This window comes from Pezoporus flaviventris, unplaced genomic scaffold (genome assembly GCF_033815535.1).
Source record: "Pezoporus flaviventris isolate CSIRO_AGI_PZ_B2104156 unplaced genomic scaffold, CSIRO_AGI_Pfla_v1 ptg000013l, whole genome shotgun sequence".
Lineage (NCBI taxonomy): Eukaryota > Metazoa > Chordata > Aves > Psittaciformes > Psittacidae > Pezoporus > Pezoporus flaviventris.
The window spans coordinates 37,976,951-38,049,039 of record NW_026892561.1 but is presented as its reverse complement, the minus strand read 5'-3'; the positions used below and the strand labels follow the sequence as shown (position 1 = coordinate 38,049,039).

General features: G+C 38.9%; 2 protein-coding genes and 1 long non-coding RNA gene across 4 annotated transcripts; 1 reads left to right on the top strand and 2 right to left on the bottom strand.

The window, feature by feature from the left end:
• Nucleotides 1–1,104: 1,104 nt before the first annotated feature.
• On the bottom strand, nucleotides 1,105–14,868 carry LOC133268973 (phospholipid scramblase 1-like). 2 transcript variants are annotated; one of them, XM_061452884.1, is made up of 9 exons: nucleotides 14,723–14,868; nucleotides 10,283–10,314; nucleotides 9,347–9,448; nucleotides 7,308–7,477; nucleotides 6,156–6,198; nucleotides 4,878–5,098; nucleotides 3,966–4,127; nucleotides 2,758–2,919; nucleotides 1,105–1,520 (listed from the first exon to the last, which is right to left on the bottom strand). In XM_061452884.1, exons 2-9 carry the CDS (start codon nucleotides 10,293–10,295, stop codon nucleotides 1,461–1,463), a joined length of 933 nt encoding a protein of 310 aa, XP_061308868.1. In that variant the 5' UTR covers nucleotides 10,296–10,314; nucleotides 14,723–14,868; the 3' UTR covers nucleotides 1,105–1,460. The 2 variants fall into 2 exon arrangements, with proteins under 2 accessions (XP_061308868.1, XP_061308869.1); XM_061452885.1 differs by lacking the exons at nucleotides 6,156–6,198; nucleotides 9,347–9,448; nucleotides 10,283–10,314; nucleotides 14,723–14,868 and having other exon boundaries at nucleotides 7,308–7,441.
• A 19,224-nt stretch (nucleotides 14,869–34,092) lies between these two features.
• LOC133268222 (phospholipid scramblase family member 5-like) lies at nucleotides 34,093–45,274 on the bottom strand. Its single transcript, XM_061451075.1, has 8 exons — nucleotides 45,196–45,274; nucleotides 44,393–44,618; nucleotides 41,663–41,814; nucleotides 38,027–38,069; nucleotides 37,308–37,528; nucleotides 36,204–36,365; nucleotides 34,996–35,157; nucleotides 34,093–34,268 (listed from the first exon to the last, which is right to left on the bottom strand). Exons 2-8 carry the CDS (start codon nucleotides 44,403–44,405, stop codon nucleotides 34,230–34,232), a joined length of 792 nt encoding a protein of 263 aa, XP_061307059.1. The 5' UTR covers nucleotides 44,406–44,618; nucleotides 45,196–45,274; the 3' UTR covers nucleotides 34,093–34,229.
• A 13,616-nt stretch (nucleotides 45,275–58,890) lies between these two features.
• Nucleotides 58,891–67,339, top strand: LOC133268221 (uncharacterized). The gene is made up of 2 exons (XR_009743009.1): nucleotides 58,891–59,007; nucleotides 66,965–67,339. It is a non-coding gene; the product is annotated as an uncharacterized LOC133268221 (long non-coding RNA).
• Nucleotides 67,340–72,089: the final 4,750 nt, after the last annotated feature.

Below are 72,089 nucleotides of genomic sequence, written 5' to 3'. Positions count from 1 at the left end.
TGATGGGCTTAAGCACACAGATCCCTACAGGACAGGTTTGGACCTGGATGTGTCACTTTGGTTTCTATACATGCAGCTTCTCTTCCTAACTGAAGGAATCAGAAATTTTTAGCATGTATCAGCAGGACTGAATTTCCAGTATCTCATTAATAGCTGGTCAATTAAATATTTTCAAATTAATAATCATTTAATTCCCTAAGAAAAGTGCTGATGAATCAAAAATGCACCTCCAGCAATCCCTATTATTAAAGACACTATATTTAAGGAACTTCGTCTTTAGCAGCAGAAGCTAAATTTAACAAGGCATAATATATAATTTTGAAGACTTTCTGAACAGTCTAGATTGTCGTCATGAGTTTGTAGAATTCTTATAACATCAAAGAGAATCCAGGTACATAGCAGCCATGGCACTCCTCTTTTCCTCTGCTTTTTGACTGACCAGGAGCAATCAATAAATTGAAAATACTGAACAAAAGGAATCTTTACCACAACTAAATACAAATGAAAATATTGGCAATGACCTCTCCCCGTTGCTGGATGAAAAGAACCACTATATGCACATGCTTCTGTGAAACTGTGGTGAGAAACTGCAAGTTTACTCATAGCTTGCACATTTAAATAAAGCTATAAATGCTAAAAAAACAGACCTGCCATTTCATGTATCTGCTTTTGAAGCAGAATTGTTCTGTTTATTATTCCTGCACTTTCATGCCTACAGACAGACTTACAATCTGTGAAATACATGGACTAAATAAGCAGGAAAGAGAATTCCTCTTTCTTTTATATTTCCTGTCTCCTCTAAACTTCTATTAATGAAAATCAAAGCCTTAAGTCTCAAAACAACCTGAATTATGAAACTAACATACACTGCAAAAGTCATTTGACAGCAGATTTATCACCATCACTCTACAATTTTATAGTGATTTTTAATAGTTTTCTTCACTTAGATCACAGAATCAGAAAATCAGAGAATATCAGGTTGGAAGGGACCTCAAGAATCATCTGGTTCAAACTTACTTTGGTTTGAATGTGTATGTTTGGTAAGAAGTTGGAAACAACAGAATGTGAACACCAAGGCAAAAGTACCAAAGAAGGATACACAGAAAAAGATCAGGACCTCTTTAGTAGGCTCATTGCTTATATTAATAATGAATATAGAAGTCCTCTTTTTTTATGAATTAAAGTAAGTAGTTATTTTACAATTCCAAATTTCTTGTAAAGGTTGCTATATATTTCTGTAAGTTTCTGGTTTGATCTCTACGAAGTGTTCTTATATGAATACTACAAATTATTTACTACTATTTACTACAAAGAAAAACCCACAATAAAATGTAAAGCTTTCCGTTTATAGAAATATAAACTTGCAGTAGCACAAGATACACATTTCTCACATTCTTACTGGAGCTCTGAAATCCACTGGAAAGTTGGGAGATTTATGTTCTTCTTCTATATAAAAGTCTTCATTGCCAAACTCCTGCTCGCTGTTGGTTATCACCAGCATGCTCAAAAAACATGAAGTCCTAAGAAGGCAACAAAAAGCAAATGAAACACTTCTTAAATGTTATTCTTAGTTCAGAGATCTCCTGGTTGCTTTGCAAGGTATTCAAAGTCCCTTCCTCTCAGAAGCCTCAAAAATAAGATGATGGGGCCACCTCCCTCCATCCCACATTACCTGGGTCTCTCAGAATAGGACACCCACAGAGAGAGAAAGAGGTGGTGAAAGACCTACTTGGAAACTTTAAATTATCGCTAGCCGAGGCTATGCTTCGTTTAAGCAGGATTCCTGCCTTGGCTTTGTTAGACTTCACTCAGCCCCTTCAATTTTACCTTAAAGTGGAGTCCATCATAATGATGACTATCTTTAGTTTACATCTGGGGGCCCAGGTTTCTGTGTCTGGAGTACTGGGTTGCTCGCACTCACTAACACTACTTCATGCACATGGTAGCACATGAATGAACACAGCTAAGAAAACCTGTTTCATGCATAGCTGTTAGAGGCTGGTGAGAATGCTCCAAACTCAAGGTACTTCACATGCCCCTTTCCTCTCCCTCTGCAGCTCTGCCAGCACAGAAGCAGAGCAGTTTTTGAAATGGTACCTGATGCTGAATTGCACTGGTAAGTGGAAACATGAGTGTATCGCATACACTCATACACATGCACATACAAAGAGCTGCAATGCAATATTTGACATGGCAGAGTCAGAGTGCAGCTGAGAAGTGCTGTATCAAGGTAGATGTGCTTTGCCTCCACAGAAGTCCTTTGCATTGGAAATGACCCCTCTGAGAGCATTTAATCCTGTTCAGCTCAGTTGTGCACACACTTCCAAGAAGGAGAGTCAGGAGGAAATAGCTGCCATATTCAGCTGTCCAGTTCGCCAGCTCAGCAGGCTGCTCTGGTTTGGTCTCTTTGCAATTGCTGATGTGCACTTTCATGGTTTCACCATCCACATAAACAAGCTTTCCTCTATTAATGTAATGTTAAAGACTCTGTAAGGAGTCTTCCCTTTACAGGGTTTCTCAGTCCCATCAGATATGTAGCTCTTCTTAAATGCAATTAGCACTTCATGTAGTCTAGAACAAGCTTATTATCTGAAATAATTCCTTGTTGTCTTCTGCGTTTAGTTCTACACATAGCAATTTCACAACAAGTTATGGCCCATTTCAAGGAGCTCAGAATCAAATTCTTTAACAGTACATTTTGAACATAAAAATGAAAAGGCCAGTCCATACTCAAGTATCAGTGAATGACAGACTTACAATAAGGAAGCAAGCACCAATCATGACAGCTTTCATTTTTACGTCAAGGTCCATTGGGAATGTGATTCCAAAGTTATCTGCATCTGTAAAGGCTTCTTTCAAAAATCCAGTCCACTGCTTAGAAATCCTTCCAACAGTAGCAGTCTCATCCACAGATTTCACCTAGTTACATACAAAATTAAAAAAAATATAATCTGTCATTCATAATATCCCCAAATCCCATTCATCACAGATCCATGTGAAAGCTACAGATTGTGTTATTTGAATTAATGCAGTCATTGAATGTAACTGTACCAAAAAACCAACCCTGACTATCAGAACATCAGTCTTAAGTAGCACAGACATGAACTTAATTCTAAATCTAACTACAGAATTCAGTGCTTTAATGGTGTTGGAAGACACCTACTGCACACATATACACACACTGCTGCAAGTGTTGTCTTTTAAGCAAGAGAGCAAATCACTTTCTCCTGCCATGTATCAGGTGCTGCTGGAGTGAAAATTAAACAAACTACACTGTTCTATTACAAAACAGAAATTAGCCCTTTGGTATTTCCTAAAGTTAGATGCAGTTGTCAGAGTTGCAAAATCTATTTGCAAAATAAAATTATACTAAATTTGCTTTAGCAACTCTTTGCAACATCATTTTAAATATTAAATGATAAACTAGTGTATCTACTAATTAATGTGTATGAAAATAATGATGCATTAGTCACTATTATTTTTAAGTGAAAGTTGTAAGTCTTCAGTCATTCAAATCTGTATTTTAGGTCTAAATCATATTGATTTACTTGGTCATTGCATGATTATTAAATTACTAAATGAGTGGTTGTAGGAAGTGATTTTAATAAATACATGACACAGCTGAGAATAACATCTTTTTTAGGGACAAACACAATAGAGTCAAAAAGATTTCACTGCTAAATATTTAAATTAACAGATCTGTATGCAACCTCAGGGAATCAGTTTCACTGATTACTGATGAGTGGCTTTAAGACATCAATTCTGGAAGTTTTTCTGGTTAATCTAGAGTAATCTACATATCTAGAGAAGTGAATTGATTATACTAGCATGAAAGTATTCTGTACTAATTACTTAATATATATTACAGTTCAGTTGACAAGTTCAAGCAACAATTCAAGCAATAAATTACTATCAAACTACTACCTGAAAGGAGATACATACAAACAACTTTTAGCCTTGCATACCTCAAAATTAACATCATCACAACAGCTGCAGGCAACACATGGGCCAGAAATTTTCAAAATATCCATTCTTTTCTCATCTTGAATGGTAAACTTTGGCAGGCAGGCATGCCAGTTCTGGACAACATAACCAACTGGTGTTCCTGGCGGTGCCTGAACTTCCATCTTCACAGGAAAAAGAAAATCTCCAAGTGAGCAGTCATGCTTTGTTAAGCTTGTTCGACAAACCCCACCATAACATACAAACCAAGCACAACTTATTTTTCCACAACAATCTGGCTTCCCAATGGATGAAGCTGCGTGGGGTTTTCTGTGAATGTTTTCAAAAAATTGCACACAAATTTCAGACCTCATATACATCTCCAGTATAAAGATCAAAGTCAAAGAAAGGCTTTGAGCATCCCAAAAGCATTCACTGAACACATTACAGGATGCAGCTACTACATATCTCTCAGTAAGAACCTCAGATCTGAGATTTCAGAAGTTGCATCATCCCATAATTAAATTAATATTTAAAAAGCTCATCATCTCACGTTGAATTTCACTACAGGTTTCACAGCAGCAGTAAATTGAAAACTCTAGCTGTTACTTTATGAAAGCCGCTGACTAACTCTTACACTGCAAGTTCATCTCTAGCACAGATTTTGGTAAAGGCCACAAGTTGCCTGACATGCTGCTTCATCAAATTTTTCATTACCATAATCAGAATGGCCACAGTGAATCCAAGTGTTGCAGCGAACTTGCTTCTTCCCAGACCAAGGACCCCATAAGCAAATCCCACAGCCCTCTCTCCCCACAATTTACAGGGAAAATGTGACGTGTTTCACCTTGCCTAACTCAAGACAGCCCCATCTCAAAACTGCGCAGATGGACCACTTCCCATGTGAAGGAAGAAAGTGAGAGGGAGTAACTCACCTCCTGCAAGCAGCAGGGAAAGCAGCATGAAGAACACCGGAGGGGTCTCTGCAGTGTTATCACCTCATGGCCCAGGTTGTCTATAATCCGAATGGTGAAGGGTCGTGATGGCCCACAGCAATTCCTGGTACAGCAGCCAGTGTCCTCTGCTGCAAAGTACACCCTTTGCCCCAGCGTATTCTTGATTTCGTATTTGTTGTTTGTTTCAAAGCCAGTCAAAACTGAAAAACAGGAACAGAACGGTTAAATTTCCGAGGTGCATCTGGTCAGAAAAGTCACCATGCTAACTCTAAAGCTACCCTTTGGGAAGGCAGGCCTCCCTCAAAGTCTGCCAGAGGCAGCTACTGGCAAAATGAAGTGGTGAAGGACCTTTGAGCAGAGCAGCCTGACAGAGAAGTACAAAGAGAAGCTACCATGCACATGACAAGGCAGAAATTGTAGAGATGTCCATCAGTCTCCTCCCACCAGACAGGGACACTTACTGCCAGAGCAAGCACCACAATTATATAAATAACACAGCATGGAAGATTCCCACGGAAGGAAGAGCTGAAAGGATGAGAATTAAAAAGAAAACTTGTGAATTTGGTGAAGCAAGAACATTCAAATGAAAAGGCCATAAAAAAAGCCTCACAGTCAAGATTCACAGCAGCACAAATGGAAAACAACAACAGCCAGGACAGAAATTTTGATTAATTTCTCTAAAAAATGAAAGCACTCTTTGAAGCACTACGGAAAGAAAAGGCAGCAACAGTAGGCATCAACTGAGATGGATGTTTCATTTTATTTCTTCCATTTGAAAGACACTGATAACATGACTTTGATATTCTTAAAGTGAACGGAATAAGGGTAGTAGAAGGAAAGCAGTTCAATTCACTAAAACAGCAGGATTGCCTGGAAACTATAGACTAGAGGTTCATGCCAGTCTGTAGAGTTAGACGGAGTAAGAAAGCACAGAAAATGACATCTTTAAGCAGGGAAGAGAAGCAAGTAGAAATCATGTGGATTAATAACATGGGAAGCAGAACTTCAGCTTTAACTATCTACCAAGATACATTGCTATATATCTTTCAAGATACAGAACCAGTTTAAAATCCCCTGCCCTCCTATCTTCTTGTTTCTCTCCTCCACAACTTCTGCAGAAACTGATACAGATAACAGAGGCAGGAAAGAGAAAGGTTGTGATCCACCTTAAAAAGATAGTATCAAAAGTCTAAATTTTATCATTTCATGGGATTATTGGATTTAAACACTTCTCTGCCATAAATACTTTGCACTTACTCTCAAGAAGTTCAATTTGTTGATGAATTAATATCTGGTCAATCTGTTAATGGTTGAAAAAATTAAACAGAACAAATAGTTAACAAGTTGTAAATAAGAGAAACCTAGTTTCAAGAAGCATTACTGTTTCATTTCAGAATTCAGATTTATGGATCAATATATTGCCTAGAGGCAGATCATCTACTTGTATAGCGTGCAAGTAGCTCATGTACTCCCATCCTGTCCTCTGCCAAATTAGCAGAACAGTGTTTCAGGGCACTGGAGCAGATGACAGTTGTTCCCAAGTTGGGCTAGTTACAAGCACACAAGGGCTCAGGCTGGCTCACTTACAGAGCCCAAGAGAGCCTCTGACACCTCATATCCCAGCCACTTATACTAGGAGTCCATACAGACAAAAGCAGGAAAATAATAAATTTTAGAGCTACTGCTCAGCTCTGACAGAAACTCAAGGAATGCTAATAGCAAAATAAGAACAGTTTCCAAATTGCAGAATATGTCCTTGTACTGTAAAAATACAGTTTATCTTATCTCTGGGAGCAAATATCAAGGCTTAACACTGATAGATTTTTGCCAAATCTGCAAATTGCTGAAAAAAAAAAGAAAAAAAAAAAGGGCACCAGTGAGGGAAGGCCATGAGGCCATGTATCCTGAGTTTCCCTGTATCCTGAGTTTCCCTGTATCCTGAGTTTTCATGTATCCTGAGATTCCCTGTATCCTATGTTGTGAAGTCTGACTAGTATCTCTGCTAACAACATTATGAAGGTGTGAAGAAAGCACCATGTAGAAAACTAAGCAATTTTAATGTGCTACAGGTGCATATATTACATACTTTTATTATAGACACTGCCAAATCTCATTACATCTCACAAATGGTACCTTCAGAAATAGGAAAGATCTATGATAGCCCTATGCCCCTAGTAATTTAGCATCTCACTTGACAGAAGAGTACTACATGAAGTGCTGCAACCATAACAGGCATCTCCACACTGAAACACGCATCAATTCCATTACAAAAGGCTTCACTTAGCAGCCCAAAAGTGGCAACCCACGGAACTGTAACAAAGCCACATACTTTTTTTAGCTTTTTCACATATGCAGGCTGCTTCTCAGGTGAATACCTGTTCTCTGGGGAAGAAGGAAGGGTGCAGGTACCTGAGTGAGGTATTGCAGTCCAGGAGGGCAGTTGGGAAGAGGAGGAGGGATAGGCATCCAGATTGTCCCCTCCTTCACAATGGGCTGGTTCTGTATGGGTGGAACAGCAAGTTCAGCTGGGACTCTCATGGCCTGTACCTGAAAGCCATAGCTCCCTGCACCTGCAACACCTGGTGTGTTTGGAGAGATGCAGTTATTAAAGTTAGATGTTAGAAAAGAATTGCCCCATGGATCTTCAAAAGATTAATGTATTCACTATTTTGACCTACAAAGATCCTTGTGCAAAGTTATACTGGATATGGATGTTCTAATCCCTCCAGACAAAACCAAATAAAATCAGTAAATGAATCATTATAGAATATAGCATAAATTTTATTCACATAAAGACAGGCAATTCAAATACTAGAAATAAATAAATGAAGATTATTTCTAAATAAAGATGACAGAAACCTTAAAATAGATAAAAAGTATGAGCATTTACAAGTTGTCAGTTGAGCAAATGGGGAATTTTCAGACAAAGTGTTCTTGGAATCATACCTTCTAGTTATGGGTTAGGAAATGTGCTTTTAGAAAGTTCATCTGCAGTTTTCAAACTATACGAATGTGATCTAAAACCAGCACTTTCCCATTCTCTTTCAAAACTCAGGAAATCCACAACTCCTTCATGGAGGAGGTGCATAGTAAAGGAGGAAATTGTTCCACATTTTGTGAATGCCAAGTAAATCTTCAGTTACCACTCAATAGAAAACACAAACTCTCATGAAGCACTTCAGGGTCTAAATGCTCAGCACCCCACCAGATGGCACACGCAGCACTGCCTTGGTGCTCACAGCCTACCCCACATCCCTGGCTGAGCGCGGAGCCCTGCCTTGCCTTCAGCAACAGAGCCTTTGTAGCTGAAGCTGCTGAAGTTGCTGTTGAAGATACAGAACAATAACTGTATTTTTTCCCTCACTTAATACTTCCCTGGTAGGCTGTAGGTTTTCACTCTGATAGAGGGGAATTTTATATTTTACTTGATTATTTATAGCTCGAGTTACTGACTTGTAGATTTTAGCCCAAAACTGTTCAGCACCAGTGTTTCACATTACACTCCAATACATGGACTGTTACATATGAAAGCTCACACTGTGGCCGTAAATAGGACAGTACTTCAGGTGATGTAAACAGCTGTAGCTTAAAATTCATAGGTGGCAGAGGCCCCCACTCTAGAGAAGGATTCACCCTTACAGAATACAAAATCGCTTTTATGTTTGAGCACAGGCTTCACACACAAATGATCTACTGCTCTCATGCATAAGTATATGCATGCTCCCCTGACCTTCATCACACAGGCAGCACATGCTCATTCCCTGCTGAAGCTAACTGTACTTTTAGACCTCAGACTGCCCTGCCACAACATGCACAAGCTTTAACTTATGAACAGCACAATAACTCAGGCCAAACGGTTTGCATTTTATCTACAACTTATGCTTTGAGTCTGATTGTTAGACTTGGTTCTTCAGAAAGCAATTAGTTGCCAGAACATGAGAAGCTATTTAGAAGTGCTGCATTTTGAATGTGGAGCAGGAAATGAAATAGGAGAGGAGAAAAGCAAATCAGTGCAAGGTATAATCACAAGCAAAGTACAGCAACAGGGTAGGAAACAGACAGAAAATCGCAGAACAGGCAAGAGGAAAACAATTCTTTCTTCAGTTCTGGATTTCTAGAGAAAAGTAAAGTGAAATACTGAAATAGCATATTAATTAAAAAATCTGATCATCAGGAAGAAGCTACCACACATTAATTGCTTTGCATAAGTAATACCACCCTAAAAAACTCCACACAGTAACCACTGAGGAACATTCAACGTCTTTAACTCCTACCACTGCTGGTACTGCTCAGCACCACAAAGGAAAAGATGACTTTTTAGCAAAACAGAAATTAACAGAAACTCTACAAAATTAACAGCAGAAAAGGAAATCAGAGATGGTCACCCTGGTGAAATGAAATCTCACATTTCCTGTCCCTATTTCCAGATCTGTAGACAAGCAACCTACCTTGGTAAGTCCCAGGTGCATGCTGAGGGTAGCCATAGGGGACTTGATATCCTGGCACATGGTTAATGTTTGAAAATCCAGGTGCTAGGTCAGGTTTATGTGCTGGAAAAATGGAACATAAACTCTGAGTATTGCGCATTTGCTCCTGCCCTACAGTGAAAAATCCCCAACACTGCCTCCTTTTTCAGGCTAGATGTAACAAAATTAAGCAGCGGCTTTCTGTATAGCAAAACCTGCATACCAAGTTCGTATTTATGCACAATACGTATATTAAACATCAGCATAATGTTTAAGAACTTAAAGGAGTTCTCATCCTTAACATGCAGAATAAAAGCAGGTATTGCACATGATGTCATAAAGATATCACAGAATCACAGGAGCATTTAGCTCAGAAGGGACCTCTTGAGATCACCTAGTCCAAGCAGGGTCAGTTCACTGTCTGGACCAAAAGCGCCTTTGTTCATCTATATTTAGAAGCAGGCTTTAATACAAAGAATTGCCAGAGAACTGACAGGCTGCCCTCCTGTACAGAAGTGACTGGCAGTGAGTCATTCTTCATTATATAAAACATTTTCCACCAATTTCTTCAAGTCAGGACTACACTAATAATGCCTCACAAGCAGACTTGGAGGGTTATGCATTTAAAACATTTACTAAGTTCTTTTTGTAAGCAGAAATAACTTGAATTTCAAGATGATTTATTTGTTTTATTTAACTTTAGAAATCACAATCTGAAAATGTAAGCTATATTTTGGAAATTATTAAATTTCAAAATGTAAATAATTTCAATTCAAAACATATTCAACAAAAATTCATACATATTTCATAAAAATAGAAGGTAAGTAAACTAATAGCTAAGCTAACATTGCTTGAACACTGTGGAAAGACACATATTATCTTTTGATACTAACAAAAGATTGTTTATATTTTACTCACCTTGCATTGCCATGGATGTGTTTATAGAAGTTCTGCAAAAAAAAAAAAAAAAAAAAAAGGAGGAGGGGGGGATTTTTAATACATACATACAATTTTACACAAGAGTTATTCAAAGTTCTGTATTATTGCTAAAAGATGCTTGCCTGCCTAAACCGTACAGGAAAACTGAATTACAAATGCAAGTATCTCTGCTTCCTCCTAGGCTGTCTCCACCACACCGTAAGTCTGAATTATCTATGCCTGTATTCATGCTTTGAGTATCCTGAAATTATTAAGTCAGAGGAAAGCATTGCTATGTGCAGTTATTTCACTGCACTACAAGACTATTGTGCAGCCATTCAGAAACATCATGCAATTCATATGAACAAATTCCTGCAGTAATTTCGCAGCAACTGGTTTAGTATATTGATGTTGACTACAAAACCTGCTTGGGTAAATCCTGGAGCAGCCCTGATGCCATGCTGCCACCTATTCAGTTCTTTATGCTACTCCACTTCTGACATGGTACTACTAAATATCATGTATCCAATATTTGTCTTAACATGATAATGATGGGTTTGCACAGGGGAGTGGGCTTCCACAGCAGAACAGCATGAGTAAAAGGGCCAACTGCTTGTCTTTTTTCCTTATACTTTTCCAAGTATAACTCCAAAAGGAGTTAAAAAAAGGCAGAAAGAACATTTACTGATGCCAGCATTAACCTTAAGAGATATTCCTTTCTGCCTCTGGAGTAATGAGAGAAGGAAAACAATGGCAGCAACTTTTACTTAAGACAATGGTCCAAACCCACCAGGAGAGCCACAAGTGGAAGTACAGAAAAGAACAGCATAGGAGCTCCTTTTTATAAGATTGAAAGCTTTATAACAAATGATAAACCTAGCTATTCTTTAGACAGAATGCAGTTCAAGTTAAACTAGCAATATATTTTGTCTGTTACGACTCTTCCAACTAGAAGATGGCCATTCAAAGGGAAGGAAAGTGAAACTGAAAATAATTCCTTCCTGCTTTTTACTCCCGGAGTAAAAGCAGACATCACACTAGGATGTTTAATGGTTCTGGAATGACATAGTATCTCTCTCACATGCCAGCTTGCACACAACATCCTCTTTCTTTAGTGTATTGGTCTTAAAGTGTTCCTTTTTCAAACCTTGTTCTTGCAGTTGATAATACAAACTGACAAGTTTAATATATGACCATATTAAAATATGTTGAGAAAACTACCAGCTTGTAGGCATAGCACAAATTAAAGATGAATTAAAAAACATAATTTAAACTAAAAAAAGCTCAATTTATACTGTGAGGTGTCCCAGGTACCTGAACTTTAGTGAAATACTGAGAATTCAAACTGAACCCTTTGGTAAAGGAACGGTAGAGACCATATCATATGATTTGTTTATAAGAAAGGCTTTACAATAGCCCAGAATCTTTCTTCTCCCTACAACCACACATATATGCCACTGCACAATCTAGGATTTAGAAAATGGTGATAAGCTCTACGGCAAGAAAAGTAATAAAGATTTTACATTTTACAAAGTTCAACTCCCATTTGATCAGACATTATGTTAAGAACGGTTAAGATTATGTCTTTTACTAAAATTGTCTTTCTTCTTCTATTGCTTTTTATGTAGACTCCTTCTATCACATCCAACTCAGTCACCAAGATTAGTACATTGCCATTCATGCCTTTCTTTTAATCTGAATAATTTATGAAGATTGTGAAATAACATGAAATTGTGAAATACCAAAGGAACGAGGAACAAATACTCACTTTTGTCAACTGTATGTTGCACAATATATTGTTTAATGATGTCGCTATGCATGGGGAAATTCTCACATGGTGAAACCTCAGTCAAGAAACAGCAGTAACAAAAAGACCAGTCACTTAGAAATGAGTTGGTTCCAGCTACCTGGGTTACACAAAGCAATGAAGACTACATTTTCACTTCAGTTTAATAAAATAAGGCTTTACAAGCTGCTAGGTGTTACTAGTTCTAGTAACAGTTTTAAATATAGGGAACAATCACTGAAACATTACTTTGCAAGGAAAAGTAAAGGTATTTGCATTTATCTTCCACTAACACAAAAGAGGGAGAATACTATTTCTTTTTAATGGAGTTAAAATTCCACAGAACTAAAGAAAAAAGGGAAAAAAGTGCTTCAGCAAGTAAAAGTTCATTACTGAATTAACTCTGGTTTGATAAAACAGTAGCTGCATGAATCCCTCTCACTACACTGGCCATGTGCTGCAACCTGAATTTACAACATAAATCGAGAGTAAATTGTGTTGTAGTGAATAAGCTGGACATGGTGGTCAAGAAGCAGCTGTGAATCTTTGCATACACTTGATAAAAAAACCTTTGCAAGGCTCTGAGCAATCTGACCTACACGTGAATTTAGGCTGGCTTTAAGCAGAGGAATGGACCAAATAACCTCCAAAGGTTATCCTTTCCAACCCAAATTATGCTAGGATTATAAGGGTCCTTCACATTTTATTACATTACTTGAGATATTTGCTGATCAAACACTCACCAAAATCCCCCAGCTGAAGCACTAAAGGGCAAGAGAGGATAGTGGGGTCCAGGCTCCAGCTCCCATCACCTCACCCCCCTGCGGGGGCCATTATGTTTAGGGCTATGCAAGAGAGCCTGTGCCAGAAAAAGCCTGACAGATTCCTGTAGTAACTTATAGCTCTGGACCCATGCTCCCAAAGGGAGTACAGATAAGATATAAAGATACCTTGGTTCAGCTTTACACAGGGGAAAGGAGAAGTGATTTTGCTGGCAGAAGGGAAGCACCAGGGAAACACTTCATGGACAGCAGCTGTCTGATAAGGAATGACCCTTATGAAACAGTCTCTGGATGATCTCAGGTACCCCCACTGCGCCTGTGCAGTGGGAGTGGGAAGGGCAGGGGCTGCCAGCTGGCTCTCCTGAAACACACTACTTGAACCCTGCAGTATGACTGATGCAGAGAGGAAATGAAAGGCAAAAGAACACACACACCTGCCCCCAGCAGTGCTTCTACTGCCAAGAGCAACCGTTGAGCCATGGGTTATCAAGCTGACAGCAGATCCCCAAACCTCATCTGCTGTAACGCTCACAAGAGAAAGGAATTTGTGTCAAGAAGTCTCATTCTTCACACCTTGTCCCTATACACTGTACTACCCAGAACCCATATTGTCAGCCTTCCTCCTCATCCATAGGAGGTCCCCATACTTCTTCCCTTTGCTCTCAGAAGTAGCAGTCAATTGCTGCTAAACCCTCTAACCCGGCACCAGCATACCGCCACCAGTTCCTCACTCTCTCTTTACTTTCTTGAATCATTATTCAAATGGGTAATGCAGAAACAGAGCATCCAGGTGCCCAGGTATAGTGGTTTTTCCCCTCCAGGAGTTTTGAATCAGGACACATAAGGACAGCCAAAAACTTTTGGAAAGGAAATATAGGAAATGTTCCAAAGGAAGTCAGAACAATACTGTTCTGGTTCAGAGAAAACTAAGGAAATAACATTCCTAGCTTGCTCTTTTTTAAGGAATGAAAGAATAACTATGTTCCTTTTCTGTCACTTTCCATTTTCAGAACTGCATTACACATATTCTTTATTCTGATACATGTCAGTAGGTACACTGTAAGTCATTTACAGAGATCTTAATTCAGTTAACTACAAAGCTTCCCGGTTTTATTAGAAAACCAGGCTACTAGCACGACAATCAGTTTCAAATCTTCTCCAGCTCGCTGAAATACTGCCAAGAGCATACTACCATAAGCCCTCAAGCACAAACATCAAGCATGGTGCCATTTAAATACCGAGCCAGGCCATTTCCAAGAAAGCTGATGATTTAAAAAAAAAAACCAAAAGCCGAACAGCTGTAAGGCATGCATTAGTTCACCCTAGCTAGCTTTGTGGCACTTCATCATTAGACTATTCAGCCACTGGATTTTAACCTCAGCTACTGCAGAAACGGTATACTTTAAGACAATTTAGTTAATCTAATTAAACAGGTTATTTTCTGCTAAAGTTAATAAAACAGCCTTCAGAGAAGGAATTAAATGAGATACTCGTTGGCATTATTTTCTTCTGATGCAACAGGGCACCCTCTTTCCTCTGACATTGCCATCTCTCCTGCAACCTGCGAGTGCCAACACCCAAGGGCCAAAGAAAACAGGTCATGGTCTGGGTACCCAGCCTCAGGGACATGAAAGCACGTGCCTAACGCTGCTCATTTCACTGCGGGATGACACGACCACCGTTGCCCGAGCCATGCCTGCTGCTGCCAGCTCTCTTGAGCACAGCCTCGGCAGCAAGATCTTAGGTTTCTTAAACCATTTCTTCAAGAGCGAGTTACTTTGCTGAAGACACATTTTCTAACTGGACCACCGAGAAAGACCACCGAGAAGAAACCGCACACGGTAAAGACACTTCTATCCACAAAAAGAATACCCGTTCCCAAAGCCGAGGAGCCGCTCCGGCACCGAACCCCGCTTCCAGCCGTGTTGGCCCCACTGCTGCCGAGCCCCTCTCCGCTCTACCGGTCCCCGTCCCGTCAGAGCGCCTCCGGAACCCCCAGTGCCGCGGGGCGGAAGCTGCCCGGGTCCGCCCTGAGGGAGGCCGCCCTGAGGGAGGCCGCCCTGGGCGGGCCGGGCCACCACCACCCCTCCGGGAAGCGCAGGGTGAGGGGACGGGGAGGTCTCCTGTTTCCAGTGGAGGAACCGTGTTTATAAACCGCGAGAAAGGGCGGTGGGACGTTCCTCCGACCGGGGCTGTGTCGCGCTGGACGCTGTATACGTGAACGCTGCTTTCTCGGTTAACCGCTGTTTTGCTACGGGAATAGAATGGAAGGTCAAATATTTGCTTAAAATTGAGGTATGCGCTAGTTCTAGAAGGTAGCAATGTCTCTTGCAGTATAACTGCTACAAATGAAATAGCGTTGGTGTTCTTCCATTAAGGAGGCAGTTCACGCTTTACCATGTAACTGCTGTCTTTGAGGTGTATATGAAATTATTATTCACAGTAAAATATAACCTAAAAAATAATTTAAAAGTATGTATCTTAGGTTTCCTGTTATCTTTACATTGTTATCTTCGCCTTCAGATAAAGCTTCCCCTGTCAGCTAAATGTTCAGCAAAGACAGCTAGTTTCTGTGAAATCATAGAATCATAGAATCGTTAGGGTTGGAAAGGACCTTAAGATCATCTAGTTCCAACCCCCCTGCCATGGGCAGGGACACCTCGCACTAAACCATATCACCCAAGGCCTCGTCCAGCCTGGTCTTGAACACTGCCAGGGATGGAGCATTCACAACCTCCCTGGGAAACCTATTCCAGTGCCTCACCACCCTAACAGGAAAGAATTTCCTCCTTATATCCAATCTAAACTTCCCCTGTTTAAGTTTTAACCCATTACCCCTTGTCCTATCACTACAGTGAGCAGTCCCTCTCCAGCATCCCTATAGGCCCCCTTCAGATACTGGAGGCTGCTATGAGGTCTCCACGCAGCCTTCTCTTCTCCAGGCTCAACAGCCCCAACTTTCTCAGCCTGTCTTCATACAGGAGGTGCTCCAGTCCCTGATCATCCTCATGGCCCTTCTCTGGACTTGTTCCAACTGTTCCATGTCCTTTTTATGTTGAGGACACCAGAACTGCACACAATACTCCAAGTGAGCTTTCACAAGGGCAGAGTAGAGAGGCAGGATCACCTCCTTGGACCTGCCAATTGAAGCAAAAAAAAAAACAAAAAACCCCAACAAAACCAAAACACTAAAATCCTTAGTGCTTACCCTGATGGGCTGTTTCTGAAAGACTGAAAATACAGGTGAAGAAATTATTGCCTTACCTTTGGTTCATTCTAATACCCGGCACTGCATTAGTACTTAATGGTATGATACTAGAGTTTGGATAGTGCAGTGCATTCATGTTGCTTGAGGAAACACAAGTCTGAAAAGGTTTCTAAAAGTTGTGTAAAACTTCTGAAGTGCGTTTTTTTTTTTTTTTTAATTTAAAAAGCATTTTACATTAGATAGGTACCCCAAAAATGAGTCTTACAGAAAGGAAAAGTTTCATGATGCAGAATCCAGGCATATGTGGTGGTGAGAGGAGGGGTAAGGAATGGGGGCACCATTCGTTTACTCCTTTGATAACAAATTTAATTGTACACAGTGAAGCCCAAGAAAGAGAGATAGCATTTTAATTTCAAACTGGACTGTATACAAGTACATTTTGTGCATGGTCCTAGGTTTATTGTACTTTCCTGTTTTCATATAGACACTGCAGAGCCACTCGCCATCCTTAATCTATTAGCAGCCCCATTTAGGATAAAGAATGGGAGGTCCAAAAAGAGAGTATCAGTAGAACTGATGAAGGTCTTTCACGTAAAAGCAGCTGGACTGTTAGGCCCAGATTATCACTATAAAACAAAGGCTTATCAGGTTTTCTGTTAAATAAAGCATACCGTAAATATATTAAGAAAAAAAAAAACAACTATTATATCTTAAAGTGCCCCATTTGTTGGTGGATTTGCTGTTGAATCATGCTAGATTAAGACAGGGGAGCATTAAATCCCTCACTTTCAGCTCAACATTTTAAGAAAGCAGCTCTTTTATTACAAAATGTGTTGTATATTTGTCCTGGGTTCAGCTGTAACAGTTTTGATTTTCCTCCCTATCCTGCCTGGAGCAGGGGATGGAAATGGGGGAGTGAGAGAGTGGCTGCTTGGTCCCGAGTTACCAGCTGGGCTTAAACCACAACAATATTCCAAGTATTTTCAGGTTGAAGATGATGAAAAGATGCAGTTAACACCAGTGTCATGTAGATAAGCCATTGCGTGAGCTGGCACAGGTAGGATGCAGGAACAGCTACAAAACCACGGAGGAAATACAAAGAATAAATTTAATTACCTCACCAGAAAGGGTGTCCCCAAAGCAGCACACAGGCAGAGGCACACGAGTGAGGACATATGCACCACAGAGTTTGGTCCAATGCTAAAGGATCACTGAGCCTGCTGTGTTGGCCTGTGTATCAGGGATCCACAGAGTGGTTTAACACTGTGCTTTGATTTTTCCTGCAGCTGGGCAGGAATCTCAAGCGTGTTCAGTAGGGTGCCTCCCTATGTTGGCCTGTTATCCAAACACGGATGACTAAACAACGATTAGTATATGTGTTTTTCTACATCCCAGCTGCAACTCACTTGAGCATGTTTACAATCCTCCTTACCAATCTTCTGTTATTTTTGCACAGCCATATATATTAAACCATAATGCCTGATTTTACAAGGGTCATTTTAGATTTACACAGTGCTTGTTAATGATAATCATAAAATGTGCCAGAAAAACAGGTGAGATATATTTTAGAAGATTGGCTTGTGGAGACGTTTCTTTAAATGTCACTGTTAAGATTCACATAGAAGTCCTATTGTCTACAAACACGTGGTCTGTATTTTCACTGTAATTCATTTTCATTTACATATTAATGAATCTTTAATATTGAGGTTGTATTAAAAAATTACAGTCTAGGACTTTTTCTAACACATCACAGTGAATAACAAAGTATTTTCTTAGGTTTTAAATCTAATACTGAAATCTCCTGTTAGTCTCTTCAATGGTTTTGTGTCCCAGATCATTCAATAAACATGATAAATTGAGCTTAAAAAAAAAAAGTATTAGGGTCTTTCAAACTTCTGTTCATACTGTTGAAAGCCCTGTCTTTCATTCTTCAGGAGCTTTTGGATATCATTACATGTACAGTTGTACAGGTGCAGATAAAACCTAATAAGATGCAGTATGCAAGTCTTATTTTCAGGACAGAATTGTAAAACAAAGCAAAGAATGGTTCTGTTCTGTCAGAGGGTCTAAATAATGGATCTGTGGTAGCAAAATGCACTTTTGATATTTGCATCTCTAGGCTGCTGCTATCCTTTTCTTTCATTATCCATTCCTACTCCACAAGGCCTGGGAGTACTCCCAGACAAGTACTAGTTACCTATGAAGACAATCCTGTTTGAGAGACGAGTAGAAACAAATATGTATGATGTTTTCAAAAGAACGGAAAAAGCTTATCTCAGAATCAAATGATCACAGTGTCGAGTAGGCTATAATAAGTAGCCTCATTCTGGAACACAAGGGATTTTGGATGGCATCAAATAAAGCCCCTTGCCCAGACAGCATAACAGTTAGATCCCTCAGCTTTGAATACCTTTGCAGCAAGGTTTTCACTGCAGTTCAGCTTGGATCACATTATATACCTTGAAGCAGTAGATGGAGGAATTTGATGCTGTATTTGATGTTATAGTGCCTAAATTAGAGACTTATAGTAAAAAAGCCAGCATCAGTCCTGACAGCTTCTCCAGGAATACCAGGGACACAGGGAACTCCTGGTGGGTAACCCAGAAAGACAAAATTGCTTTGTCCTTGGTAAAGAACAGAACTTAAAATTAAACATTAACCTCACACCACTCCTAGGTAGAATGCTAGAAAACAGTATGAAATCCTGTCCCCAAATGTCACCTTTTACAGCTACCAAATTAATAGCCCAGTTTTCATGGCCTTCAGTCTGACCAGGAATGCACTCAGCTACACCAAGGGCTGAAATCTTGACAAATTGCTCCTGGAATATGGGGCTTTGAACTTCCATAGAAATACCTAAGAGCCTCAGCATGAACAAAACAGTGAAAGTGCTGAGGGCCTGATGAGCTACACAAATTAGTACTTTATCACATGAAAACATTCAAATGATTCAAAATGATGCTTTGGTGTGCTCCTGCTATCATCAGGGAGCTGGCCCTTGATGCCCATCCTAGCTTTTGGAAAACTTGGATACATCTGGAAAAGTACCAACTTTTCTGGATTGCCTTAAAGGCAACCTTATAATAAAACTCAGCAGAAAAGAGTAGTAGGGATGCTGCCTGCAGCCTCCCACCGCTGGCAGGCAGCCAGCCCTTGCTCTCCCCACCCTGCCTCCCTGAGTTGGAGCCACACACTTACATGGGTGCCAGGGCAGGAGCAGCACTTGGCTGGGCTTCAGCTCATTCCCATAACAAAGTCATGCCCTCAGAAGAATGACATTATGATGTTGTTGATGTTGAAGTCCATGCTGTTTACAGAGCCACATGTTTAATATCCACTACAAACAAACAAACAAGCAAACAACAGAAAAGCAACACACAAAAAAACCAAACAAGGGAAAAAAAAAAACAAAATCACAAACCCCAAACCCCAAGAAAACCAAACAAAGCAAACCCAACCTGCTATCAGAATGTATTCCTCTGTTTCAATAGGAAAGAAGAAAAAAACAAACCCAAAAACAAACAACCCAAAACTCTTTCTCTTTTCAGGGTTTTTGTCCTCTCTCAGAGTGGGAGGGCAGAAATGATATTTTGTTTCTGAGTGTAAAATCCAAAATATTTCTAAAGATTTCATAGCTTTTCTCTTTATGATTTTGACTTTTTCCATCTCCAAACTTAGAATATAATGGCAATTCAGTGCCTTTTTTTTTTTTTTCCTTCACTTTTTTAGCCCACAATGCATGGTCCCCTGGAAAGGAATCCAAATTGTATTTGGAACAACTTTACCTTGCATATGAGGCACTACCTCAGCAAGAAAGTATATTCATGTGGACTCCATATTTACAGGAACATGAACAAACAAAGACGGAATTGTTTGGGGAAGAAAGCTCTTGGAGCTACTTGGCTTGTGTCCTGATTAATAGCATTGGTGAACTGACCTTTTCCATCCTTTTGCATATATTCACGTAATCCATACTGAAACTGCCAGTGTCCTTGTATGTCTCTGCAAAATAAGCTGCATTTAATCTAAACCAGACAAATCTGATCACAGTAATTTGTGCATGCATGAATTCCAAGACTGGAAATTAAATTTGAGACTTTAATAAAGAAAAGAGAAATGAGCAAGTGCAGATCATTTTGAAGCTTTACATACTCTTTCTCTTCTAACTCCCAAAATAAGGTCTCCATATTCCACTTCCCATAAACAAAAAATACCTATTATTCTAGCCCTACACTGAATTTAACCCAGACACCAGATATGTCAAGGATTCGGGAATTTTGCTAGTTTTTTCAGGTACATAAGAATCTAATCTAAAGCTGACTAGCCTTTTTCTACACATCTGCATTGAGTGTCTTAAGAGGATTAATACCAGTCACCAAGAAATAGGTTTTAAACACTTTTTAAGAAATAGGCATAGAATAATTTTGACATGGTTTGGAAATTAGAAATACACAGTAGCTTTTGATACTACCTTTCTTTTTTAACAGGAATATAACATAGTTATATTTAGCTCAGTTCACACTTATACACAGATTTTATTGCCCAACAAATGTGACTTTTTGACATAGGAATGAATGTTATTTCTTACATGAGGATATCTTCATCTTCCCAAAGAGAACAGAGATAGCAGCATATCTCTTCCATTTCCTTTCAGGCATTTATCAGTAGGAAAATACCTATTTACCTGCAGTGGCAGAAAAAAGATGCCATGATTCACACAGTACAAAGTAAATTATCAGGTTTTGCCATATCAAGTAATGTTCCACTTATATCCAAACTAGGATCACTGGTGTTATGACTGGCAGTCAGTGCTTTTTTGTTAGATCAGTGGGTTGAATGCCCAGTACCTTTTTATTTTCTCCAGTGAGCAGATGTAATCAGAGCCACAGGCGTAACCCTTAAACATTAAAAAGTTAGAATTGCTTCATAGGAAGTGAGAAAGGAATCAGGCTCCTAATGTTTTTTTTTTTAGGTTTACCTGAAAAAAAAAAATAGATTCTTGACCTCACTTTCTAGGTATGTTGCCTACAGTCTGCATATTCAGAATATCACTTTCTGCCTCTTTGGCTTCTGATCCCCCTGAGTGGCATCTTGTCTGATTCCATGGTGCCCAGCACCAGAAATGGGATCGCTTCCTCCACCAGCTTCTGACACAGTCTCCAGTAAACTGATTTGCTGGATGGAGTTTTGTTGGCCAAAACAGCTTCATCTTTCTTCCTAACATGACCTAAGCAGCTTCTTTTTCTGTAATGCTCAGGCAGCACAGTCCTTGTCATGGAACATGGAAGGAAATCCATTCATGGCTGTACAATAGAAGCAAATAGCTTTTGTACAGTTCAAACCACGTATAACTGAATTTAATGTCAAGAAAGGCATTGTTTGCATGCCACAGGAAAAACAGCGGTTACCATCAGGTTTTCCTTCTGTATCCCTGGACGTAATCCCACAGAAGACACAGAATCACTTCTCCAGTGTTTGTGAACTTGGAAAGCAAATCCAGAACAGCAAACAGCCCTGGCAGACGCAAAGAAAGGTTAGCTGTGAATAGCTGTTATTGTCTTAAATACAGAAAAGACAGACAAAATGGGGCTTGAGGTGCAAACTTGAGGGTGCTGCCAGGAAATAAACAGGGGAGAAGGGAAAAAAAAAGAAAAAGAAGAAAAAAAGACATCCTCCTCCCCACGCTAGGCCAGGAGGGGTTCCTGAGCTGCAGTGGCAGCAGCCCCAGTGAAGTGGTACACTTTCCTTCTTGCTGTTTCCAATCCCTCACTTGCACACAGCTCTGAAAGGCTGCTGTCACTCAAACTGCACACACAGAGGAACAGAAAAGGTACTGAACAAAACCAGGACCTTCAGTTTTTGACCTATGATTTAGGACTTGCTGAGCAGTGCTTGGACACCTGCATTGTAAAATCCTTCCACCCCACTGCATGGAAACTGGTGTAGGGGTGAGGCAGGATGGAATAAACTGAAGTCAGTTTTATCATCTGTGAATGATGGGGCAAAAGAGAAACAGTATCAGCTATCAGAAACATTTGGGTAAATATGTACCAGAGATTGCAATGTTGGCTGCTCTGGACTGTTCAGGCTTTGCTGGCAAAGACCACACAATTTACAGTCACACAAAAACACACTTTTAAAATCTGACTAAAGTGACAGTTGTCTGATATGATTCTCACAATGCTTGAACTTGTTGGGAGAGTGTCTTATAAAAGGCTAACTCCACCCCCGATTTATTCACGTTTTAGGAATCTTATCCAGAATCAATAAATTATTATTTGCTTATCTGTTTTCAAAACCACTGCTAGTTTGGGTACAAGAAGAAACATAAATACAGAAAGGAAAATAAAGAATTCCAATAGGTAAAAATCTGCATCTTAATAAAACATGATGAGTCTAATATCAGACCACCACCAGTGTGTCAGGCATGATGTACATACAGTAAAAGGCAGTTTAAATCCAAATATTTTTAAAAGTAGATAAATTACTATCATTATTATTTCTTTGATGTAGAACTGGGGCAAATGGATTCCATCATGCTAACAGCTGACAGGCACCTGACATCTCCCGAGTCCCAGTGTAGCTCTCTTTTTGGTTCTGTAATAAGGCCTTCACTAAGATAATAAAAAATGTATTCATGAAACCAGAAGAGGCAGCTAACACATTATCTCTGTATTAAAGATTTGTAACTGTGGTAACAGGGCTGTTAGAGTATTTGATTTCATTTAACGATGTCAAGTCAGTTATCAAGCCTGCAGTATAACAAATGAGTTTTAGGTTATCCTTTGAGAGAGAAACTGGGTGAAAATGGTTTTAGTATTGTAACATCTTTGTTAATTTAGCATCCAGATAGCAGGATTGTATAGTTAAGAGTTCGAAACTCCATAAAGCAGCAGTCCTTATATTTTTTACACATGCTGACCAGCAACATGTCCCCTTAGGTTGTCACTAAAAATCATGATAATCATTTCAACAGGAAATGCAATTCCCACAGTGAACTGTCAGCCATCATCATCAATCTTTCCTCAAGATATTTGAACACAAGGGGAAAAAACAACTAAACAACAATAGAAACAATAAGACACAGTTGATTTTGCTACTGAATGTTTTCGTGCCAAACCAATTTCTTTCTTAAACTGAGAAGGAGGCTAAATAAAATTTTACTGCTGCCTGTCATACAAGTTCTTGAATGTCAGCACTGCAGCTGAACTGGCATAAGCCGCTTTAGACTCAGAAAGCAGGTTATAGGGAGAAAAAGAACAACCCGACATAAAGAAATAGGCCATTACAGTTTACAGCATTTAGGATTAACCATGGTACCAAGAGTTTAAAACGCAGCGTGTATAAATCCTGTTTTCTGCTAAAGCGATATTGATACTGCAAATAGATATTTACAGGGAACATTTTCCTAGGCATGATTTATTGTCCTAAAAAGCATACTTATGACCAGCTTAATTAATACAATACACTAGGAAAGCAAACTCAGGCCAATTCCATGCACTCCATCCTGCAGATGTCCAGCTCTGTGTGTCAAAGCTGGCACCTGGAATTTCCAAGCTGCTTAGAATTGTCTGTATTTGGGGTTTTGGTTTTTTTTTTTTGTTCTTTCATTTAAGCAGTGCTACCGGCAACATTAGATCAGACAGCAGCAATGAAGTGTTACTAGTCCTTAAAACACTCCCTCCCTCCAATACATTTCCTCACAAGCAAGGAATGCTCATGGGTGGGATCCACTGGCCAAATTCCTCTAGAGCTGACATTGCTACAAAGCTCACATAATCACAAAGCTATGAATCACATAAAGCGGTTATGTTAGAACATCTGGTTCCTTGAACAGACATCTGCCCTTTTAAAAGCCATCAAGCAGCAGCCCAATCCCATGATGCACGGGGTATCTTTGGCTCCAGGGGAGGAGTCCTTCCACTTCTTTTGCCCATCCTCTGGAACCCCCAGTCCTCAGTCCCACCTCTGGTCCAGCAAAGCAAAGAATATCTGACAGCACTCAGGCCCACATCCGCTTAGTTTATAATATTTTCATCTTTCAGATGCTAGCATTGTATTTGAATACAGCAATATAAAAAAAAAAAAAGGTACCCTAGGTTTTATCAGGGAGCTGCTATAAAAGGGGAAGCTTTAAATGAGGTTGGTTGACTGTGCTGTGATATACACTGGCACTTTTACCAACCTGAAGATGAATAGTGCAATACCTAAACACATAACCAGGCTGAGGAAAGGACATTGTTAAAACCAATAAAGTCCAAGGTAATAAATTTCATAACAGACTTGTCTGATAAAAATGTACTGGGGACATTGAGGCTTTCATTAATTAAGAAGATAATTTAAAAGTTGTGAATGTAGAAGGGCTACTAGATCTGCAAGAGTTTATGAGGTGAATTTACAGGACAATTAAGAACAAGAATAGAGGAAAGCCAGCACCATGCACTGTTTCTCACACAGAGAACCGAGGAATCTGGGGAGGTTTGGAAGCTGTGGAGAAGAACATATAGGAAAAGGAAAACAGAAAAGATTTACATCAGACATAAACCTTATTCATGATTAAGACCTAGCCACTAATGTCAGGTACAGTAAACTCCTTATAGTGATTACTTGGGATGAGGAGTAATTAAACATGAAGAAATTGCTCATCAAGGCAGTGACATCATGCTTAGGCCAGGACTGTTCCTTAGAAATCCTGAGCACAGCTTTCAGGAGATTTACATTTACTCCTATTATTTCTTAAATCAAGTTTGTCAGATTTGCTACTAGCAGTCCAGGAGATATTTCTCCCTGGTTGCTGTATCATGTGGTATTATAAATTGTATTTGACATCCAGCCCTTGATTCAGTTGTTTAGGTGATGGTTCCTACTGATCAAGGGGATGCTCTCTCCTCTCCCCTTAACAACATCCCACTTCCGGCAAGGCAAAAGCAGGATATATCCACCTTGCATACACAAGGTCTTGTTGGGAGCTCATGGCTAAATACTGCAGTTTCTCTTCCAGCTGCAGAACATTTGCAACGTGCTGCTGGAGGACACCTCGCTGGCAGAGATGCACACCAGGAGCCAGCCCACGGTGCTCCTGTATTGCTGCGGGAGGAGGTTTAGTGCCCCATGGCCCCCGATCCTGAAAAACAGCCACTCTCCTGCTGGTAACAGGAGGTCCAGACCCCTGGACTTGCAGCTTCTGCAAGTTGGATGGGATAAATTGGCCTATAACTCTATAAGGTGGGTTCTGCAGGCTTCTCGAGCAAATATGCTCCTTAGGCAGGTCTTCAAAATGGAGGTTAAAGCCTTTTTTCACACTGGTATTTGCAATTTTCTATATGACTCGGTTTCAACCATCATTCCCAGAATTTCAAAGCATGTGATTTCTACTTAAGTGGATCTGTGTCAGCATTAATCATTATTTTCTACAGCTTTAGAAGTAAAACAAATGTTTTACACCATTTACTAGTTATTTTCTCTGAGTTAGTAATGTAAAATACTTCCTGGTAGAGCTGCATACAATTACTCTGGACTCACCTGACAGAAGAACCCTTTAATGACCTGATCTGAAGGCTAAACTTCCTTTCATTGGGCTTTGAATGAAGCCCTGTGGTTTTAGTGCTTCACTGTAGTGCTGAAGCTCTAAATCCTTCTACCTTAACCAAGACTGCAGTTAAGATGATGTTGCTTCATAACAACAAACCAAACAAAGCTATTTACAGAATTTAATTTCCAGGACAGTGGGGGAGAAGAGAGGAGTCTGATCTGTTTATACAAGTTACGTTTTTCTTTTTTTACTTCTCCTATGATGCATCTTCCTTGTCTCCTTCAGTACACCAAGAAAGCTAACATGCTTTTGTACTAATAAATATATATCATGCCAAGCACATCAATGCTGCATGATGCATTTGCTTCTCTGCAGATTTTCTTAAGACATTTTTTCCTTCTTAATCACCTTCTATCATCAGTATTTCTGAAGTACAAGATAAAAGTGTTATAGCATGAACAGATCAGCAGTGTATTAGATAACCATGACTTCATCAAGCAGATGCTTGCTCTGTAATGAAGATCCATTATCCTTTTTCCAATGAGCACCTATTTGTAAAGACCATATGAGACTTCACAGTTAGTTGAAGGCATTTACTTACTTTTGATAGAAGCATTTCATTCTCCTTGTCCTCTTCTGCCCCCTGGTTGTTTTGTTCCCATGGCACCCTTCGTCTTTCCTTCAGCTTAAATTACCCAGTGGGTTACAGGGATTCATGTGGGTCAGACTCTTCCCAAGCTCCACAATCATTCAATCTTCTCCTGATATCCTTGCCAACAGCCTTACCCAGGGTGGTGATAGTTCAACTAAAACACCATGTTTGTTCTCTGAAACGTGTCAAACCCAGTACTGCCAAGAGAGGACTGAGCAAAAGACCAAAAATAATTAGATAAATAATTTCAAGAAATTGCTTATACAATCAGGTTAGTCTGAAGTTGGGTCACACACTTCCCACACCCCCACCTGTCTATGATAACAGTGTCCGCACTGGTGTGCATATAGAGGTTACATGCATATACCCATAGGAGGAGATTGAAAAAAAACAACCCAAACCACCAAAACTCAGGACAAAATGGCTAATCCCACTGGTTCCAGCTGCTGCAGCTAAAAGCAAACAGTTTCAGTTCACAGGAGTTTTTATGGATTACATGTTTTCTTTCAATGTCGCACTTGCTGGCATATTTGTTGTCAGCATATCAGTCAGTGTTTCTCTTCTCTTACAGATCAAAACCTTTCCTAAAGACACACCTGGTATGTCTCTTGGCCTTAGCTCATAGTTCACATTATTTCCTCATGCTTGCAATTACTCATCAAAGCAAGACACAAATGCATCCATTCAAGCTTTCCTCAGTGGCCAGCACAGTACCACTCCATGTTGTGTGTGTTTGTAACAAACGTGAGCACTGGTCTGGCATCACAGTGATGAGCATCCAGGAGAATGAAAGACATTGATAATGACACATCTTGCAGATCTTTGAAAGGAAAAAGACTTTAATTTTCTGTTGGGCACCACTAGAAAATGAAACAAACTGCAGGACTGTATTGACTTTGCTGGTCCAACAGCCACAGCATGGTATCAAGAAAGATGAAATACATCGTAAGCTACTAATTTTTTGGGGGGTTTCACTTTTCTGTGAGTTTGCACTAGATGACACTATCTTATATCAGGTCCTTGATAGTCTGCAGCAATAAAGGCAGAGATAAAACTGTTCGTGTTACAGAATTAATTTATTCACTTACTTGTCAGCTTAAGTAGTAGCATGCTTGTCCTGGCCTCCACTAAACTTGTTTGTTTCAGAGCATTGGAGTGATGCTGCTCTGATATGGTAGGCTCTGTTTCTGAAAACAAATAAAAACTTTTCCAAACTCTAGGGAGTTTAAAATGCATGTCTAGATGATTTAAATACTGATATTTAAGAAAATTCCTTGAGTGGCAAACTGTAAGGACTTGTCTAAGCCTAGTCTTATTTTCAAGGGAAACTTGCTGTTCCAAGTGCAACATTGCTGCCTTGGTGCTGGAAAATGCTGGAGGCTAGAGAAAGCATCACTTATGGCACCTACTTAGTTCCCAGGTGTTCTGAGCCTTAATCTACAACTATTTGTAAGTAGAGATAAGACAGAAGCTAAAATAAGTAAATATATTTTTAAAAAATCTATTTTATTCCTACTCTATACACACAACAAACTGTCCTATATAATAGCCATCGTGGCAAAGCAAATAGGATTTTGCTTTTTTAAATAAAATGGTATTTTGACACTTTGGGTCCTTCATGAAACCCAGAAAGAATTAAAAAAACAAACAAACAAACAAACAAACAAAAAAATAATCCAAAAAAACACCCCACCCCAACAAAAAAAAAACTAACTCAAAGCTTTAATTTGGCATGTAGAAAGATGTGAAGCATGTAAGGTACTTCTAGTAGTGAACCTTATTTTGATCCTAGGCTGAATTTCTTATTTCAGTCCTTTTTAGTGTATACAAGGGCATTATCATGACAATTGCCCAAAATTATTCCTGATGGCAAAATATAATTCTTCAAGGGTCTAGAAAAAACACGTGGATTGAAAACTAGAACAGTCATTAGCATTGTCCAAAAATTCCACAAACGTCTGCAAGCAATCCATAAATGACTACAAAAAGACTTAAAAAGCAAGACTGAACCTTAACACATGCACTGTGCATTTTCTTTCTCTGAAAATGCTTACCAGGGTGTTGGTGGTAGGGAAGTCCATGGTCATTTCTAGATAGAAACAGGTATTTCTCGATAAGAGCTATGGGGGTTTTTGTGGTTTTGGTTTTGTTGTGTTTGGGGCTTTTTGAATGCAAAATATCAGTAATGTAAAAACTTACCTGATAAGGTTGGCACAGAGCAAAAGGAAGTTCCTCAAATTAATATCTTAAGTGGAAAGATACATCAAACTAGTGAGTCCTGTTGAAATGACTTGCAGGAAGATTTTTCCTTCAATAGTGACCCAGCTGCCAGAATAAAAACGTTATTAGACACATTGTGACTGGAGAAAAAATATGTGGTGTGTGCTTCCCTATTTTGAAGTTTCATATAGCTAAAGTGCCACTTGCCCTTTAAGCAACGGAGGAGAGGGTGTCCAAGCCCTGGGGTGCTGCAAGGCTCTCCTGGTGCTACCTCATGGCTCTCCACACTCACTCCTATCCTGTATTTTTGCACAGTACAATTTTATTTCATTGCATACTAAATCTATTTTGTCAGACTTTACCAGGAAGTATCCTTACCTTACAAGGAAAAGCGAGCAGCAGAACTGAGGTCACTCAAGTAAGAGGGGACTTTACTCCCAATTAAGATTTTATGTGAGAGCTCAGGAGTTCTTGTCAGCATTTTTTATTGCATAGTTATGCAAGGATTAACCCTGTAAGGTGCTGGCTTCTTTAGAAACAAAAGCAGACAAAGTGCTCACTTAGCTTTAAGCATCTGAGCAGGCTCCATCCTTATCTGCTTTCCAATATCCAGATTTTAGGACTTATTCTGTGCAGAGCCCACACAATAAGAAATATACAGAACTGAACTTGCAGCCTGTAAAAGCACTGAACTTGGGTCTATACAAGATTGCCTCATTTATTCCTCGTGAATGAGGATATTAAGTGGAGAGGATAGATTTAATCCATTCAATACAGTAAATTTATTTCAAAACCAAGATGGGCAAACCAGCTGTGCAAGTAACAGTGCTACACAGCTTTGAAGCCAACCCTGGGACTCCACACTGGAAATAGACCCTACCAACATGTGCTGTATACCTGGTTCAATTATCACTGAGACCTGAGGTTCATTGGATTGAATAGTCCTATGTACCTTAGCACAGAAGGTTTAATATGAAATCTGTAGTTTTCAAGTAGGTTTGCTGGGTATCAAGGCAGATGAGGTCAGGACTCTGATTCTTACAGCAATACTGTAATAACTATGTTTATACTCCTTTGCCAGAAGAAAATGAAGGTGAGAATGCTGGTGAGAAGTCTCTGCATTGGTGTTTACAAGAGAGACTGGAGAATAAGACCTAATTGTGAATTGAGATGAATTTTCAATGGCAGTCTAGGAGATAGCACAACTATATAAGGTTACCTGCAGGTCTCCTTTTCACAGTGGCAGGAATTCACTGTCATTTGGGAAAAAGGAGTGAATGAACCTTGAGGGCACAGTTGCTGGGCACCCATCTGTCTCTGTCCTTCTGACTTTGTTTTCTAAAAGGTTACTGTGCTTTTGTAAATATAATACTAGGAAATTTGGAAAGAAGGCAGAAAGTTGTACCTGGCCAGGGCTGTCTCACTCGAAAAAGTAGGCATTAGTCTCTTAAAAATTGGTTTGTTAACTTCATTTTACATGGAGGAATAAAGTAGTGAAGTGCTGCCAAATCATAAAAAAAACTGTTGTCTTATGGCAGATGCTAAAGAGTACTTTTTGATTTGGCTTTTAGGAAGCGATTTGATCCCTCTTAGGAAAGCACATAGAATTCTGGGGCAGGTGTGGGGGGAAGAGGGGAGAAGGAGGGGTAATTCTCATTTCACAGGATATGGGATAATTTAATTTTCCCTAAGGAATTGGAGTCTTTTTTTGCTCCTTAAGGGAGCCATATTTAGGGAAGAAAAAAGCATATTAAAAAAACTGAAGTTATCTTTGAATTAAACTAGTATGTATTGTTCTAACATAGAACATACCCTTCTAATTGAAAAGAAATCAATAAAACTAAGAAGAGAGTCAGGAGGAAGAAATTATATTTATTTTTTTCCCAAACAAGTACCACTTAACTCCATTAGAAAATGTGTATTTTGGATCATTCTAGGTTTGTTTAATTAAAATCGAATAACCCAATTGAAACAAATTGTTTTCCATATACATAAAGTGTACAAAGCCGTACTTTTGCATCCACCACATTATCAGATAAAACAAACCAAAACAAAACAAAAAAATAAACACCAAAAAACAAACGAACAAAAAAACCCCAACAAACCAAAATAACGTCAGACTTACAGAGATTGTGTTGCCACACTCTTACTAAAAGCGGCTGATCTCCCCACAGACAAACTAGCTCCTTCCCACGTACTTGTGTCACATACGTGTGTGGCATACTAGAGGGGGTTTCCGTGCCTATACTCCAGGACAGCGCATAGTGATGGACCGTGATGACATGACAAGGGGCAAATTTGACTTCCACACTCCTAGGGACCCCACCACAAAGCAGGCTTCTTTAGACACAGCCCTGTTTCTGCAGAGGGTGGGGAACATCCTGGGAGTTCTCCTCTGTCCACCGGTGGAAGCTGGAGAGATGTTCCAGGTGCAAAAATTAGGCTTTGGGCTGACCAGAAAAGCTCACTTTGTGGTAGAGTGGATTCTGCCCATGCACCTGCCAGAGCTCATAAAATACCAGTCACCAATAATTCAGCTGCAAATTGAAGGCAGTAAAGATAACCTAGCATCATGTGACAAAGATTGAATAGAAACGAAAATAGAATCCTCCAGATAATGGTAGAAATCAATTAGAGGTTAAAGGTGTGTTGATTTTTAATCAGCAGCCTGGGTACAACTAGTGATATGTGGAAAGCTAACCACTGTAATAATGAACTGTTGCTGCCATCTACTGAACACAAGAATTATATACTACTCAGATTTGGCTAGTGGTCAACTATGAAACTGTTCACTCGGCTGCATTAAGTAAAATTTCTCTTTCATTGGAACAATCGTGTTTCTTTCTAGAAGATGTTCAAGCCATGAATCTGTTTTAAAGAATAGCTGTTTCCCTTTGGGAAATACAGAATTCTCCTTTGGAGAGCCACTCCTAGCCCATTGGGGAATCAAGAGAGTTGGGATTTGTAAAGAGCACATATAGCTCCCATAATGTGAAAGCTATTAATAAGAAAGAGTGACTAGTTAGAGGTGCTTGTTAGCTTTTCTTTAGTAATATCCCAGAGAACTCCATCATCTTTGCCAAGGATGAATACCTGCCCTCATATGGCAGCTGTGATTTAGATGAAGGAGCTTCTAGTCAAAAAAGCGCTGGCATTGGCACGGAATTTCTACCAGGATGTTGAAGGGTAGGACCAAGGTCAAACAGGCTGCTGAGGAAGTTCTAATCATCAAGAGCTATCCCAACCCCAGTGCTTTGTTTTATTCGGGGACTGAACCTGTTCTTGTATGTCCCAGAAGCTGCCTCTCATACAGCAGAGGCATTCAAATATATTCATACAGGCATGCAAGCATTACGCTTCTTTAAAAAAAGGGTTGTACTAACGCAAAACCCAGCAATGATGTCACTAAGTGCAAGAAATAATGCTATCATCTGGTTACAATACATAAAATCTATATGCATTGCTTACCTACAAGGTATATATGTGGACACTCAGCCAAATTTCAGCCCCACAGGTAAATAAGACCCTATTTTGTATTGACTTCAGTGGCAGTTGCACACATCTGCTTCAAAGAGGTCTTTAGCTTGTTAAGGGTCATAAGAAGTCTGGAAATAGCAGAGGAAGTGGCAGATAGCAAGGGAGCACACTGATCTCACCAGGCACTACATTTAGCTGTGCATTAAGATATATACAACTCGGTAACAGTGAAGAACATGTTTTTGCATGAGACTAAAGAATGTTGGCTACAAAAATAGTCACTTCTGCCTAAGATAGAAAAGGGATTCAAAGAGAAAGATTACTATTAAAATCTGTCTCTTTTTCTCAATTTGCATTAGAGTAAGTCAGGAGTGAAAGGACTGAATTTTATAGAATTACACCAATGTGAAACTAGTGAGAATAGCAAATTGGCATCAGTCATCTGTATTCTTCTGCAAAACTATGAATTTCCACACGAGGGAGCCTCTGCCCACAAAGCTCACAAGTTGCTTCCTCCTGGGAAAGGTGATGGCAATGGTTCCCTGTGAGTTCATAACTTCTGCAGATTGCAGCCTGATTGCACTGCTACGAATCACAGCAAGAGTCAGTAATAAAATGGTTAAAAGATAATGATGATTGTCAGAGCTTGTTAACCACAATTATTTTGAAGACATATGTAAATCTGTATAAATACCTAAGTGTGGTATATAATCTAAAACATACTGTTTAAATCTATAAGCAATCCTGAGTTAATTTCACTAAGGGAACATTAGTTGCAACTTCCTGACTTCACTGTGTTTGAATTCATATCCATGAACATTAATTTAAAATTAGTCTAAATATTTGTTGAGAATTAATCACCTGATAAATTTAGCTCTTTTTCATTTTTATGAATTATTCATTATCTCCTCTCCTTTCCGTTGATGTGTTGGTTGTTTTCAAGAATTGAATTACTAGTTCATGATAAAAAGAAATATTCAGCATTCCCTGATTTATAAGATGCTTCCCTTGGAAATTTGACCAGTGACTACAACAGCATTTCTTTTTTTACCACCAATATTGTATCCTACTAATTTGCTTCTTGAAGGACTCGTTGGAGTTTTTAGGAGAGGATAAGCAAGTTCATACAGAAAATATTTCACAACAAAAATTATTCTGTTCATGACTTTCATATATATCATGGATGCTTCTACAAAGAAAGTTTGTATTAATAGAAGCCTGTTGGCGAGAATGTTTGGGAATTGTATAATGAGGTGTAACTGCAGGAATGAACAGCTATGTAAAGCTGCTATCTGAAACAGAAAAAGCTCTTACTGTACAGTCCTATCATAGAAAATACCTGAGCTTGCCAAAGGAAAAGAATAATTCTGTTCTAGGGTGGCCTCAGGCAAGTCTGAATGAAAAGTTTCTAACCACCAGATATTATAAAGAAGAACAAACCTTTTAAGGGAAGGCTTGAGTCAATGGAAGCAAGAATCAATGCTGGATAGTTCAAAGTGCACCTCTAGCACATAGAGGTCCATCTCTCAAACCTTATGGCCTGCCTTCAATAAAAATAGTGGAAGACCAGATTTTCTGAATAGAACTTATGTTCCCAAGCCTAATGCTGGAGGCCTAATTCCTGGCTGTAACAAACAAGTCTTTGCCATAAAATTAATTTAATAGCAAACATAGCTTCCCTTCTTTCAACTCATTGCAACAGATAACATCTTAGGCTTCCCATTAGGTGATGTCTATTTGTTACTTTCCAACTCAGTTTGCTACTATTAATTAAATAACAAATCAGAAAATTGCTTCTAAAATTACGAGAAACAAAACCCCCGGAACACGCTTTCGTGTGGTTGGTAACTGGTACTAGCACTTGCAAAACATCAAAGGCTTCTCTAAACATAGACTTTCATCAGTGATGCTGCAAGCCTTCATCAAATCTTTTATGATTTCCCATGCAGAAACATCAAAAGAGAAAGAAAAGAATAGCACAATTCCAAAGCAAGTGCTCCGTGTGAAAAATATGTGTTTAGCTACAACACATATAAAATGTAAAAGGGAAATCATTATTTACGTGAGACGTATTTTAATAAACATCATCATTAGCTCCCTATCTTTTCCTGTAAGGAACAAGGATTTGTGAGGTTCAAAATCATGTCCAAAGCTCAAGCGATTTCTGGAAGAAAATGAAAAAGAATTAGAAAGTATCTAATGTATAAGTCTTCAAAGCAAGAAGCTCAATTTATGTTCATTTTTACTTACTGAAACACATTCTGCATATTTTATTGTTTCTGTCATCTTGTTATAATCCATCCAAAGAGTTTTCAAAGAACATTAAGTCCTATAAATAAACAAACTGTGAATTATATGTATGGTACAAAAATACAACAACTGCTATCAAAAGTCTTACTTGTAGGCTTTTGTTACATGAAGTAATTAGATTAGTCAATCATTTTCTATTACTCTGCCACTAAACAACACAAGTTTCGGAAGACACAATCCAAAAATCTTAAGTATCATGAGAGTTACATTTCTATTTCTGAGTTGTGGCTATTTCGTTCCCACATGAATCTTAACCTCATCCTTACCCCTAGCAATGAGTATTCACTTTTTCATATAACTCTTATCTTCTTTTTATCTTCACAATTAAATTTTTCATAGGAAATTTCATATGAGCTGAAAGTCTTATATGTAATACTTGATAGAAGTGTTTAAGTGGCACTCACAGTTTGAAATTACCATTACCATACCACAACAGATAAGGGGGTTTGGGGAGTTCAGTAGGTTTGACGTTTACATTGATATTTGATCCTGCCATGTGAGATATTGAACTATACATGGAATACTATTTAAACAGTTTAATAAAACATTTAGGAACCTAAAGATTCTCAGCAATTAAGAAAAAAAAAAAGCAGACATAAAAACTAAAAGGTTTTCACTTAAGTTCAGTTAACTGATTAACTTATTCTTTTAGATAGCAGGTTTGGCCTTCCACACTTAGAGCTTTGTAGGTTCACAACTGATAGCAGAGGCCATATTGGGTCTACCTCTTTATTTTGCATACTTACAATGAGGAAACAAGCACCAATCAGTATTGCCTTGATTCTCACATCAAGATCTACAGGGACCTGGATCCCAAAGTTGGCAGTGTTGGTAAAGACATTGTTTACAAATCCAGACCAGTACTTGGAAATTTTGCCAATCGTTGACATCTCATTGAGAGTTTTTACCTACACCAATAAAAAACAGGAATACACCTAACTGTAAATAAATCTAGTACACACCAATATCTCCCCACAATTAATGACTGTGCCCTGACACACAGAGTATGCTATAGTTGTCAGGTTGTTCTTTTATTCTTATCATTGAGATGCTCTATTAGTGTCAGATTTTCCTTTAGGAGTGGCACACAAGAAAGGGTCTCAAGTTTGGAAACATCAGCATCTTTAGAGCTGACAGAAAAGTGGAGGAAATGAGATGTAAAAATTTATACCATACTTTTGCTCTTCTTTCCCAATGATTTTGTTTTCTACATTGCGTTTCTGATATGCTCCAAATCATAGCAGTACCAATGCTGTGGACCACTTTCCCTTACAACTGACAGGTAAGTTTTCAATTATGTAGCTATCTACATGTTTCTCACAGTATATTGGGACTTTCAGTCAGTACCCAGTGAAGTCTACTTATTTGGCTAACAAGTTGATCAATGAAGAAGCTCTTTTATGATTCCTTAATTAAGGAAAAGCACTTTGTTCACATCAGAAAACTCTGTGCAGGGTTTCTTTGATTATCTCCCATTCTCCCTGTCATCCATTACATACCTCAATGGCTCCTCAGAATTATTTTTCTCCTGATAAATGTTGTCAACTGAATTTAGACATATTGGACAGTAGTCCTCCCTGTGGTTCTCAGTCTAAAAGTGATGACAGCAGCAGATTCAATGCCACAGGATTCAAGGGACTGTTTCAGGTAACAGTGAATCCATGTGGGATAAAACCCTGAGTTTATAAAAAGCAATGGCTGAGTGCTCAAGGACTATAGAATATCAGGACTTCACCTAGCAACTTGTTTATTTCCTTGAAGGGACTGTCACTCCTGTCCAGAAAACATCTGTAGAAATCTGAGTGTACAAGTCAGGAACTCCAATGCATTTTGTTGTAGTTCTGTTCCATAATTATAGCAACATATTTTTAAGGCTAGAATCACGGATTTTTGAGTAAGAAATTTATTCAATGTAGTAAAACCTTAAAATTCTTAACTCTCACAAGAAACATACCTCAAAGTCAACATCTTCAAAACAGCCACAAGTTGCATATGGGCCAATTATTTTTAGTACATCTTCTTTACTTTCATTCTGTATAGTAAACTTTGGCAGAAAAGGGTCCCAGTTCTGTACAACATATCCAGCTATTGTACCTGGTGGGGACTGAACTTCTAACTAGCAAAAAAAAGAGAAAACAAAGATCTTCTAAAGTAACTTTATAGTAGTATATTTTAAAAGTGCATTGTTTATATAATGAAAAAATATATAACTTTACCAAACTGTCAACTTGATATTACAAGGCTGTGTGATGGTGGGTTTAAATATATTGGACAATATGAAAGTCAAAAGCTACACCAGAAGCTAATAGCTTACGTATAAAAAACTATATATTGTTAAAAAATTTTGTCATTATAATCAATGAGTAGGTATCCTTATAAACTTTTTTTATACAGTAGCTGTGCTAGCAAAGGACCTCTTTTAAAAAGGATCGATGCAGTACTGAGAATGTAGGTAGATGAGTCAACTCTTAAAGCATTTTCATAAAACAAGAAAAACGTCTGAATAAGAGAGAGTCTGAAACAATAAAAGACCTGGTATGTTACAGGATCTGTGGTTTTCTGTAAAAGCAGATTATTTTCAAGAGATATATGGCCTTGAGGAGAAAGAGCCATGGAGTGAAGCATCAGCTGATTCAGAGGGGTGCTTCCCAGTCATACCCACACATACTAATGGTTTCCAGGGATTGTCTATCCTTCACACTTGGGGAGTATAGTGGGTGATTTCCATCTGTAGCACTGATACTAGTATGTGTCGGGCCAAGCAGTGTTTTGGGGTGTTAGCTGACTGGAGGGATAACTGTATCATTAGACACAAAAGCTTGGGATGTCAGGGAAAGTAAATACCCATGAAAGAGGGGAGGCATGCTGGGAATATAACTCACAAAAGCGCTCCATTTATCAATAGTTACTTCTAAGCAAAGGCCTCCATGCAGTCCTCCAGGCTGAGATGTGGGTGTAAATCTCTTCCTGCCATCCTCACAGGGGTTGCACAAGGCTTTCTTAATGCTGTGCACATACAACAAGAAGCTTGGACAAAGGGCAGTTAGGATTCACTCACCTCTTGCAGGAAACAGGGGAACCAGCAGCTGTTGCATCTCAAGGGTCTGTTCACTGTAATCACTTCTTGGCCCATGTTATCAGCAATCCTTATGGTGAAAGACCTTATAGGCGAACACAGATTACGATCAAAGCAATCATTTTCTTCTACTGCAAAGTAAACTCTTTGTCCCAAATGGTTTTTTATCTCGTATTTGCTGGAGGTCTCTGTGCCAACTATGGCTAATGAAGCAAAATAAGTAGAAAATTGCCTCAATATAATATTAGCATATATATTAGAATATATTCTAAAAATCTATGGAACAAAGTGTAATAATTGTTTTGAAGTAATGACACAAAGGAAAAATGCAATTATAAGGAAATAATAATAACAGGTCTGTATTTTGAAGGAACATTTAGTTCAAAGATTTTGATTTGCTGTACACTAAATCGCATTATCACAGAACAGAATTCAGTTGAGTTTTAGTTTGAGCTTTTCCTTACTTTATCATCTGTGAAAAGTAAAATATGAGGCTGCCCCACTTCAGCAAGCAAAACTTTCACCCAGTTGAGGTAGCCAAAAATCAGGACATAAACACTTTGAAGGGAGAAATGCATTTTAAAATGTTTTCAGTTCAGAACTTAATACTTGTTCAGTACTTTGAAATTCTGAGGAATAGAAAACAGATGCCTCCAAAAGGCTTCCAAATCCTTCCCCCCACCTCACTGAAGTCACCGTACCTTCAAGAAGCTCCACTTGCTGATGAATAATTATCCGGTCCAGCTGTTAAAAATACAAATAAATAAACAAGATGGTGGGTGCTGGAAAGGTCTGGGGCTACTGGTGATCACCATCACCTGTCTATTTTTATTGCTTATCTCCCTTTTACTAGGTTCCCTTTCCTTCCAGAGGTGCATAAGTTGGGTGCTCAAGGTCTATCTCAAGTCACACTTTAGACATCTCTGAAATGATGACTGAAGAGTGTGACATTGGGTGTTGTGGTTATATAATTCACACACATATTTGAAGAAAAACAAGCTTTGAGGCTCACGGGAGACCTTATCACCATGTTCCAGTATTTAAAGGGTGGTTACAGAGAAGATGGAGACTCCCTTTTAACAAGGAGTCACATGGAAAAGACAAAGGGTACAGGTTACTGCTGTGGAGATTCCGATTAGACACAAAAGGAAGATTTTTCATAATGAGGACAATTAACTGTTGGAAAGTGGTGGATTCCCTGACACTGGGAACTTTTAAGATTCAGCTGACAGGGAGCTGGGACAATTAGTATACATCAACTAAGAGAGGTTGACCTAGTCACTGGACCAGGTGATACCGGAGGTCCCTTCCAACCTGGCATTCTATGGTTCTACAATTTGTCACTGGGAGAATGAGGAAGGCAACAGCAATGGAAAGATGTATGTGAAAAGCAGGACCCGTTTCAGACTCCTGTGCATCCCTCCTGCTCTTGGCCCCTTACCCCAAAGCTAAGGTTAGTGCGGGGCACCATGGCAGTGAAAGAGTGAATTAGTTTAGACTCAAGCTGAAAACATGCTGCAGCCACATTCAAAGGGCCTTGCTAGAGCAGCCTATCAAGGCAATTAGATGATGCCAGCAAAGGCACACACAATCTTTAACACTCTGATCTCAGGCACTGGTAGTTCTGCACCCTAAATCTGGCAAGCAGTCACATTAGGGTGCCAGAATGGGCAAAACACTCCCCAGAGAAACCCTCAGCTTACTGAAACTGTCTTCCCCTGTGGGCTGGTTACAAATGCAGGAGAATAACTGCCACAATACCCTTGCTTTGCTGTGCTTACAATCCCTCCGACGTTACTCTTCTTTAGAGAACAGTCATTAGCATTATAAAATCAGCAAGACTTAATTTCAGTCTACCTTTCAGTTTTATGTGACTTTTTATGCCTGTTTTATGCGATAGTTTAGGCTTTGCTAATCTTTTTTTCCTTAAATTCCTGATGGGCAAACACGTGGCACAGGATTTTGCTGTTACTCACAGCTGCAAACAGAAAGCACACAGCGACCTTCTGAGACCAGCATGTCACTGCTCTCCAGCGTCTGTATATTTTACAATTGATAAACCTTGCCTGGTACGTATTCAAACTGTTGCAGCCATTTGTCAGTTCTAGTCATCTCCTGCAGCTAGTTCAGGCTGCAAAGAAAAGCTGGTACAAGAGAAACTTCTTTATCCCTTTCATTAATCTCTGAAATGTGCATGCCAGTAATTGAAATAATAAAAAATATTTGGACTTAAAAATTTTCTCCCAAGGATCTCTGCTGTTTGTTGTTTAGGTTTTATGAGAGATGTGAACTCTTGGAACTCATGGGAAGTGCTCTGATGATATAAAAAGAATAAAAACGTTAAAGATGGTAGAGCTGCTTCAGTATTTTAGTTTTGATTTTAGTATGGATTTCTTTGCCCCACATAGGCTTTCACAAGGAAAACAAAATGACAGAGACTGAACAGTTAAAAGCTTTGAGTGATTTTGATCTGTTTATTGGTTTATTGTGAGCAATGTATAAAAAATGTTGAGACAACACGGCAGTAACACTTGTTAGGCTTGTTTTGCCTTCCCTGGTTTGGGCAAGACAGCTATTCTGAAGCACCTTTTATTGGGACACTTGTGGATCAACTGAATTCTGCACTTGCATTTGAAAGATGTAAAGCCCTTTTTTTTACAAGGATATGAGCCCTCTTGAGTTCAGATATGTTAAAATTCCTTATACACAGCTAATTCTTAGTATTCTGTTTTGTGGAAATTAAATTTACATCTGATCAGTCTAACCAAGTCTAAACCAAGAAGCATTTACAAAACTAGTTAAGCCTGAATGGTGGCACAACATGCTGTTAAGCTACTTGGAAAGTTCTCCAAGGTCTGATCTGCATATTTCTGCTACGGGAAAAGGTTCCCTCGATTTTTGTGACGGACACTGGACAATTCCTCAAACTATGGCTGTGATCTAGAAGATAATAATGAGGTTTGGTCAATTTTTTTTTTTTGGTAGGAAATTGTTTAGAGTGTCGCTTCTGTGACAGTGAAAGAACAGTATCTGTCTGCCAAGACAGAAGCAAGTTATTGGCCATTTTTGATGCACCTTGAACAGCTGAGCAAATCACTCCTCAGTCTAAAAAATGTAGCTCCCACGCTCTGTGATCAAATGCTCATGTAATTGACAACTGATATTTTGTGCATGGGCACCATGAAATGAAAATCATAGCTCCACATGCAAGATGATACCTGTAGTGACTCCCAGTTTCATTAGCTATCTGGGTAACTTAGATTGAAATATAAGATGTATTCAATTTCTGTTTCTGTGCAAAACTACCAGAATTGTATATCTAAAATACACACCTCAAGAGAAATAAATATTTCCCAGCACCACCAAAATACAAACACAGCAGAAGTGTGTGTATCAGAATCACAGCCTGACTATCCTGAGGCCCAGTTCTGTTCCTGATCATACCAGGCAGGGTGTATGACCCATTGCTCAGCATATGTAAGAGCAGCAGAATCCAGCCACACCTGAAATGCAAACAGGACTCAGTGTCAAGGCAGTAGCAGGGAGTGACTCTCCCAGTAAAAAAGTGTAGGAAGAGATGAAACTTCTGGAACAAAGTTGCAGACCATCACGGGTCTGAGCTCCAGGGACTGAGAGTTTTCACACAGCGAGATGGACAGCTCACATTTAACAGGACAGAGAAGACTTTAGCATTTCTTTTCCCTCCCCTGCCTGTGACCTACTGGTCTGCTTCCATTTCTAAGCATTTTCCTCTCTTGGGCAGTAGCACTTTCCTGCCCCATGACCCAACACAATGCAGGTGCAGGTTTGTAGCTGCCCAGACTTACGCTCACAAGTTGTGTCCTTGAGAACTTTTCTCCCCAGGACCTTACATCCAACCTGGAGAGCACTGTTGTGGGCAGCAGTTTGCTCATGAGACCTTCATGTTCCTCAAAGGATGGGTTGCAAGGAGGTGATAATTCCTTCACACGCTGCCTGTTTTAATCTTTTTGAGGCAGGCCAGAGTTTGATAGCCATTTCCCTGAGGGTGAGCTCTTAAGCAGCTGGAAGAAAACTGGGGGGACACTGAGCAGTATAATAATATGATCTAGAAAAAGTCCTAGAGGGAAGAAAACCATGATTTTGGTGCAAGAAGAGATGCATGCACAACAAATGGATTTCTGTGCAAATGAACAGCCACAATGAAGGAAGAGCTTGTCACTCCTATGGCTCCTTATTTCATAGTAATATCAAACAACAAAAAAACCTTTCCATCTCTGCCTGTCCCTCCCTCAGGAAAAACGAAATAAACAAACAAAACCCCCAAGACAATTCTAACATTTGGAAAGATTCAGGACCTGGTTCAGGTACTCCAGACCAGGTGGCAAGTTATAAGGGTGTGATGTTTGCTTCCAGAGGCTTGTTGGTTCAACAGGTTTATTCTGTCCAGAAAGGTCAGAAGAACCAGGGAGGTGATCCCTAAAAATTGGGTTGGTTTGTCCCTGATATTCTGCAGGGAAAGAAGAAAAATAATAATTACAATCAGAAAGTAACAGGATCAAACAGCAGCTAGCTGTTCAGATCAAAACTGGAACAATATCATATTCTGCCTGTGACTATATCAGCATTTTGATTCACATCAGGAGTGAGGATCTGAAACAAATCTTCTGATGGTCCCACACTTACAGCACTCTGATTCAATTTATAAAGAAATCTTAAGAGTATGCAAAGTGGAATTGAAGCTAACCAGGAGATATGTATGGTCTTGGATGGTAGCTAATCCACTCTGACAGGTTGCAAGCACTGAGTCTCTGTGACAAGGCTGGATGGAGCTGGTCTGGATTCACACACACGGGATGGCCATAAGCTCCTCAGCACAGGTTGCTGAGCCCTGCTCCCCATGAGCTGCCCTGTGTGTTAACGTATACCAAGTTGCTGAAGGCTTGCTTCTAGCAAGATGCTTTCTAGCATCTTGAGGGTATGCATATTTTCTCTTGATTAGAGATAATCTTTCCAGAGATCTCAGATACCCTAAGCTAGATGTTACAACTCTGGTATCAAAGTCTAAACAGCCTCTTACAGTGTATTATTCATTATTATCTTAATGAGAAGATCAGATATCATTAAGCTGTGTTTTCTGGTTTGCTATTGCAAACTCATCCTTTAGGACAGTGATGGTTACCTTGGCTAGTGCTGCGAAGGTAATGAGAGTATTTACTGTTACAGGCACCTGAATGCCTGCACCCCTTTATATGCATAGGCACAGTCTCTGAGTGGACAGTGATAACCTTAGCCATTTGATTCTCAGCAAACTCAGCAAAGCCAGTAGGTTTTACTCCAAGCATCTTTCCACAGCCTTCACTAAGACTGGCTCTGCCAGAGCAAGCAAGAGCAAACTGAAGCTCTCTGCAGAGAAAATGGCAAATCCTTCTAATAGTAAGCTGAGCCTCTGTGCTTCAGCAGTAAAGCAGTACCCAAACTGATCATTTTTATCTCATGTGTGACAATACATAGGCATGATGGGATTTGAGGTCCAGAATGAATTTTGGCTCTAAGTCTGAAGCTCTCTTTTGCTGTTGTGGGTTTAAATGAGATCCTTTAGTATTATTTGAACTCACTGTGGCTGATTCATCATTTAATCATATTTTGATCTTAATTTGTCTTTGCAGCTACTGCTTTCTTTCAAAGTCTGAGACCACAGGAAGAAAAAGTAACCTCTTTGAATTTGTAGCTGGCTTTTAAAAATGTATAAGTGGGTAATAAATATTTTATAGGCTCTTCTGCATCATTTTACCTCACAGGGTTCTGTTACTGCCGTAATTCTTGTTGTTACATGAAATGCCATGAAGTGGCCGAGTGTTAGTGTTATTCTCGAATGATAAAGAGGAAAAGGAAGACAACAAATTGCAGTTCTACCTGTCAAATTTTAAGCTATACAAAAATCAAATAGTAAATATATTAAATATTCATGACAGTCTGACACTTTGTCTATTTTCGTGGATGTTTCCCATTTCAATTATGGTATGGGAAAACTTAAAAGTTAGCATACAATACAATGAGCTTTCTGTACAAACATAATTCGTAGCGTTACTTGTTCCTAAAAGAAGTATATTATCAAATTCCTTCATTTTTAAAACCATATTAAACAACATTACTATTTTCATACTTATGTTAACTACTTTGCATTAAAAATATACAAACCCAGATCTCTTATATGGCTAAAGGTACGCAAAGTGTATATAAAACCCCCAGTATTTTGCAAGAGTACAACAATGCCATAAAACCTGCTTGCTGCTGAATACCTTTTAATGTTGTAAATGCAGAATGTTGTCAGTATTTTGGGGGCAAAGAGGGGTAAACATTTGACAAACTTAAACAGACATTGCTGAAAGTCCCTAGGCCAATATCTGCCTCTGTACATCACAGCAGGGTGACCTCTGTGGAGTTGTATTCATGTTGAGAAAAAATAGATTTGTATCCTTCTGCTTAGTTTAAGTATTTGAAAGCATGGAGAAAATAAATTTAGAAGGCTGGTTAGATCAGCATGCTGCAAGGTTGGCCAATAGCCCTGAGTACCCACCCAGCTGCAGCTAGAACACAGTGTGTGACAAAGATGAACCCAGATAGGAGTAATCTGATTAAATTCAGTTATTCTTAAGATATTTGTTTTTTCCCTACATGGTTATCAGGACTCTGGCCAGTTCTGAAAGTGAAAAGCATTTGCTGATTTGGTATTTTTGAAGTGGAATAAGAAAGAAGTGTGCAAAAATAGTGGTACCTTTAGCTCAATACCTGCCCTTCCCAAGCATTCTGAACCAACAACTTTAAGAAAAAAAAAGACAAATGCTATATTTTTGATTGAACGTAGATGTTAACATTTTATTCAAATAAATTCTCGTATAGATTTTAGTCTCCTTAGGAGCCTCCTGAATTCTAAAAAAAAATTAAAGGAAGCCAAAACAATTGTGCTTTGGCTGATGTGGTTTTAGCCTGAAACTCATTTCATCAGACTGCTGATTGCTGGAAACGTACAAGACTGTAGTTTTCTGTAAACATGATCTAAAAATACAGACTATAGATGCACTTACCTTGAGAGGCCATGAAGCTTCCTGAGTTACTTCTTCAAAGGAAGCCAGGTTAAAAGAAAAGGCTTTTCTTGTTGCAGCAAAGAAAAAAAGAGCACAGCATGCACAAAACTTCAGAAGGTGTCTGTCTGCTTCATATCAGCTTACAAAGAACTGGAGGAAATGTATTGCCTTTCTCATGTTCCAGAACACTGCATTTTATGTCGATGGACAACAGGGGGAGATGATGCTAACAAACAAGAAAAACACTATTCATTTCAAGTTGTTTGCACCAATGGAAAAAAGTGTTTTGTGAATACGAAAAGGCACAACTTCAATGTACCTACTGGCTAACTGAACACATTTGACCTAAAATTCTGCTTTATATGTACATATTCTGAGACTACACAAATTCTGTCTTTATAATTCAATATTTATGTTTCCATTTCTTCAGGGTATCCAGTAAAGACAGAGGAGCTAATTACCTGTATTTCCCTACTGCTAGCCCCCAGTCAACTCTTCCAATGCACAAAGAAAGAAAATCTACCTTGGATATATCACTGTATTCCACCTATGCAGCATAAGCCTCCCCTACAAGGGGTGTCATGGCTGCATACAGAGCCAGAAAAAGGTTCTATAACCCACCCCCTGCACACACACACCCCATGCATCTGTGTGAGGTGTTTAAACTGGATTTGGAGAATTAAAACAGACTCGCTGTGCTTTGCTCCAGACAAGCACCATCCATACCAAAACGTAACGCATGTAATAACTCATACTGAACTGGGAGGAAAGGAGGAGGAGGAGGGAGGATAACCTTGACTTACCAGCTCATATTTCTGCCTCAAGTGCCCAAGTCACCATGGAGATCCTCACGCACATGCGATCTGCAGACAGATAAGAAGCATGGCTGCAAAAATGGCAGAGACTATGCACAGAGCCCAGCAGAGCAGACTGAGATGTTGGGAACCATTTTCTGTTCTCCCCGCTAGTACAAGTCCTACTGGTTTGAAACAGTCTCTAGGAGCATGTCTGAGCAGATTTAACTCCAGAGTTTGTTGTTCAAGAAGATGCTGATGAGGATTCCCTGAAGGAAGAATACAGGAAACCCCCCCCCCCCCAAAAAAAATATAAAAAAGATATGGCAGCTGATTTTTACTGACTGTATTCACAAACGCAAGGGCCTCAGGTCTACCTACAGAATGTGTTTAAAAAATTTAGCTATGTGAAAATTCTGAGAAGTTTATCATTGCCTGCTTGGGAAGTCCTTGTGCACTCACCCCTGGAAACTCCAGTGAAGGGAGAGCAGCCCACAGACAAAATTGTTGTGTAAAATGAGCACTAAACAACCCTTTCTGGACTGGGAAGAAATTTGACATCAATGGAAATAAAGATTAAGAATGACTAAAAATTTTTGCTTCCTTTCTCCCTGTCAAGGACGTGCATCTTTGGAGCAGAGGATCTAACCTGGAGAGCAAACACCAGTAAATATAGTAAACCTAATTATGAAAATGACAGATAAAAACTCAGGCAAGACAGTATTTATCTACCTTAGAAAGGAATAAAGATTCATTTTACCTCCCAGAATACCAAAGGAAAAAAATATCCCAGTAACTAAACCAAAGAAAAAAAAATCCCAATAATTTGGTCAAGGCATAAAGCAAGTGCAGAACATCAAGAAAGGTGCCAAAAAAATCTAAAAATAAAATGTGCTGAAAGAAGATACTTCAAACATTTTAAAGGCTTTTTGAGAAGTCCAAGTAGCTCACTTGTTGATCTGGAGAGGCACAGAGGTGCCAAGGCAGCCTGCCTGTGCTGTACTCTGTAACATGGGACCAGCCCCAGTCCTTTCCTGCAGCCACTGAAGTCTGTGGGATGGAACAGCCTGGCTGTGCTGGGAACTGCTGGCACCATGGAACAGGCTTCCAGGAAAGAGCCATGGTGGTACAGGCAGGTTCACCTCTCTACAGCAGCCAGGTTTCATTATTCCTCTGCTCATGAAATAAACATTTTCCTGAGGCTGTTCTGCCCCCAAAAAACTGATTTTCTGACATTATTTACAAAATTGCAGTAAATAGTTAATAGATAGAAAACTTGAAGTGCATTTTATATTTTTCCATTTCTTTCCCAGATTTCCACATCTTTTGCAATGTCTCCTCTTACCTTATTCTTATAGTTTTATTCTGAAGCAATAATTTTAGTAGATTATATCAATAGATTGCAGCAGGATTTGTAAGCAATAGTCTTTTTGTAAGGACAATTGGCATATGTCCTTACAAGTAAAACTATGTTTAATAATTTCTTTAATCTGAATTTTTGGCTTTTTTTTTTATTTTTTAATAAATACATATTGGTCAAAATCTGCTCCATCTGTGATTAAAAGTGACCTCAAATAAGGCCTTCCAGAACAGAAGACTTAATCATACTTATCCAGACACAACTGAAGCCATACTTTGGTGCTATTTAGAATTGCACAGGAAAAACTACTGAAGAAATCAGGACGAACCTTTAAAGAATTGCATACAGCTATTTCTAGTTAAGATTTAAGGACCTCAGAAGGCAGAGTGGCAACACCCAAAGGGGAATTCTGCCAAGTCACAGAGCTTGCTGCCTCTGCCCTTGAAGGCGGCTCCGGGGGATCACAGCCTACATTTACTCTATCATCAGGAGCCTGAGCACTAAAATATATTACCTTCCTCTGTACAAACGTGGCAGACATCTGTAACACATTCACAGGTATTAAAAATAAATAAATAAACAAACTGAATTTGTGTATATATATCCCCTCTACCTATAAAATACACTTGCTCTATCCCACGCTGTACAGCCTATAAAAATTGATGGGCAAATCATCAGAAGGTGCAGCATGGATCCATTAAAATCAATGAGACTATTCAGATCAGGGCAAGCAGTGCTTGAGTGAAGGAGTTTATACATCTAGAACCATCCGTTTTGTCCTGTTGCATTCTATAATTACGACTTCCTCAAAAGCACTGGGATGCATCCCCACTAAGCTTATGTACAAACACCACTGCAATTAAAGCCTATTACGCAAACTACTGCAGCCTGTAGAAAACATAACCATGGACAAAGACATCATTGTCCCAGGACAGCACAGATCCAAACCACAGATTTTCATCCGGAAAGCATATAGTAATAGTCAGCCAGGTAGATCAATAGGGAAAAGATACCATATGGCTCAACATAGGTGCTGCTTTTCTGGAGCCTAATAACACTTCTATTTTCTACAGGCACCAGAGCCAGAATATGGCAATGGTTTCACAAAAAACAAAACACTTTCACTAGTGATCAGAAGTGCCAAGAGACAGCAAGAAAACTCAAAGTATTAGGGAATGCTGATTTCTTGTCCTGCTCCCTTCTGCTTGGAAAACTGCCTTATAAAGCTGGTGCAAGATATTTGCCCTTGTACACAGTGGGAAAAAGACAACAACGCCCTTTCCCCACTGTCTCACTATTGGCTTCCCCAGGTAAGCAGGAACTGTCTCTTCCCTTGTCCCCATAGTCTACACGTTCAGGCAAGAGACCTCAGCTCCTCCTCTCCTGCTTTTTTTGAAGTCCAAGCAGCCAGGGACGCCTGGTGCTATCCAGCAGGCAGGTTGAGGAGAGTGTGCAGATATCACGACATGCATCCAAAACATCACCAAGCAATGCCTGATCTTCCCTTCTACTAAGAGGGGTGATCACTAATGCCTATTTCCATTTAAAATTTCCTTTCTTTAAAATATTAATTTTCACCAGCATTAAAATACATTGTTATTGGTAGTATTTTAATAGAAAATTATATAGCCTTATTCCTTTTTATAGACTTGCCTTTAGTACAGGAAGAAATGCTGAGCATGAGTATATCAGACTGTGACCCTGTGCAATAAGAAGCTCCAAGGATTTTTACAGAGTATTGCTTTCTGCACTAGGGAAAAAAAAAATCAAAAAAAGAAAAAATAAATTTCTAAAACCAGCTACTGTCAAGTATGGAACTCACCTTGAACTTTGGTTTGTGAGGCGTCTTGCTTCAGCTCGTGTCTACAGTAACTCCTCCCCTCTGAAGACGTCTGCAATTATGCTGAAATACTGCAGGCAGCCGCCTGGCATCGGCAGTGCTGACCGGCTGGCTCGCCAGTCAGTTCCCGTGCTGGCAGCACACGTATCGCACACCGTGCTGCAGAGCAGGCTTCTCTCATTTGCCTGTCGATGGTAGGTTTGCCGTAGCTACTCAACAAGGTGACTACTGTGCGTGAATTAATAGAAAAATACAACCTTCAAAATAACAACTGCTCAGCAATCTGTTCTTTATTTTGCATTTAACTGAACTGAAATGGGTTCAAAATAGCAATCTTAAAATGACTGCATAAGAAAAGATCAAGAAAGAAACCTTTAAAGTATTTGTATTTAGAAATGGTAAAAGGGTACTGAATATGTACCAGAAATTTTAATGCTGCACCTAGCAAGTACTGATAGAGGTCGGAGCCTGAATACAGATGTCAGCAAAATGCAGCAACCAGCTGGAAATTCATAACCCAGCTTCCATACCCAATTTGGACACAGTAGATGAAGAAGGCTTTTGGGTGTTTTGCCTTTTTCCTAGGGTTTTGGGGAAAGCAATGTTTGAGGTTTGGTTTTGTCAGGTTTTCATGGTTTTGGGGGCTTGGGGATTTTTTGGGGGGAGGTTGGGAGTAGCCTGTTTTTGTTTGGTTGGTTTGGGTGTTTTGTATGTTTGTTGGTTTGGGGGGTTATTATGTTGTTGGAGTTTGGGGGGGAGTTAGGTTTGGGAGGGGCTTTTGGGGGGAGTGTTTTGTGTTTTGGTGATTTTTGGTGGGGTGGTTTTTTTTGTTTTTTTTAAACCACATGTAAAATCTCATTCTCATGAAAGTACAGCATACCGAGGGACTGTGGGTACTGCTGGTGAACACTGCCTCATGTACATTCTTGTTTCCTAGCAGTTCTGAAACAGCTGCATGAAATAAAATAGTGAATTCAAAACCAAACTCAAATATTACAATTTGAATCACATTTAGCATGTTTTAGGATAAAAGAAGAGGAGGTGTGGACATAAGAATGTTGATCTATGTAAGCAGACCAATGAGATTTAAGCAAAAATAAGGCCAGGAGGGAGCAGCGCGCAAGACCTGAACATTCATCTTTCACCAAACCATGTACCAAACCTTCTCTTTGGTCATGAAGGAACTCTGAAACTGATCTCTCATTTGAATTTGCCCTAATGAGCATGCTGAGGGAATTTTTAAAAAATGTATCCTAAAATTATTCAGCTCCAGGTAAATACTTTGAATATTCATTAGGTTGGAGCGTCAGAGAGAATAACTTTATAGCTATGTGGCAACAGCACTCTGAAGGTATGTAAGTTTACTGCTTTAACTGTGAATTGGACACAAAGACATTTCATATATCTTTCCTGCTTCTTTAGTAAACAGTACTGTGATCTGTTTTAAGAAGCTGAAGTGAATTTTATGTGACTTTCTTTTTATTTTGGTTTGAAACCATTTGCCAAGTTCAACTGAAATTAAAAAGCATCTCAACTTCTTTTTGCTTATTAAACACAGACTCAACAGTAAAAGAACTACATCTTGCCCTTCTTTACATGCAACCAAATCACTCTGAACACTTTTCAGGCTGAAAGCAAACAGTAGGCATTCTTCCTTGGAAGTCATAAGCTTTCACAAGTCTAATCAAACTGCAACTGCTCAGCAGCCTCTAACAATTAGATATAGTGCTTATGTCTAATTAAATTTTACCCATTCAAACCAGTGATGAAACAAGATAAAATACTCAAACAATACATGCTGGTATATTGATAAGATTCTTTCTTTCAGTACATTGAATGACAGAAGTTGTGGATACAAATGTAATTAACACTTTCGGTGATGATGCAGAGCTTTGCTGGTCTTAAAAATTCATTAGGTAAAATTAGAACAACTGTGCCTTGCTGTAGAAGAAAAAACAGTATTTCTGTCATACGTACCTGTCATTTCCCCTTTCTTTACATTGTGAAACGTTTAAATTGCAAGAAAGCATACTGGGAGGCCAGAGTATCAGAAAACACCAGGTATACTTTTGGTGCTTTTCCTTCTGTAAAAATTACTTAAAATCAACATTTGCATCCACCATCATATCAATAGTCTGATCTCTTCTCAAGGCACTAGGTAATGTCTATGTCAGCCAACAGCGCAGTGCAAGCAGTGCTACAATAGCAGCAGACCTACAGAAAGAAAAGACAGGCACTGAGGATTCACCCATGCTCAGTGGCTCTGGGTTTTGCTTTGGTTCTTGTGTGGCTCTTCAGTTGAATGCTATTGGTGGTTCTTGGTGTGCTCCTGGAGCACATCTTCCAATTTTGTCCCACCCAACAGGAATCAGTTTGCACACTCCAGGATCATTTCAAAACTACACTCAAGCACAGCAAGTGAGGATGACTAAGAGATTCCCTTTATAAACTGTGTATGAATTAAATCACTAACATGGACATACCCACCTGACCAGATGATTATTTGCTGTCGGATGATACCTTCTATAGAATCATAGAATAGTTAGGGTGGAAAGGACCTTAAGATCATCTAGCTCCAGCCCCCCTGCCATGGGCAGGGGCACCTCACACTAAACCATGACACCCAAGGCTCTGTCCAACCTGGCCTTGAACACCGCCAGGGCTGGAGCATTCACAACTTCCCTGGGCAGCCCATTCCAGTGCTTCACCACCCTAACAGGAAAGAACTTCTTCCTTATATCCAATCTGAACTTCTCCTGTTTAAGTTTTAACCAGTTACCCCTTGTGCTATCACTACAGTCCTCATGAAAGACATTTCATTAAGGTGCAATAGATTGTTAGCAGTCATTACAATGTATGCCTTATGGTTGATTTTTGCTAGTTCCATCTCTGGAAAATACAAGCCAATATTACTAAGTTACTGTAGTACACTACTGAAGTGACTGTTTACAAGTTAATCACTAATAACACAGATCCAGTGACCCAGAGGCGAACAGTTTTGTACTCATTTAGAGCACGAAGTGAACAGTCCTGGCACTCCCATGGGCGCTACAGCTATTCCAAGATTATCAGCTGATCTCCACTTCTTGAGAAAGTCACCATTCAATATTCTAATTCTAAATTCAAAGTAAAGAAAACATTTTTCACTTTTTGAGGGAAGAAATGGATAAGACATCCATAAGATTTAACGATATAATGGTAACTCTATTAGGACATCAAAATTAATTTCAGTTTCCCTGAGGTATCTTATTTTAATTAACAAATCCATGATCCTTCTCTATTAATTAGCATAGTGAAAGAATAATAAGTTTCAGATGAGAATTCTAATACAGCTTTTCATCCCCTAAAAAAATAATAAAAGGAATTAAGGATCTTAGTCCAATTTGTTTTATATATTTAGAAGCAATGTTTAGAATTTTACCTAATAGTACAGCACAACTATTAGGCATTTGTTTTAATTTGAAAATGTTTTGGGTTTGCAATTATTGCAAAATCATTTCAGACATTCAACCTATCAAAGGGATGACAGTGGCCCACTACGAAATGTAATTCGTGCAGAATACCAGGTAATTTTATTTTTCCTTATTATTTCCTACTGTTAAAACTGAGTGACTGCTATACTACTGGTAAAATCACACGTTTTTATAGACATGCTAATTCATTCATTACTCTGCTCAAAACAGATCTGGAAAAATAACTTTCTTTTCTCAAGTTTGGTTTTCTTTTCCTCTCTTTGTATCACAGTTCACTTACTAGTTGTCATGGTTTACACCCAGCCAATAGCTAAGTACCATGCAGCCACTCACACACCCCTGCCTTCCCACCCCTGGGTGGGATGGGGGGGGGGGGAGAAACAAAAGAATGTATAATACTACTAATAATAATTATTATAAGGGAAATAACGAGGGAAGAGAATATAAAACTAAAATGGGAAAGATAAAAAAAGAAAACAACAATAAACACAAGTGATGCACAATAGAATTGCTCACCACCCGCTAACCGATACCCAGCCAGGATACCCAGCCCGACCCAAGCAGCAATCGGCTCTTTCCAGGTAACTCCCCCCCAGTGTATATACTGGGCACAGAATCATAGACTCATAGAATAGTTAGGGTTGGAAAGGACCTTAAGATCATCTAGTTCCAACCCCCCTGCCATGGGCAGGGACACCTCACGCTAAACCATGCCACCCAAGGCTTCGTCCAACCTGGCCTTGAACACTGCCAGGGATGGAGTATTCACAACCTCCCTGGGCAACCCATTCCAGTGCCTCACCGCCCTGACAGGAAAGAATTTCCTTCTTATATCCAACCTAAACTTCCCCTGTTTAAGTTTTAACCCGTTACCCCTTGTCACTACAGTCCCTAATGAAGAGTCCCTCCTCAGCATCCCTGTAGGCCCCCTTCAGATACTGGAAGGCTGCTATGAGGTCTCCATGCAGCCTTCTCTCGAAGGCTGTACAGCATGACGTGCTGTACTATGGAATACCCCTTTGGCTAGTTTGGGTCAGGTGTCCTGTTTGCTCCCTTCCAGCTTCTTGTGCCCCTCCTCACTGGTACAGCATGAGACACTGAAAGTCCTTGATCAGGGTAAGTGCTACTGAGCAACAACTAAAGCATTGATGTGTTAATCAGCATTGTTCTCAGACTAAAGCCAAAACAGCACTGTACCAGCTACTAGGAAGGAAAAAAATAACTCTTACAGCTGAAATCAGGACACCAGTGAAAAATCACAAGTTTTTCCATTTGTTTTTGATTCCCAAAAGCCACAAGTTTGTAGATTAGATTCCTGCAAAGTACTTTGTAGATTCCCTGTTATGTGAAGTAAAAAGAGAGAAGAAAATATTAGCAAAGCATCAAAGGCTTAGGTTAGCAAAAAAACAAAGTCAAGGAGAAAACTTCTGCAGAGATGAAGATGTATTGATACTTGTAATTTCAAAACTACTTGCCCTTAAAGACAACCTGCTTTTTTGACCTAGCACCAGTTTGTAAAACAAACGAGAGCGAAAGAGGACATTAGGAAGTTATGTGTGCTAGTGTATCTTGATAGCTATTTTGCTTATATATTTCAACTACCAGATTGAATATTTTCAACACTTTTCTGTAGAACAAAAGTCAAAACAGTTTTTATGTAACAGAAAAAAAAATAGCATTAAAGTAATACAGAAAATAGAAAAAGAGCTGAACTTAAAAATACGAGTTATAATGGAAAATTCATGCGAACTTCATTAATCCTTCTGCCAGCTCTGTCACTGCACAGTCCCTTTCTCTTCCAGCACTCATGGAGTGGGGAAGGGTAGGAACAGCTCTATGCCCATAACAAGATGTTCTGATAGTTAAAGTTGGTCCTGTTGTCTCCCCATTTCAGCTTCCTTGACTCCCTTGGGTTTGACCTGGACTGTTCTATATCCCATGAGATACCTAAGCAACAACCTGTTGATTATGACTGTTGCCTCACATGTATGCAGGAAAATGATGGGTATTCTCTCTAAAGATACTAAGAGCATAGAGCATTCATTATCACAGATAAAAACATTTTTGAAGAATGTTTAAAGACCTTAGCTATGTTCGCTTTATTTTCTGCTCTTTTCCATCTCCATGTGGTCCATCAAGGAAGCCTGATTTGCAGGTCACACTCATATCTGTGTTTATTCCTCAGACACCTAATAGCAATCATTCTTCATGTTTATTTTCAACTCTTTGTGTCCCAGTTTTTTTTAAGGAGGAAGATATTTCTCAGTAAAATGAGTAACATGCTATCACCTTATAATTTGACTTTTCTAAATGCTTTGTGATGTGTTTGGTATTTTACTCAGAAGAAACACAATAGTTAATAGAAACAAAATTTTTCTCAAGAAAACAGTGCAATTCTTTCAGAGACTCATTGCTCTAATAATTCAGCTTCTTGGAACAGCCTTAATCATGGAAGACTAATACCACAGAGGCAGTGAACATCATTATTTCTTGCTTTATGTTTTTTTATGTTTTTGAATAAGGATTCTAATTCTCAGGATTGAGATTTTTACTACAGTGGACAGAGATGGAACCATTAATTTTCTAAAAAAATACAGTATTTCCTTAATGGGACTGTAAGTTAATGCTTAATAATAAAGCAGATAGCATCTTAATTATCCTGTACATGCCAGTTCTCAAACTTACTGCATATCAGGTAAAAGTACAGTACTCCAGGTTCCAGATTTGTTCAAAAGAATAGAAAGTTAAAGAAGATTCCCCCCTGCTAAACACACACCCCATTTTCAAGTGGTAATTATACTAATTTACTCTAATACGTACAGTTTAAATACAGTAGACAGACAGAGGAAGAGTTAGTATACCAAATGCAGAAGATTTAATGAATTATAGCAGCAAGAAATGAGAATAATCAAATATTGCATGAAATTCTGCCCTCATTTACTCTGGCATAATAGTTTATTCTGGTGACTAGTATGTGAATGTGGCCTCTTCTGTATTTTTTTTTATACAAAGAATTATACATTTTATAGACTCCAACATTTGGTTAATGGTTACTAAATCTGGCATTTACAGAGACATTAGGAAAGATGGTATTTATTTGCAATTTTATTTCCCTCATAGTGAAACGTAGAATCCATACAGCTGTACAATGAAGATGATTAGAATTGCTAGAAATGAAGGCCTCCTGGGAAAAAAAAAAAATATCAATAGCATAGTTTAACTACATGAACCATAATTGCATTATTAGCTCTGCTGTGCACTACCACAGGAAAGCTAATGACATGATTCTGAAGAAGCTTTATAGATTATGGAAAACTATATAACCTCTTGTGCTCCCATTGACAACACAAGTCATTTGAGATCCCTGCCATTACGGGAAGGAAAACTGCCTCATTTTTCACAAATCTTGTGAATATGTCTTTTCATGGATTTTAAATATTAACTGTATATATGCCCATGGACCAGTAGCTGCAATAACAAATAACTGTTTGTTTAACCTTAGCTGTGGCAAATTTAGCAGTGAATTGTGTCTTCAGTCCCAGTCTAACAAATAAATGACTGTTGCAGAAGGAGCAAGGAAGTAAAGGCACTCCCCACTCCAGACACATGCTTGCTCTGAGAGGTAGTGAGAGGATTGCTATCATAAACTGTCAGTGAAATGAAAAGTTGGACTTTTTTCAGAGTTCTAAGTATACTTACTGCTAAATCAATCTGCCTACAGCTTACTAGCACAATTCCAGCTTAAAAGCTGAAGACCAAAATAATTTTCATTACATTCTGACAACATGCATGTTATTCCCAGTGAGTCACTCCCACTTTGTCCCTGTATTTTCCCCTCTCACCCAGTCCTCAGGTTGCAAAGACATAAATACAGGAAAACCATAACCTTTTCAGTAGTTACTGAAATAGAAGAAATGCATAATTAAGATTATTAAGTCTTGAAAGGCAAAATAGTACAAGACACAATCCTAAAATGCTGGGCCTGAGAGACATCTCATCTCCTCCGTCACATTATACATAGACAACTTGCTTGACTAGCCAACTTACACACGTTTGCTTTTTGGCTCCTTAGTGATCTGCAACAGCCAATATATACTTTTTTCTTACTTTACATGTGCAGTCGTAGGCACATGTGGGTCCGCCTTGATTGCTGCCAGTTCATACTCATATAAGAATCAGCAGCTTTCTTTCACCAGGAAGGTTTAAAAGTGAATTTGTAGGCTCCATAGGAACTGAAAGAGAACATGGCTCAAAGATGGGCATAATTAATTTCATCCATTTTAGGTCTTGGATCACTTCACCACACTGTACCAAGCAACCAAATCCTAAGCAGGTTCAGAGCAGGGTGGCCCAGCTTGTCAGTGCTTTCGGATCACAGCACTTGGTAAGAAGCAGGTTTGCTCCCTCTCCTGTGTAAAGTAGCGCTTCTGCCCTCATTGGCACCATGAGAGCATAAAGGAACTGAGAGTACAAGGGGGAAGACATGCCTTTAAACTGGATGTGGGGGAGCAGGATAAAACACTCTGAATAGGAAGAAAGCTAATTTACCAGAAAAATACTGTATCATTATTAATGCGTTATCTTCTGTATAACTTACTGCTGAGGTGACTTACCACTCTGAAATCTATTAATATGTTATGTCCATTTCTTCTTGAAAGGGTTAGCTTACTGAAGGAAGCACTAACTTGCTAAATCAAGTTCTATAAACAAGGGAATTCCTAAACGGACATACAATTGTGATATACGCAAGATACGGCAAATTAAAGTTTTATTTGCATAGGTTATTGGAAAACAATGTTTTATGAATATCTGGAGCTTTTTTAACTGGGTCCTGAGGAAATGTGCATGTTTGCAGGTTTATAGTTTCTACTGTCAAATTCTGCTGGTTTTACTTATGTGTGGTAAAATGTTGTCATCAAGTGGCCATTTATTCAACTACACAGCTCCCTCGTCCCTCTGAGGCAGGCTGCTTGCCTTTCCTTAGGTGATAACTTCCTATATTAAAGTGTCTGCTTTGTGAATGTATTAACTCAGCTGCCACTAGTTCTGCAATTACATTACTCAGAAGCAATTTTGATCCCAATTTTGAATCACCAAAAAGAGGGAGGAGATTTAGAGCATCTAAACTAGCAGCATCTGACCTCTTTATTAGAAAATCCAGCTGGATATTTTTTTTAGTAGCGGAGGAGCATAACACATAATTCTAATTCTACTAAGAGGAAGTATGTATGGAAGCATTCCTCAGTGTTATTGTACATACTCCCTTACAAACCATAGGGGGCATTATATTACCATGGTTTGTTCTTCTAATTTATCACTTTAGAATGATGTTCTGTTATTGTCATATTCATCAAGCTCTCAGAAACTATGTATTTACACCAACTAAATAAATAAATGTAGAAAACTACATATTCTACATATTATGCTGTTTCAAAAGTCTTTTTCAGGACATCCAAAGTGTGGGATATGCACCCTTTTTTATCATCTGCAACTTAACTTAGATCCATTTTTGTACCTTTAAATCTCAGATTAATCTGTAAAGTGCCAAAAATCTGTTGCTGAGTGAATGTACAAAGAAAGGAAGGAACTAACATTTGGGAAGAGATGAGAAAAGCAATATAACTTCAGAGTCGTAGGCTCTGCACAGCATGAGGGTATCCGCTCACACTTGGCTTGAAATGCAGCCACAGCGGTAATGGGAGAGGGCAGGATGGCTCTAGTCCAGCTCTGGTCCACCTGTGCCTTCGCTCAGCACACCAGGCACACACAGGAGAACCTGTAATCTGCAATATCCAGTCAAATTACCTTGGCTTTGTCACCAGGTCTCAGCCAGTTTCCTGGTCCCCTGCAATGTTTTGTGTAAATACCCACCACACAGCCAGCAAAATCCCAGGGGATGGCTGGGTTGTGTTTTGCCCTGGGTGCCGCCACTCAGGAGCCTTTGGGTAGAGGTAGAGGCACGCATTTGTTTCTACGACTGCAGTGATTTAAAACATCACTGACACTGCTCACCTCTCACAGGCTGCGTAACTGCCAACATAAGCACAGGTCTGTAAAATGGTGGTTTCCATAACCCTTTCTGAGTGTGCACTCCAGTTTACCGGTACAGCTCACACAGCCGGGTGCCAGGAGGGAGGGTTAATGTGCTAATCATTACAGCTGCTTCTGAAGCGCAATTTAATAATCTTTGCATGCTTTCTGCAGAAAGAAGGTTTGAGGATCTTGTAAACAGCAGAATTAAAGGCAATTTCAAAATTGGCTCACAATTTTTGTTTATAGGAATTATCTTTAAGGCAGCAAGAATGAAGCCTTTCAAACATAAAATTCACTGTGACTTAACCCAAACTTAGGAAAAAAAAAAAAAAAGTACTTATTAGCAACCTTAGTGTTGAATCTAAGCTGATTTTAAACGTCAGTCTAACAGGAAAAGATTAATCAAAGAACAGATCTTCATCCTATACAATTTACTTTCCTTAGGTTAAGAAATATAGAAAAAACTAAAATGGGCAGATTTTTTAGATTGCTTTAACAATGCATATTTTGATCAACCCAGAATGAACGCCACCCCCTGAGATTTTACACCCTGTATGGCATCAAGACATCACCACAGTTTCTTGTTCAAATAAAGACTTGCGGAAACAAGCTACGGGAGAAATGGACAAAATCAGAAGGACTAGATTGTAGAATGTCAACTGAGGTTTGGGTTCTGCAAGAAAAAAAAAGAAACATCAACCAATTCTCTTAAGAATCTTTAGGAAAATTCAAGCTTTTAGTATTCATAAACACACTGCTAATTATAGACTGGCATCCTGAGGAGAGGAAAAGGAGAGTACACTGAGAAAGGCAGAAACATTTTGTAGTAAAATATGGGGGTTTTGAACAACTTAAAGGAATAAACTACTAAGATGGCTACTAAGAGAACTGTACTCTAATTTTGAAAAAGTTGGTTTTGCTTCGTAACATACAGTTACTCTCCCATTCCTTTTAGTACAAAGATCCCTTGAATGCAGAAAGGATGCACTGATATTTTCTGGTCTATCACTCAAATCACACTCCAGCCACCAAATGCTTGCAGGAAGCTTTGCTGAAGAAAATAAAGCCAGCTGCATCTTTCTAACAGCCACCACTGCCTGATACCTCTAGTGAAGGTAAGGTGTGACTGCTTACTGACAATTATCCTCATGGGTTTTGCTATCTTATAATACAAAGAACTAATACAGTACTGAAAAAGCAGCAGAAGTCAACCTCTGGTATAGGTAGAGTGACAGCTACAGGAGCATCAGGAAAGTGTTGCTTGGATTGCACAGAGACATAAGTGATTGAACAAGGAGAAAGTTCAGTGCTCTTGACACCTACAAAAACATTATCAAGAGAAAGAAAGGGAGATGGGGCCCTCTAATTGTATAATATTAGAAGAATACTTGCATAATTACAGAGCTACAGTGACAGCTGCTTACAATGTCCGCTATCACACACTGTAGGTGGTAATTTATCCATAGGTTTCCCATCCATCTGAATGGAAAACGACAGGGGGTGGCCTCTTGGCATCCCACATAATGGCAGACACTTTAAGCAACTACCATGCGCTAGGTCCCCATTTTAATTTTGGGGAAAGGATATGGACTCGCCTATTGCTAAGTGGCAATTTTAGGGATGTATTCTTTTATTGTCAGAGATGCCAAAGGACAAACAGGAGACGAGCAGGGAACTCAAGTAAAGTTCCCAGGACTGTTTATTACAGACCTGATTTCTGGAAATTTCCCTTGAGACATATTCTCTACTGACTGCATTTTACAGGAGGTGGGAGAGCTGTGCCATTTAAAATTCAGGACTTTAAAATACCAGCAAATGTGAAGACAACTGTTGGTAGTTTGAAATAATAATATATATCTATAAAAGCCTTCTTTGTTATTTTATTTATACCTCAATTATGTCACTTCTGAAAACACAGTTTGGAAAGAAGGGCATATCTCAGTGCATATCCTTTCACCTCCTTCATGCATACGAGTATACAAAATTCACCTCAGGGTCAGAAATCAAATGGTTATTATGGCTTCAGAAGGAACATCACACATGCAGTGCTCTGTGGTGTCTCACAATACAGTCTCTTCATCTCTTCAGTTACCATCCATTCTTCATTAATAAGCAGTAAGCTGAAAACAGAGCAAAGCTTTAATCCTATACTTCTTTAGAGCAGGGGTGTGCTATCCTCACTTGCTTACAGCCTTCTCCTAATGCTATCCACCTACCATATACTTGGAATGGTATTTGCTTTATTTTTATGTCCATTTAAGAGTATGTTTTCATGTTTCCCATAGAGTATTCTAATCACTTGTTGAACAATGCTATCATAGACTTATTGCCTTGGTCTTACCATGCTTGGTGAGCTGCCAGAGCCTCCAGAAATAACAAAAGCCAGTTGCAGCCATGCCTATTATTCTCTATGCCATTAGGAAAAGCTGTCAGACTCACTTTGTCGCTTTTGCAGCTGGGTGGCATTTATGAGGTGTGTTTCATGTTCTCACAGTACTAACTTGCATCACAGAAAAGCAGAAAACTATAATTTTAATTGGAGTAATCATAGGTATTATTCTTGCCACTATATATTACATTAAGTTAATGAACTTTGGGAGATATACTTGAACACATCATTGCTATCAGCCCAATTCATTATAAACCGTATGCCTCATTTACATGGGGTTCCTAGTTTATTTTCTGCGAAAGAGGAATATGCATCCTCTGCAATCAGCTAAACTTTTTTCTTCCACACACAAATTATTACTTCTGAGAGAAAGGCTGAAGTGATAGAGAAAACAAAACAAGCATAAAAAGAATATACACATACACTAACCTGGTGCTGTATTAACGATTATACTGCTAAATATTAAGAAAGCATAAAATAAAGCTTTGAAAAGCTGTACTTCCTTCCCCCCCCCCCCCTTTTTTTTTTTTAATATATATTTGTCATGGAGAGGGTGAGGCAGCTTTTCCTGCCATTCACTAGTACTCTCTCTGGAACTGTGCTCAGCAAGCAAACTGTATGCAGAAAGGATCCCACCTTGCAGCTTTTGGTTCTTGTTTCCCTAGCCCCCCTTCCCCTTAAATCTCAACTTGATTTAAAAAGAAAATAATCACAGCTGGTTTAGAGTTAAAATTAGCTTGAGGGAAAAGGGAACATCTCAAAAAGGATTTAAAAAAAATGATAAAAAACTACAGAAAAATTACTCTTTCTTCCAGCTTTGTTGGAACAATCCTTTCCAATATTTGACTAAGGAACTCTCCCATCTATACTCCCTTCTCATTTTACTTGCTATGCCATAAATACAACATATTATTTCTGAACCAGAATATACTTGTGCATTTTTATGTAACATATATGAGGCTGATGTTACTAGAGACATCTTCAGAGCTCTCTAAGGCTATTTCACAGACAGAAGAAATGCTCTTTCTCTATCTGCTGCTTTTCCTTGGTTGCCAACCAGGCCACCTAGAAATTATTCTGCTCTATCATAGTTTGTGTTTCTTTGTCTCACATGTTCACCTTTTTTATCAAGCCAGCAAGTAGCAAAGATTTTGCAGCTTTTATAATTTCTATAAATTCTTAATATATGTAGGCATTTAGAAAATACAACTGTGTTGTAGCTCAGCTCCAAGGGGAATTTTTTTTAGCACAGCAATTCTAGGGAAGCGTACATGCACAGAGTATGAAAACCTTAGATAATTTCAAAGGCTCTTTCATCAGAAAGCCTGACTCAAGTCTGTTGTGGCACAGAATTAGCAAGCAGCTGTATCCATCATTCCTATGCACTACTCATTGATAAGTTTGTGAAAATGATAAGTAGAATATATAGGTCATAATGATGACATGCATCTACAACCTAGAGCACATGTTAACTAAAGCTGACAACTGTAAATCAGCCAATGAAGTATTCTGGTCCCTAAATCAAGAATATTTTTTCCTAGCTTGGTCAACTGCCCCACAAATATTAAAGAACATATTCATTTTTTCTTTTTTTTTTTTCCCTAAAAATGCATACAAGCAAGGAAAGTAAAGGGTGTTGTCTTCTGATTTAAGCATGCCTGTATTACATCTCTTTCTCCTTCGCAGCCATTAATACATGAAAGAATGGACAACTATAATTAAAAGCATTGAAATTCCCATTATGGTATGGATCACATCCTCTTGTTCCAAGGATGAGTAAACTCCAAAACCCAGAAGTATTAAATGATTTCTTATCACAACTCACAAGTTACATAAAAACTGAAAAAATCTGTCATGTAATGGGAGAAAAATATATTATCTGGGGGAAAGGAGTGCCACCTGTAATTCTGTAGTTTTGAAGAGAGCATGTATCTGTGCCTATGCAGGAGGTATTTCCAGAGATTTCAAAGACTGATGTAGAAAATGAATCCTGCGCAGAGCATGTCTTACACCAGCACTGTCATACTGCGACCAGAAGCTTAGCTAGGATTCTTTATTATCAGCACCATTAGAGGAGCTGTTTAAGCATTTTCACTTTAACTTCCCACTTATTATTTCTGGTACACCTTTTGCCTGAAAATCCAAGTGCCACATTAAGGGCAGAGACTACAGCATATTTTGACCTGCTAAACTTACCAGTATTCTTAAAAATTTCTTCTCTCTACCCACTCTTGCCCCCTTTGCAAGTTTTGTACAATAATCAGAAGATGAGAATATTACTTGGTTATAAGAGAGTGGGTGGATAAAAGTAAAATAAATATTAAAATGGATGATGTGAATAATTAAAACCACTTTTGTATCTACTGAGAGAACAGAAACCACAAAGATGAAAGTGAGGTCGCTTGTTTTATGAGTTGCCTAGCCAATCAATACCATCCGTCAGCAGCAACTGTATAAACACATCCCCTCAGCAAAGCCTTTGTAGAGCCACCTGCACCCTGATCCAGAATGAACCTTAGTGACATTTTAAACATTCTCACGAGAAGTTTTCTTCATTCAATGAATACAACATACTGCATGGCTGAGCAAATTACTGGAACACGTGCAGTGGTAGTTTAGGTATTTTCAAACAGTGGTTTAAGCTGTTCAGGTTTTTTTAACCAATGCTGTGTTCTAACATTTGAAACCCCCGTATTCGTTTCCATCCATATTCCAAACAGATTTGCCAAAACTTTTGCATAATTTGCCGTTTGAGTAGCAACAGGCTAATTTACCCAACCACTATAAATAAGTTTAGCTGCACCGAACTCAGTGGAAAGAGGTGGATTCAATCTAGCTGAGGATTTAGACAGACTATTGCATTTTAAAGTTAATAGTAAAAAAAAAAAAAAAAAAAGGCATCTTGAGCAGTTATTATTGAGTGATCAGGTTTATTTTTATTTTGCAAGTTTTGAAAGAATCATAGGAGTGAATTGTCATTGCATTGTCAAGCAGGGGGTTATACACACAATTCTGATTAACAGTAGTATTTTTCTTGGGATTTTGCAATGCCAATGCCATCTAATCAGTCCTAACTTTCATGCATCTGCATGCACAAAGCAGAATGGGTATGACTTAAGGAAGCTGAACGGAAATTACTATGAAAACAAAACAAAAACCACCCCAACCTGATTTCATCACTGAACTTCACAATCCCTGAGCAATGCAAAACAGAACACTTCACAGTATTTCACACAGAATTCAAGGCAGTCATTATCCAGTCTGCTTTCAGTCTCAGGTTTACCTTATGGAGTCTTCCCTTTCAGAAAGACTTTAATAAGAAAGGTCTATCTGGAAAATCTATTAAGATGTCCATCTTTATATAATCTTTTGCAAAAAGAGAACTTATTTACTTAAAGTGTTATTTAGTTTCTGTTTAGGCTGGAGATCAGCAGGTGTTTTTCCATTTCTCTAATGACAGAAAAACAATAATCCACAACTGCTTAAATGCAGTTGTGCATGAAAGGGAAAAATCACATTGCATCAGTCTCCTGTTTTTCTAGAGCGCTGATTAATTTTGGAGCTCTATTCTCACAGTGTAGTAGTTATATAATTCAGTGCACAAGAGAACAGAAAGTAAAAGTTGCAGGAGTGATATAAGAGATATTTTCTGTTAGTCTTTTATTTTTCTTCTCTGACCAATCACACATGTAAATACTGGTGCTGTGGATTCACTAACATTTAACTTTTTTCTTCCTACTCAAGGTTGGCAGATTCCTCATCAGAACTATATGCTTAATTCTTGGTTACATTGCCATTCATAGGTGGTTTGACATATATTCGTCTTTGAAGTAGGTGACATTACAATACCAACAGTGACACTGGGGCACAGAAGCAGCAGAAAACCAAGAGGAGTACACAGGCAGACCTACCAAGCCTTCATGTGAAATTTCCAGTACTTACTTCCTCTAACACAGTCAAGAGAGAGCATTCATTAGTAGTCCTTATTTTTGCCATCAAGGCCAGGAGAAAGAAAAATACTGACAGAATCTAAGTGTGAAAGTATTAATTCAGAACCAGTTTTGGCAAAGGAAATGTCCAAATAAGCAATGAAGTATGACTTCCAAGTTCTGTGGACAAGATCCATTGGTACAATCCAAGCTTCTGTAGTTCCGGAGAGCTGTTAAAATATTTGATGAAACAAATTTTGCTTTCTTAAAAGTGTAGTTTTAATAAAATTGAAATATTTCAAACAACCAATCCCATGACATCCCACCTGGAGTACTGTGTTCAGCTCTGAAACCCCCAACATAAGGACATGGACCTGTTGGAGTGTATCCAGGAGAGGTCACAAAGATGATCAGAGGGCTACAGCACCTCTCCTATGGAGACAAGCTGAGTTGGGGATGTTCAGCCCGGAGAACAGAAGGCTCTGGGGAGACCTTAGAGTGGCTTTCCAGTACCAAAGGGGGGCTACAGAAAATCTGGGAGGGACTTTTTGCAAGCATGTGTAGTGATAGGACAAGGGGAAATGGATTTAAACATTTCTGTCAGAGGGGAGTTTTAAATTATACTAGGAAGAAATTCTTCACTGTGAGGGTGCTGATACCTTGGAACAGGTTGCCCAGAGATGCTGTGGCTGCTCTGTTCATGGAAGTGTTTAAGGCCAGGTTGGATGGGCTTTGTGCAGCCTGGTCTATTGGAAGGTATCCATGGCATGGGGGATGGGGGTTGGAACTGGAGGATCTTTAAGATCCCTTCGAATCCAAACCAGTCTGTGATTTTATAATGAAACAAATGCTTGCACAAAGAAATATACAGAGCATCACATAAATCTCCATGGGGAATATTAAAGGAGGAAAGGGGTTTAAAGCATGAACAGCATGTCAGAAACCTTGTTTTTCTAGTGAGTGTCAAAGAAATTAATTTCCAACGCAGTGAGATTATCAGGCTCCACACTGACCGATTATGCAACTCTATGTGCCTAGCCTACACAAAACTTCCAGTTCAGTAACCACCTAAAAATTCATTGATAGATGTGTCAAAACCAAAACACCCTATAGGCAGAACATGAACAATTTCCTCATAAATCAGTACTTATCTTTTTCTCAGTGGACTTCCCAGAACAGAAAAGCATTACCAGAAGCAGTGGCTAAGCAAATACCTCGAACTCTAGCCTCTTTCCGACCTTACTAAAAGTGTAATACAACATATCACTTTTTATTGTGGGAACAGCTTATTCAAGTTTAGAACACCTATTTCTATCTTGGGAATCTTTGTTCCAGTGGGCATCTCTTTGCATTAGACTTTCTGTTCCTCTGCACTAGAGCAGTGGCACACACACAGAGTCTGGATTATTTTGGTGTTAGGTTAGATTAGGTTAGATGGCATAAACAGCACTGCCTTGAGGGGAGTGTTTTCCTGCAAAAGCTGTTGTTAACTTTCCACTGTATAGCTGAGAATAGTGTTTAAATTCTTATGTTCTTCTAATGAAATAAAATAAACATCAAGAAAAAGCATTAAAAGATATTTTTAAACCAAAATGAATTCAAAGACACTACTGCCAAGGTCGTATACCACACAATACAAAAACATGTCTTAACTGATCACATCCCACTGTAGTATAAAATTGTTTTGAAAAAGCACCTTTTTCTATCACCTTGTCCAACAAGCTTTATATATTTTATTTGTATGCAAGTGAATGGCAGTTTATTGTGTCCCAGGGGATGAAGTATTAATGATCATTTGCTCCCTGCTGTGTGGCCTGTCATAATTTTGCAGAAAGACTGACAGAAGTAACAACCAATCATTCTGTTAATACTCACCTGACAGTGGCCACTCAGTCCATTTTAACGAAGGTCCTTTGCCAAATCCTTAGGTAATTTTCATTTTTTAGAAATGCAGTTTTTGATAGCATCTGCAGATTGCTAGATAGGAACAGACTAAACAAACCCTGTATTTCTTTTGTGTAGCTGTCAGACTTCTATCTCAGCAGGTGTTTCCCGGAAAAAAAGACTCCCAATTTGAAAGCCCATTTTGGTCAGCAAGAATCAATCTCTAAAACATTCAGCAATTTGTTATATCAATATCTTAACAGGGTGAATTCCTTGCAGCACAGAAGAATTAAACCCAGTTCTGACAAGTAAATAGAAGGCAAATTTTTTTTAAATGAGTTGAAAGTCAAATGTCAAAAAATCCCACGGATTTGTACAGTGTGCTGTCATTCATTTCTCTCTGCAATGCTGCCTGCTTCATTTTACCTCGAGGCTTGTGGAAAAACTCAGATAAAGACAGTTGTTACCAACTCTGACACACAAATAACCTCACATTTTATTAGTCATTTTATATCATACAGCCCCATAGTAGAGGCAGTCTGAGCTATTAAAAAAAAAGTTTCGAGAAAATTATTTCTGAGTGTTTGCTGAGCACAAGGTACAGATGAGTATGGAGAAGATTAGCAGATGTTGGTATCAATAGTCAGTTGCCATGCCACCCCCCAAGAAAAGCTGTTTCTTTCCAAGCAACTGCATTTTCTTCTTATTCACATGGAAACAATAAAAAGTCCCAGTATCCCTGGAATTAAGTATGAAAGCAAAAGCCTGACGTGAATGATACTGGTGAAAAAAAATATACTGGGGGGAGAGGGAGATGGGGAAAGAAGGTAAATTTAAAAAGAAATAATAATATCTATGTATCTGTGACAGGTGCACATCAGCTTGAGGCGAACCCTGCCTCCTGGGTGACAGATAGGTTGTGACAAGGTGCGACATGCCTGATGGACCCTACCTGAAGGAAGCAGCATTACCCGTTACCCTCACATGGTGTGCTTCTGAGACTTAATGACAGTTAATATCACTCAGGTGTCCTAGCTATAACATTTTGATGTAAATTAAATAGATGCATTGCATCAAAGGCGTTTGTATAAATGGAATAAGAAAGGGAAAAATACTTGTTTGCTGCCTGCTGTTCTTTATATGCAAATCTTAGTATATTACATGGCAACATAAATGTTGCCTTCCATAGCCACATAAATGTTTTACTGTTTTATGAGATGTTTGCAATAAATGTGATTGATGATGGTTTTTTTTTTTATAATTGCCTATTAGAAATACACTATTTTGGTGACAAATCCATAAGGGATATCTCAGTTTCAAAACTAAAGAGAATGAGAAGTACCCATACCAGGAATTGGGTGGTGCTGCTAACAAATGTCAAAATGCATATTCAGTCTGCAGGTTAATTTTACTCATACATTTCTTTAAGCTTGTTAGCATCCTTTCCAGGTTTACTGAGTTTTGCATTTCAATCAGGTACAAAGATGTATAAAAATACTGCTACGGTACCTTAGGGCAGGCAAATACCTTTAAGCTACACACACAAATAGTCACAAGGGTGAATAGCTATAATTATACTGGAGTGCATCCAAGAAATCAGCCATTCTGTTTATACTTCTTGCCTCTTTGAATTTATGTGCACGTCAAGCAAACATACTGTAAACTGATTTTAATACTAAAACTGTTGACCTTAGTGTTGCAGCTTATTGACTATTTTTCATACAATTGCTTTTGTGCTGGAAAAGATATAAATGTCTGGATAAAAATTTATAGCTGAAAACTCCTGGACCATTTGTAAATTATCTTAGATATCACTAATACACACTTTAAAATGCAAGAACGTTAAAGATCTTTGGCCTACAGATTTAAAGCCAAATTCTGCCCTGAGCACTTCTGAAACCAGTAGAGATGTATAAACAGAAAGAAATCAACTCTATTATTTTGATATACATAGTCATTTTGAAATTGTTCTTCTCAGCACAAACCACATCAGAGGATGAAGACAGCTGCATGAATTCTCTAAAGGTCATACATGGATTTGCACTCATTAGTGGCCCTTGTAATTTATTTGTCAGAGGTTTGGCTCCATTGTTTACATCAGACCTCTCCACATATATTAAGGAAGTGGCAGGAAAGCAGGACTATAGCTGTTGGCATGAAGAATATGAATTACGTTCCAGGGAGACATGCAATTATATCCCTCTTATCTACACCCTGTTTGCATAAAATCGAAGTAGCATACACAGGCAAACTCATGTTTTTGTTTTGCTACTGGACTATGTCCAGGACCTGCTCCCAGTCCCAGTTTTGCTTTGGCTTTTGTTGAGACAGTGCTTCGGTTTTCCAAACATTAAGACATAAACTTTGAGAATTTTTTTGTACCACTTTTAGTTCAAGCAAAATCGCTAGGAATGTATTATTGCTGCTGAAGACGCATCATCCACTCCTTAGCAGTGTCCACAAAATATCAGGAATATATCCATAAAGTCAATTGGCAAATATAATATTCAATAAGTATTCATATACTCACATAGGACAGTAAAATCTTCTGCAGCATTAAATGACAAGAAAGAAATTCGGTACTACTTATCAAACTTTTCAAATACATACGTGTTTCAATTAACTCTTTCTAGCTAAATTATAGCAAACAAAAATAGCAATTGTAAGATAGTAAATGAATGGAACCAAAACCAGGACTTTCACATCTGTGAATTATTAGTCACAGATTTCCATAACAATATATTTTTTCCTTCTAGGTTAATTCAATTAAGAGGAGATTTGTCCAATTTTTTGCCAAATAAATTAGATTTAACATATTAACTTGGGAAGACATCAGAGGAAATTTACTGGGTTCATTAGGCTTAGGAAATTAAGTTACAGAAAATTGTTCTTCCTTGTAATAGATTTAAGCAGTAATATTTAGCAGCCTGCCAAAGACACACATTTCTCATATAAATAGATATCTTATGACCTGAAAGAGCTACTACTTCTTCACAGCACCTGCAGTCATGATTTTGTAAAGGAAAGACTGCTCCTACTTGTGAGAGCTTCTAAAACATCTACAGAACTTAACAGAATGGCAGATAATGTTAACTGCATCCACAGAAATTAACCATTTACCTGTTATCTGGGCTAATTACAAGGGGGGATACTCAAAATAACTCCAAAGCTTGAGTAACATGCTGAAGAGCACAGCAGCGAGACATTCAAAGCCAGGCAAGGGGGTGCATTAGTCCTTGCTCAGATGTGCTGATCCTCAGTGCCAACTCCTGAACAGCCATAGCACCTGGCAGCAGCCCTCCATGCTCTCCAGTGGCCAGGTCAGAGGGGCCAGCCACCTTGACACCCAGGCTCAGGGTAGCTTCTCTGAATTCACAGCAAGATTAATCCACAACATAGACAAAACTCCCATGACAGCTAACAGAATGCATCGAGGTAGAGAGGTGCAAATTCACAGTCTGGGAAGCCTGGGATGTACTCTGGTAGGATGCAGGTGTGGCCAGGAAGTGTAGGGTAATTTAAATACATAATACTTTACCTAAGTGATCCTACAATGCTTACCTTTAAGCATCTTCTAGTAACAAGTTAAGCAAGGTGTAACAGCCTAGAACTATTCCTAATCTGAATTAAGACAAGAAGTTTAATATCCTAGAAGAAAGTGGTCACAGCCATTTTGACAGCTGAGAGAGTACAACAGAAGAGACATTAAGAACTCTCAGTCTAGTCTCCAACCTGAATAGGAAGAGAAGAGTTTGGGCTGCTGAGTCCTTTGCAGGACGACAAAACCACCTGGGTAGTGACCTTTTGTGAGACCATTGTCAAGACTTATTATATTCCATTCTAGAATATAAAACAAAGGTTTTCTAAAAAGCACTGGTGTAACAGAACCACATTCCTACAAATACTTGATGCTTGAAAACTTGCCTTAGTATTAAATTTTAAAAAATGATTAAAAATTCTGAAATAGAACTATCTTACACATGAAGCAGAAACTGGAAAGGTTTGTCATGATCACCCTCAATTCTAGCAGGGAAGATATTTGTCAATGAGTTCGTTCCTACCAAACTGATTTATTCTGTCCCTATAAAGACTGATCTGAGTAGAACAAAAGTGGCAGCCCCTTCCTGATGTCACATGCATAGTTAATGTTCAGATGAAACAGTCTGTTGTCTGTAGATAAATCTAGCCAAAATATCATAAAATAATAATTTCTACTGGGACAAAAGACCAAGAGTACTAAACTAGTTTCCAACCTAAACACATAGCTAAATTGGGATAATAGTCACTAAAAGTCTACCCAGAAACAGCAGTGTAGGCTCCACAGAACATCCTCTCTTTCCTGCCTAATTTCACACCTCCGACTTCAATAGCTCATGCTGGAACCAGACTCTAGAAAGAGACATACCTTTGCTCAGTAGAAAACAACCAACTCACAGTAATTAAGGGGCTTTACAGCAGGCCTTAGAATCATAGAATGGTGTGGGTTGGAAAGGATCTTAAGATCATTTAGTTCCAAACCCCCCGCCATGGGGTGGGACACATTCCACTAGACCAGGTTGCTCAAAGCCCCTGTGTGATCCTGCATATATCAAAATAGCACTTCGTCAGACATGCATAAGGTGGCATTTTCAGAAGGGGTGCAAACCATGGGTTTAAAATTCTTTATTTGGTAATAACAAATATCAATAATTTGATGACTGAAACATTCTGGTATGCCACAGTGGCATAGCTGCTAAACCGGCAGAATAGTACAAATGTGATATGATAGGGCCCCGCCCACTTGGCAGTATTTCTAAATATTAAGTTTGCATTTTCAGTCCTGTTTTCATCACTGCTTTCAAACATGGTCTGCCAGATGTAACCACTGAAATACTTGGTGATATCTGAAAGTACCCACTTAAGGAGATGGACAGAAATGGATGGAGATCTCTGTCTTCTCAGATCACGGAGGTTTCTGTGTTTCTTTTCAAATTCTAGAATTGAGACCTAAAAAATACAATCAAAAGCTATGAAGCCTGTGTGAAAGCAGATTATCCTTGGTAATTTTAGGCTCAATTCAGTCATATTCTAAATATGTGCTTTTATTTTTACTACAGATAGACTGTATGGCTAGGATGCATAGGGCTGGAAACACTCTATAGTTCACCCCTCTAGAAAAAATAAAGTATTTTAGATTGATAAGGCTGCAAAAATAGTGCAAAACAAGAATGGGATCTTCTAGGAATACAGCCAGCTAAGACAGCAGAAGTAGAGACCAAACTCTGATGTTAAGCTCTGAAATCTTTTCCTTCTGTCATATTTATCTAAAAAGGTTCAAAAGAGTCAAGATAACACAAGCTGCTTAGCAACAGTTGATACGGATTTCCTACACTTCTTGTGCTGTGTCTAATGATCCACTTCATCACTTGAAAAGGACACAGGTCTAAAACAAGTACTTGGACCATACACAGTCACCATAAAGATTTGTATTATTCCTTAGCGTCTTCTGCTTGGATAACAAATAACTGACAGCATCACAAAAAGGAAGAGAAATTAAATAATCAGGGAGTAGCATTTTTACAGCTGGGACATATTTTGGAGCTGGGCACGTAGAAATCCTTAAACTGGAAGAATGGTCAACTAAATTATGCTGGGCATCTAATTGCCTATTTGACCCACAGCTACCTTCTTATCTACTGCAAAGGGAACATGACGCTTTCTGCTTTTCTGAGCAGAGAAGTAACTTTTCTGTACCTTAAAACACCTGGCAAAGAGGTCATATTTTTCAGCTAGAAACCCACAAGAATTAGTATGCTAACAAGTGCTGGTTGAATCCCTGAATTTTGTGAAAGGCTTGCTTGAAACTACAGCTTCAGCCATATAAAATATCAGCTCTTCAGCACCTACTCCTAAGCTTGTACAGCTGGGCTTTGACCCTAGTGAAGCAGATGGTGTAGATGGTTTAGCATATATATTCAGGATCCAAGAAAATAAAAAGCACACTATCATATTAACT

Bases quoted from the DNA above. Each gene is read 5' to 3' on its own strand.
- LOC133268973 (XM_061452884.1), bottom strand. The intron at 5,099-6,155 runs GTAAGTGCAAAG...CCTGTTTTTCAG, and splicing joins ACAAATTGAACTTCTTGAGA to TTTTGACTGGCTTTGAAACA. The intron at 1,521-2,757 runs GTAAGTCTGTCA...TTGCCTTCTTAG, and splicing joins TTGGTGCTTGCTTCCTTATT to GACTTCATGTTTTTTGAGCA.
- LOC133268222 (XM_061451075.1), bottom strand. The intron at 38,070-41,662 runs GTCCTGAATCTT...TATTTTTAACAG, and splicing joins GTCTGGAGTACCTGAACCAG to CTGGACCGGATAATTATTCA. The intron at 37,529-38,026 runs GTACGGTGACTT...TTGCTTCATTAG, and splicing joins GCAAGTGGAGCTTCTTGAAG to CCATAGTTGGCACAGAGACC.